The following is a 72,089-nucleotide window of genomic DNA, read 5'->3' on the forward strand; positions in this document are numbered from 1 at the left end:
GACAGGGGGAGTGTACCTGCAAAGGCACTCCGAAGCTTAAGTTAGTATTGAGAATTCAATGTGTCTTCAGGATAGAAGATCATACCTTTTATAGGTGATAGTGTGTAAATCGGTTATGTTCCTGCTTTATTGCCTGTATTAAAGAGCAATAATAAGGGTTGGACGTTTCACTTTTGTGAAGTAGTCCGTTAAGCTGATTTGTAACGTTACTTTTTAATAAATGATATTGATTGTTAATTAGTAACTGTAACGCCGATTAATGACGTAAATTGCCGAGTAATGACTAAAATGCCGACTTATAACGCCAAATATCTGGGTAATAGATGTGAATAATGGCGAGTTATGAGTGATAAAGCCGATTATGACATAGGATTTGTAATGGCCGGACCACAGCCCCCAAGCTTAGCCTGGGAAAATATTTAATGAAGCAGGTTGATCTTTTAATTGCGTATGAGTCGGCTACTGAACAGTTCGGCGTGTGCTTCTACCTTGTAGCCCCCAGGTCAAGGTGCTTTATTGAACAGTTACTGAGACTATAGGCTTTCATGATTAGGATAGAGAAAATAATTAAGTGATGTCATTAATGAGTTTGCGTATTTCCAATGTGGGCTTTATTGGGTTTGACGTGACTGATTTGATGGGAAGTGGAAGCGAAATTTTTGGGTTAAAGTGTGGGAATTAAAGGTTAGGAATTCTGAAGGTTTGCATGTTTGCTGGTTTGTGTTTTCTCAAGCGTTTTCAACCAAAAATGAGTAAAAGAGGTGAGTGCTCTTAGTTCTATTTGGTTTTTCTATTTAATCGTGTTTTCTTCTTCTTCTCTGCTTCTGTTTTTCAAATGGGTTATGAGAAAGAATCGAAAGAGGAGGTAAACTGGTCCTATGACTGGGTGAATGATGATGTAAGGGATCGTGTTTCTCTATTTTTGGATGTTGGTGCTGTGAATGAAATAGATAAGGCTAAGGTTGTTAGGGTTAGTTCTGGGGTTCGGTTGGAGCTGCTCCCTTGTACGGTTGATGATAGGGTTTTTCATAGAGGCGAGGGTTTTGAGTATTTCTTTATGTATAGTTGTGTTCTGGAGGAGCTAAGGGTGAGAGTTCTTGTTAGTGATTTTGAGTGTAAAGTTTTGAAGCAGTTGAACTGTGCGCCCTCGCAGCTTCATCCTAATGGTTGGGCCTTCCTGCGAGCGTTTGAGATTCTTATGGAATATTTGGAGGAGAAACCGTCAGTGGAGTTATTTTTCTCACTGTTTCAGGCGAAGGGTGTTTGGAAGGGTGGCTGGGTGAATTTGAACAGTTCTCCGGGGTTTGCTGTGTTCAAGTTGTACAAATCGTCTTTTAAGAATTTTAAGGAAATGTACCTTAAGGTTAGTAGCTGTGAGGATGATTTTCCATTCTATGTGGACGAGCATTTGGGGGGAAAATTTCCTCTCTGGTGGTGTTCAGAGCCTCAAAATATTTTAGGGCCTGAGACTATAAGTCCAAAGGATGAGTGCATAATTGAGTTTTTAACTGAAGTGGTTGATCGGAAGGAGTTGATTTCTGTTTATGATCTGCTGCAGTGGGAGGAGAATAAGGCTGCTGTGATAGACTATCTGGGTAAGATTTTGAATTGTGGATGTTGTGTCATATTTGAGGTTTTTTGAGTAGGTTTATATTTTCCTTATTTTTCAGGTGGTAAATATCCTGGTGTATCTGCGGCGAGTTTGAGGTCTCGGGTGAAGAGTAAAGGTTTGGAGAAAGAAGTATCTTCGTCAAAGGCGGACAAGGTCGGCGTTGGCGAGGTTGATCAGCCAAGGCCAGGAAGGAGGAAAGTTATTGCTAAGAAAAGAAAAAGTGATCTGGTTGATTTGTCCGATGTTTCTGATGATGAGAAAGATGTTGTTCCAATGGAGGAGGTTCATAAGTTTTGTGATAACCAAAAGAAGTTGCATGGTTTTGTTGAGCGGAGTGAGGGGTCGTCGCTCTGGGGAAAGGATTATCCTTTTATGATTACTGCTGATGAAGTTTGCCAAACCCCTGCCGATGTTAATTTGGCTGAAGAGGTGGGGGATGTGGCAGTTGATCAGTATATGCAGGTAATCTTTTACCTTTTGTTTTGTTGTGGTTGATAATCTTGTGGGTGATCTCGTTTAATTCTGTGTTTGTTTGTTGAAGGTTGTTGGTATGAGGCTTGCTAGTTTAGGGCGGAGCCGAGAGAAGAAACATCGTCAAGTAGTCGAGCAAAAGCCGAATTTGGAGGAACAATTGAGGCTGAAGGCTGCCAAGGTTTCAGAATTGGAGAGTAAACTAGCTGGGGTGGAGAAAGATTTAAAATTGATGAAGGAGAATTATGCCAAAGAGGTTGAAGATGTTAAAAAGAAGGAAGCGGATCTATCTAGTATGAGTACTCGGGTAGTGGAGTTGACTGCAGAATTTAAAAGCTTAGAAAAGAGTAAGGAGACAGCGATCCTGGACTCCTTCATTGAGGGTTTCGAAAGAGCTTCTCTGCAAGCCAGGTTCTTAGCTCTTAATGTTGATCTTGATCAGATGGACCCTGGTAAGATTGTTCATGACGGGGTTATGGTTGAAGATGATGGCGCTGAAGAGGAGGAGGATGAAAATAGTTGCTTTAGTGTGTATGTTTGGTTAGAACATGTATTTTGGTGGGTTACTTTGCTCCTGTAGTGAGCTTTTGACTGTACTGAAACAGTTTTATTTTGTTTTTGGTTATGTGACTTTGATGAAAACATATATATTGCGTAGTTTCTGTTTGGCGATTATTCTGAATGATATGGCTTTCGATTAGGATCGAATGTTTTGTGTGCTAGATAAATTTTGAATGATTGCGTGTTGAGCAGAATTAGAAAATTTAGGGAAAGTTTTGAAATATTGGTTTCCAATTTGGATTGGAATTTTGTGTGAATGATCGGATTCCGATGTAGATCGGGTATGTAAAAAAAAATTTTGTTTTTTAATGATCGACTTCTGAAGTAGATCGGATAGACTGTGTTGTCGGATTCTGATTTGAAGTCGGCAGTCGGATTGACTGAGTGATAGATTCCGTTCAGATTTGACTGATTGCTTCCGAGTTAATCAGATTTCATTTTAAGGTCGGCAGTCGGATTGACTGTTTAATTCCGAGTTAATCGGATTCCGTTTTAAGGTCAGCAGTCGTATTAACTGTTTGCTTCTGAGTTAATCGGATACCGTTTTAAGGTCGGCAGTCGGATTGACTGTTTGCTTCCGAGTTAATCGGATACTTTTTAAGGTTGGCAGTCAGATTGATTGTTAGGTTCCGAATGACCTATTTGATCAATGTTAATAGTATCTGATTTGTCGGAATGATAGTATAGGTGGAAATGATATGTATATGAAAATGAAATGGAAATTATGAAATAGAAAAAATATTAATGTCATAAAGTTGGGGATCTACTTATTAAAGAACCCTTGATGTCTAGGGCTCAGGTAGGCTAGCCTCGTTAAAACCTCTCCAAGCAAAACCCTTGTGGGAAAAATCTTGGCAGTAGGAAAAAGAGTACTCGCCTGTCCCTGGTATTAGCTGTAATATAACTTTAGGGAAGATACATTCCAAGTGCTAGGGAGATCTTTACCCTCTAGTGTTTGTAGTCGATAAGCTCCATTGCCGATTACTTCTATGACGCGGTAAGGGCCTTCCCAATTAGCTGCTAGTTTGCCATGTGCTGGTGGTTTCCTAGCTTGTTCTATTTTTCGGAGCACCAGGTCGTGGACTTGGAAAGACCTTGGTTGAGTTTGTTTGTTATATCTTCGGGCAATGTGCTGCTGCATGGCTAAATGTTTGATTGCTGTGGACGACCTTAGTTATTCAATAAGATCAAGTTCGGTTTGCCTGGCCATGTCTTGTGTAGTTTGATCGGCCAACTCTGTGCGTAGTGAGGATTGGGAGATCTCCACGGGTATCATTGCGTCTGAGCCGTAGACTAAGCGGAAAGGTGTCTCCTTTGTGGTTGAGTGTATTATTGTATTGTATCCCCATAGGATTTCTGGGATAAGCTCGGCACAGAGGCTTTTTGTATCGTCCAACTTCTTTCTTAGAGCATGTAATATTACTTTATTTGCGGCTTCAGCTAGCCCGTTTGTTTGTGGGTGCTCTACTGATGAGAAATGGTGTTTGATTTTCAAGTTCTACAAGAAAGATGTAAATTTTTGATCGGCAAACTGGCGACCATTATCGATGATAATGTGCCGAGGAATGCCAATCGACAAATAATATATTTCCAAACAAAAGAAAGCATTTGTTGTGATGTAATTTTGGCTAGAGGTTGTGCCTCTATCCATTTGGAGAAATAATCAATTGCTACCACAAGGAATTTAACCTGACCTGCTGCTGTGGGGAAAGGTCCGAGGATATCTATGCCCCATTGGTTGAACGGCCAACTAATCTCAGAGCAGTGTAGGGGTTCAGCCGGGAGATGTGTAATCGAACTATGTTTTTGGCAGCTGTTACAGCTTTTAACTTTTGCTTGGCAATCCTGTCGTGTTTTCGGCCAATATAATCCAGCTCTGAGGATTTTCGAATACAGACTTCGGGCTCCGAGGTGTGTACCACAGATCCCTTCATGTGCTTCAGCAAGTGCAAGCTCGGCTTCTGATCTGCAAAGACATTTGAGTAATGGACGGGAAAATCCCCGTCTATATAGGCAATTATTAAAAATTGTATAAAAGGAGGCTTGTCGGCGGAAATGCCGAGCATTTTTGACGTCGCCTGGCAAGACCCCTGTCTGGAGATATTGTATGAATGGGGATCTCCAATCTGTTTCCTGTGTTACACTTAAGACATATGTTAGTTCAACGCTTGGATTGAGTAGTGTTGACTGATAAAGCGATGACCTTTAGTGCACGAAATTGTGATCTCAGGCAACGGCGCCAAAAACTCTGTATGCACGTCTTAATAAATTGTTTTTCATTCACAACTTCGATACAACTAACCAGAAAGTGCACTGGGTCGTCCAAGTAATAAACCTTACGTGAGTAAGGGTCGATCCCACGGAGATTGTTGGTATGAAGCAAGCTATGGTCACCTTGTAAATCTCAGTCAGGCAGATATCAAATGGTTATGGAGTTTTTGAAAATAAATAATAAAATAAGGATAGAAATACTTATGTAAATCCTTGGTGAGAATTTCAGATAAACGCATGGAGATGCTTTCGTTCCTCTGAACCTCTGCTTTCCTGCTTTCTTCATCCAATCAGTCTTACTCCTTTCTATGGCTGGCTTTATGTAAGGACATCACCATTGGCAATGGCTACTTTTGATCCTCTCTGGAAAATAGTCCGATGCGCTGTCACTGCATGGCTAATCGTCTGGAGGCATCACCCTTGTCAATGGCTGCATCCCATCCTCTTGTGAAAATGGTCCAAATGCTCTGTCACAGCACGACTAATCATCTGAGGTTCTCGATCATACTGGAATAGGATTCACCCTCCTTTTGCGTCTGTCACTATGCCCAGCACTCGCGAGCTTGAAGTTCGTCACAGTCATTCAATCCCAGAGTCCTACTCGGAATACCACAGACAAGGTTTAGACTTTCCGGACTCTCATGAATGCTGCCATCAATTTAGCTTATACCACGAAGATTCTGATTAAGAGATCCAAGAGATACTCATTCAATCTAAGGTAGAACGGAAGTGGTTGTCAGGCACGCGTTCATAGGGAATAATGATGATTGTCACGTTCATCACATTCAGGTTGAAGTGCAAATGAATATCTTAGAAGCGGAATAAGTTGAATTGAATAGAAAAACAGCAGTACTTTGCATTAATCTTTGAGGAACAGCAGAGCTCCACACCTTAATCTATGGAGTGTAGAAACTCTACCGTTGAAAATACATAAGTGAAAGGTCCAGGCATGGCCGAGAGGCCAGCCCCCAAAACGTGATCACAGGATCAGAAATACAATCCAGGATGTCAAATACAATAGTAAAAAGTCCTATTTATACTAAACTAGTTACTAGGGTTTACAAAAGTAAGTAATTGATGCATAAATCCACTTCCGGGGCCCACTTGGTGTGTGCTTGGGCTGAGCTTGAATGTTACACGTGCAGAGGCTTTTTCTGGAGTTGAACGCCAGGTTGTAACATATTTCTGGCATTCAACTCTAGTTTGTGACGTGTTTCTGGCGTTTAACTCCAGACAGCAGCGTAGAACTGGCGTTCAACGCCCATTTGCGTCGTCTAAACTCGGCCAAAGTATGGACTATTATACATTGCTGGAAAGCTCTGGATGTCTACTTTCCAACGCAATTAGAAGCGCGCCATTTTGAGTTCTGTAGCTCCAGAAAATCCACTTTGAGTGCAGGGAGGTCAGAATCCAACAGCATCAGCAGTCCTTCTTCAACCTCTGAATCTGATTTTTGCTCAAGTCCCTCAATTTCAGCCAGAAAATACATGAAATCATAGAAAAACACACAAACCCATAGTAAAGTCCATAAATGTGAATTTAACATAAAAACTAATGAAAACATCCCTAAAAGTAACTAGATTCTACTAAAAACATACTAAAAACAATGCCAAAAAGCGTATAAATTATCCCCTCATCACAACACCAAACTTAAATTGTTGCTTGTCCCCAAGCAACTGAAAATCAAATAGGATAAAAAGAAGAGAATATACTATAAATTCCAAACTATCAATGAAACATAGCTCCAATCATATGAGCGGGACTTGTAGCTTTTTGCCTCTTGAATAGTTTTGGCATCTCACTTTATCCATTGAGGTTCAGAATGATTGGCATCTATAGGAACTCAGAGTTCAGATAGTGTTATTGATTCTCCTAGTTCAGTATGATGATTCTTGAACACAGCTTCTTTATGAGTCTTGGCCGTGGCCCTAAGCACTTTGTTTTCCAGTATTACCACCGGATACATAAATGCCACAGACACATAATTGGGTGAACCTTTTCAAATTGTGACTCAGCTTTGCTAAAGTCCCCAATTAGAGGTGTTCAGGGTTCTTAAGCACACTCTTCTTTTGCTTTGGACCTTGACTTTAACCGCTCAGTCTCAAGTTTTCACTTGACACCTACACGCCACAAGCACATGGTTAGGGACAGCTTGGTTTAGCCGCTTAGGCCAGGATTTTATTCCTTTAGGCCCTCCTATCCACTGATGCTCAAAGCCTTGGGATCCTTTTTCTTACCCTTGCCTTTTGGTTTTAAGAGTTATTGGCTTTTTGCTCTTACCTCTTGGTTTTAAGAGCTTTTGGCTTTTTCTGCTTGCTTTTTCTTTTTCTTTCTATTTTTTTCGCTATTTTTTTTCTGCAAGCTTTGTTCTTTGCTGCTTTTTCTTGCTTCAAGAATCATTTTTTTGATTTTTCAGATTATCAAATAACATGTCTCCTTGTCATCATTCTTTCAAGAGCCAACATATTTAACATTCTTAAACAACAACTTCAAAAGACATATGCACTGTTCAAGCATTCATTCAGAAAACAAGAAGCATTGTCACCACATCAATATAATTAAACTAAGTTCAAGGATAAATTTGAAACTCATGTACTTCTTGTTCTTTTGAATTAAAACAGTTTTCATTTAAGAGAGGTGATGGATTCATAGGACATTCATAACTTTAAGACAAAGTTACTAAATACTAATGATCATGTAATGAAGACACAAACATGGATAAGCACTTAACATAGAGAAAACGAAAAACAGAGAATGTAAGAACAAGGAATGAGTCCACCTTAGTGATGGTGGCGTTTCCTTCTTGAGGAACCAATGATGTCCTTGAGCTCTTCTATGTCTCTTCCTTGTCTTTGTTGCTCCTCCCTCATTGCTTTTTGATCTTCTCTAATTTCATGAAGGATGATGGAGTGCTCTTGATGTTCCACCCTTAATTGTCCCATGTTGGAACTTAATTCTTCTAGGGAGGTGTTGATTTGCTCCCAATAGTTTTGTGGAGGAAAATGCATTTGAGGCATCTCCGGGATCTCATGGTGATGAGCTTCATGCGTCTCTTGAGATCCATGAATGGGCTCTCTTGCTTGCTCCATCCTTTTCTTAGTGATGGGCTTCTCTTCCTCAATAGGAATGTCTCCTTCTATGGAAGCTCCAGCTGAGTAACATAGATGGCAAATAAGATGAGGAAAAGCTAGCCTTGCCCCAGGAGAGGGCTTTTCGGCTATTTTGTAGAGTTCAAGGGAGATGACTTCATGAACTTCTACTTCCTCTCCAATCATGATGCTATGGATCATGATGGCCCGATCCACAGTAACTTCAGATCGGTTGCTAGTGGGGATGATAGAGCGTTGGATGAACTCTAACCATCCTCTAGCTACAGGCTTGAGGTCCAGTCTTCTTAGTTGAACCGGCTTGCCTTTGGAGTCAATCTTCCATTGAGCTCCTTCCACACATATGTCCATAAGAACTTGGTCCAACCTTTGATTAAAGTTGACCCTTCTAGTGTAGGGGCGTGTATCTCCTTGCATCATAGGCAAGTTGAACGCCAACCTCATATTTTCCGGACTAAAATCTAAGTAATTCCCCCGAACCATGGTGAGATAATTCTTTGGGTTCGGGTTCTTACTTTGATCATGGTTCCTAGTGATCCATGCATTGGCATAGAACTCTTGAACCATTAGGATGCCGACTTGTTGGATGGGGTTTGTTAGAACTTCCCAACCTCTTCTTAGGATTTCATGTCGGATCTCTGGATACTCATTTTTTTTTAGCTTGAAAGGGACCTCGGGGATCACCTTCTTCTTGGCCACAACATCATAGAAGTGGTCTTGATGAGCTTTGGAGATGAATCTTTCTATCTTCCATGACTCGGAGGTGGAAGCTTTTGTCTTCCCTTTCCCTTTTCTAGAGGATTCTCCGGTCTTAGGTGCCATCAATGGTAATGGAAAAACAAAAAGCTTATGCTTTTACCACACCAAACTTAGAATATTGCTCGCCCTTGAGCAAGAGAAGAAAGAATAGATGAAGAAGAAGAAATAAATATGGAGGAGAGGAGGGAGTGGTGTAATCGGCCAAGAAGAGAAGAGAGGGTTGTGTTGTGTGAGAATGAGGAAGAATGGAGGGCTTTATATAGGAAAGGGAGAGGGGTAAAGGTTCGGCCATTTAGGGTGGGATGGGTGGGAAATTGTTTTTGAATTTTGAAGGTAGGTGGGGTTTATTGGAAAGTGAAGATGGATGTGAGTGGTGAAGAGGTGATAGGGAAGAGAGATTGAAGTGATTGTTGAAGAGTTTTGGGGAAGAGTGTTTATGGAATTGTGTGAAAGAGGGGTGAGAAGAAGTGAGTGGAGGTAGGTGGGGATTTTGTGGGGTCCACAGATGCTGAGGTGATCCTGTGGGTCCACAGATCCTGAGGTGTTCAAGGATTTACAACCTTGCACCAAATTAGGCATGCAAAATGCCTTTGCACACAACTCTGGGCGTTCAGCGCCAGATTGGTGCTTGTTCTGGGCGTTGAACGCCCATTTGTTGCCCATTTCTGGCGTTGAACGCCAGAACCATGCTTGTTTCGGGCGTTCAGCACCGGCTCTTCTCCAGGGTACAATTCTGGCATTCAAACGCCCAGATGCTGCCCATTTTGGGCGTTCAGCGCCAGAAACATGCTCTGTTCTGGCGTTGAACGCCAGCCAGATGCTTCTTACTGGCGTTTAAACGCCAGTAAGGTCTTCCTCCAGGGTGTGATTTTTTTTCTGCTGTTTTTGATTCCATTTTCAATTTTTATATTTATTTTGTGACTCCACATGATCATGAACCTAATAAAACATGAAAAACAATGAAAATAAAAATTAGATAAATAAAAATTGGGTTGCCTCCCAACAAGCGCTTCTTTAATGTCAATAGCTTGACAGTGGGCTCTCATGGAGCCTCACAGATGTTCAGAGCATTGTTGAGACTCCCCAACACCAAACTTAGAGTTTGGATATGGGAGTTCAACACCAAACTTAGAGTTTGGTTGTAGCCTCCCAACACCAAACTTAGAGTTTGACTGTGGGGGCTCTAGTTGACTCAGTTTTGAGAGAAGCTTTTCATGCTTCCTCTCCATGGTTGCAGAGGGATGACCTTGAGTTTTAAACACAAGGGAGTCCTCATTCCATTGAAGGACTAGTTCACCTCTGTCAACATCAATCACAGCTCTTGCTGTGGCTGGAAAGGGTCTTCCAAAGATGATGGATTCATCATCATTCTTCCCAGTATCCAGGACTATGAAATCAGCAGGGATGTAAAGGCCTTCAACCTTTACTAACACGTCCTCTACTTGTCCATAGGCCTGTTTTCTTGAATTGTCTGTCATCTCTAATGAGATTTTAGCAGCTTGCACCCCAAAGATTCCCAGTTTCTCTATTACAGAGAGAGGCATGAGGTTTATCCCTGAACCAAGGTCACATAGAGCCTTCTCAAAAGTCATGGTGCCTATGGTACAAGGTATTAAGAATTTTCCAGGATCCTGTTTCTTCTGAGACAATGTCAGCTGATCCAGATCACTCAGTTCATTAGTGAACAAGGGAGGTTCATCTTCCCAAGTCTCAATACCAAATAATTTGGCATTCAGTTTCATGATTGCACCAAGGAACTTGGCAAATTGCTCTTCAGTAACATCTTCATTTTCTTCAGAAGAAGAATACTCATCAGAGCTCATGAATGGCATAAGGAGGTTTAATGGAATCTCTATGGTCTCTAGATGAGCCTCAGATTCCTTTGGTTCCTCAGAGGAAAGCTCCTTATTGATCACTGGACGTCCCAGGAGGTCTTCCTCCTTGGGATTCACGTCCTCTCCTTCCCTTACAGGTTCGGCCATGGTGATTATGTCAATAGCCTTGCACTCTCCTTTTGGATTTTCTTCTGTATTGCTTGGGAGAGTACTAGGAGGGATTTCAGTGATCCTTTTACTCAGCTGGCCCACTTGTGCCTCCAAATTTCTAATGGAGGACCTTGTTTCAGTCATGAAACTTACAGTGGCCTTAGATAGATCAGAGACTAAGTTTGCTAAATTAGAGGTATTTTGTTCAGAGTTCTCTGTCTGTTGCTGAGTGGATGATGGAAAAGGTTTACTATTGTTAAACCTGTTTCTTCCACCATTATTAAAGCCTTGTTGAGGCTTTTGTTGATCCTTCCATGAGAAATTTGGATGATTTCTCCATGATGAGTTATAGGTGTTTCCATAAGGTTCACCTAAGTAATTTACCTCTGCTATTATAGGATTTTCAGGATCATAGGCCTCTTCTTCAGAAGGCACCTCTTGAGTACTGTTGGATGCAGCTTGCATTCCATTCAGACTCTGAGAAATCATATTAACTTGCTGAGTCGATATTTTATTCTGAGCCAATATGGCATTCAGAGTATCAATTTCAAGAACTCCCTTCTTCTGAGGCATTCCATTATTCACAGGATTCCTCTCAGAAGTGTACATGAGCTGGTTGTTAGCAACCATGTCAATGAGTTCTTGAGCTTCTGCAGGCGTTTTCTTTAGGTGAATGGATCCACCTGCAGAAGTATCCAATGACATCTTAGCTAATTCAGACAGACCATCATAGAATATATCCAGGATGGTCCATTCTGAAAGCATGTCAGAAGGACACTTTTTGGTCAGCTCTTTGTATCTCTCCCAAGCTTCATAGAGGGATTCACCTTCCTTCTGTCTGAAGGTTTGGACATCCACTCTAAGCTTACTAAGCTTTTGAGGAGGAAAGAACTTGGCTAAGAAAGCCTTGACCAGCTTATCCCAAGAGTTCAGGCTATCTTTGGGTTGAGAGTCCAACCACACTCTAGCTCTGTCTCTTACAACAAAAGGGAAAAGCATGAGCCTGTAGACTTCAGGATCTACTCCATTAGTCTTAACAGTATCACAGATCTGCAAGAATTCAGTTAAGAACTGAAAAGGATCTTCAGATGGAAGTCCATGAAACTTGCAGTTTTGTTGCATTAGAGAAGCTAGCTGAGGTTTCAGCTCAAAATTGTTTGCTCCAATGGTAGGGATGGAGATGCTTCTTCCATGTAAATTGGAATTTGGTGCAGTAAAGTCACCAAGCATCCTCCTTGCATTATTATTATTTTCGGCTGCCATCTCCTCTTCCTGTTCGAAAATTTCTGAAAGGTGCTTGCTGGATTGTTGTAATTTAGCATCTCTTAGTTTCTTCTTCAGAGTCCTTTCAGGTTCTGGATCTGCTTCAACAAGAATATTCTTGTCCTTACTCCTGCTCATATGACAAAGAAGAGAGCACAGAAAAATAATAATAATAGAGATCCTTTTTGCCCAAGCACAGAGGTTCCCTTATGTGAGTAGAAGGAAAGAAGGAAACAAAGAATGTAATGTAAAGAAAGAAACACAAGGGTGAGGAGAGCAGAGATGTGAGATGAAGAGAAGTGTTAGTAGATGAATAAACACATAGAAGGAGATGAGAGAGAAGGATTTTCGAAAATTATTTTTGAAAAAGGGTTAGTGATTTTCGAAAATGGTTTTTGAAAAAGGTTAGTAATTTTTCGAAAATTAGAATCAAAAATTAAAATAATTAGTTAATTAAAAAGAAATTTTGAAAAAGAGGGAAGATATTTTCGAAAATTAGAGAGAGAGAGAGTTAGTTAGGTAGTTTTGAAAAAGATAAGAAACAAACAAAAAGTTAGTTAGTTAGTTGAAACAAATTTGAAAAGATAAGAAGTTAGGAAGTTAGAAAGGATATTTTGAAATCAAATTTTTGAAAAAGATAAGCTAAGAAGATATTTTTGAAAAGATATGATTAAAATTAGTTTTTGAAAAAGATTTGATTTTTAAAATCACAATTAATGACTTGATTCACAAGAAATCACAAGATATGATTCTAGAACTTAAAGTTTGAATCTTTCTTAACAAGCAAGTAACAAACTTGAAATTTTTGAATCAAAACATTAATTGGTGATGTTATTTTCGAAAATTATGAGATGAAATTAAGAAAAGATTTTTGAAAAACATTTTTAAAATTTTCGAAAAAAACTAAGAAAAATGAAAAAGATTTGATTTTTGAAAAAGATTTTGAAAAAGATAAAATTTGAAAATTTGAATTGACTCATAGAAAACAACTAGATTTTAAAAATTTTTGAAAAAGTCAACTCAAATTTTCGAATTTTATGAGAGGAAAAAGGGAAAGATAATTTTTTTTTTTGAATTTTTTTGAATTTTTATGATGAGAGAGAAAAACACTAAAAATGCTCAATGCATGGAGATTTTAGATCAAAACAATGAATGCATGCAAGAATGCTATGAATGTCAAGATGAACACCAAGAACACTGGTGCACGAAATTGTGATCTCCAGGCTCAAACAAATCCTGATAATGGCTCCAAAGCTTGGTGCTCTGATCTTAATTCATAATTGTCACAACTTCGATACAACTAACCAGCAAGTGCACTGGGTCGTCCAAGTAATACCTTACGTGAGTAAGGGTCGAATCCCACGGAGATTGTTGGTATGAAGCAAGCTATGGTCACCTTGTAAATCTCAGTCAGGCAGATATAAAGTGATAATGGTGTTTTCGAATATTATAAAATAAAATAGGGATAGAGATACTTATGTAAATCATTGGTAGGAATTTCAGATAAGCGAATGGAGATACTTTTCGTTCCTCTGAACCTCTGCTTTCCTGCTATCTTCATCCAATCAGTCTTACTCCTTTCCATGGCTGGCTTTATGCAAGGGCATCACCGTTGTCAGTGGCTACATCCCCTCCTCTCAGTGAATAATATGCTCACGCACCCTGTCACGGCACGGCTATTCATCTGTCGGTTCCCGATCATGCTGGAATAGGATTCACCCTCCTTTTGCGTCTGTCACTAACGCCCAGCACTCGCGAGTTTGAAGCTCGTCACAGTCATTCAATCATTGAATCCTACTCAGAATACCACAGACAAGGTTTAGACTTTCCGGATTCTCTTGAATGCCGCCATCATTCTAGCTTACGCCACGAAGATTCTGGTTAGGAGATCTAAGAGATACTCATTCTAGCTTAATTCATGTAGAACAGAAGTGTTTGTCAGGCACGCGTTCATAAAGGAGAAGGATGATGAGCGTCACACATAATCATCACCTTCATCACGTTCTTGGGTGCGAATGGATATCTTAGAAGAGAAATAAGAAGAATTGAATAGAAAACAGTAGTACTTTGCATTAATCTTTGAGGAACAGCAGAGCTCCACACCTTAATCTATGGAGTGTAGAAACTCTACCGTATGAAAATACATAAGTGAAGGATCAGGCATGGCCGAGATGGCCAGCCCCCTAAAACGTGATCAAAGGATCATAAGGTAATCCAAAGATCCAAAGATGCCTAATACAATAGTAAGAGGTCCTATTTATAATAAACTAGCTACTAGGGTTTACATGAGTAAGTATTTGATGTATAAATCCACTTCCGGGGCCCACTTGGTGTGTGTTTGGGCTGAGCTTAAGTGTTGCACGTGCAGAGGCCATTTGTGGAGTTGAACGCCAGTTTTTGTGCCAGTTTGGGCGTTCAACTCTGGTTTTGGATCCTTTTCTGGCGCTGGACGCCAGATTTGGGTAGAAAGCTGGCGTTGAACGCCAGTTTACGTCGTCAATTCCTGGCCAAAGTATGGACTATTATATATTGCTGGAAAGCCCTGGATGTCTACTTTCTAACGCAATTGGAAGCGCGCCATTTCGAGTTCTGTAGCTCCAGAAAATCCACTTTGAGTGCAGGGAGGTCAGAATCCAACAGCATCAGTAGTCCTTTTTCAACCTCTGAATCTGATTTCTGCTCAAGTCCCTCAATTTCAGCCAGAAAATACCTGAAATCACAGAAAAACACACAAACTCATAGTAAAGTCCAGAAATGTGAATTTAACACAAAATCTATTAAAAACATCCCTAAAAGTAACTAGATCCTACTAAAAACATACTAAAAACAATGTCAAAAAGCGTATAAATTATCCGCTCATCAAACACTTTGAAGATCAAGATGAACACCAAGAACTTATTTTTGAAAATTTTTATATGCAAAGAAAACATGCAAGACACCAAACTTAGAAATCTTTCACGCTTAGGCACTAAGAATTCAAGAATGCATATGAAAAACAAGAAAAGACACAAAACATGAAAACATCAAGATCAAACAAGAAGACTTACCAAGAACAACTTGAAGATCATGAAGAACACTATGAATGCATGAATTTTTCGAAAAATGCAAGATGAATATGCAATTGACACCAAACTTTCAACTTGACTCAAGACTCAAACAAGAAACACAAAATATTTTTTATTTTTATGATTTTATTAAATTTTTTTGGATTTTTTTTATTTTTCGAAAATCATTTGAAAAAGAAAAATAAGGATTCCAAAATTTTTAATATGAATTCTAGGAATCTTGTATTCTTATTCTAAAGCTCCAATCTAAGGGTTAGGCATGGCTTAATAGCCAGCCAAGCTTTAGTATGTAACTCAGACATGACACGCCTGACATACCCTTTGGAAGCCCCTATCCAAAAGAATTAGACATGGCTTTATAGCCAGCCAGGCTTCAACATGCTTCATGAAACTCTAGAATTCATTCTTAAAAATTCTGAAGAAAAATATATTTTTGAAAGATTTTTGAATTTTTTTTTTGAAAACAAAACAAAAAGAAAATTACCTAATCTGAGCAACAAGATGAATCGTTAGTTGTCCAAACTCAAACAATCCCCGGCAATGGCGCCAAAAACTTGGTGCACAAAATTGTGATCTCAGGCAACGACGCCAAAAACTCTGTACGCACGTCTTAATAAATTGTTTTTCATTCACAACTTCGATACAACTAACCAGCAAGTGCACTGGGTCGTCCAAGTAATAAACCTTATGTGAGTAAGGGTCGATCCCACGGAGATTGTTGGTATGAAGCAAGCTATGGTCACCTTGTAAATCTTAGTCAGGCAGATATCAAATGGTTATGGAGTTTTCGAAAATAAATAATAAAATAAGGATAGAAATACTTATGTAAATCCTTGGTGAGAATTTCAGATAAACGCATGGAGATGCTTTCGTTCCTCTGAACCTCTGCTTTCCTGCTGCCTTCATCCAATCAGTCTTACTCCTTTCTATGGCTGGCTTTATGTAAGGACATCACCATTGGCAATGGCTACTTTTGATCCTCTCTGGAAAATGGTCCAATGCACTGTCACTACATGGCTAATCGTCTGGAGGCATCACCCTTGTTAATGGCTGCATCCCATCCTCTTGTGAAAATGGTCCAAATGCTCTGTCACAGCACGGCTAATCATCTGAGGTTCTCGATCATACTGGAATAGGATTCACAACACTCGCGAGTTTGAAGTTCGTCACAGTCATTCAATCCCAGAGTCCTACTCGGAATACCACAGACAAGGTTTAGACTTTCCGGACTCTCATGAATGCCGCCATCAATCTAGTTTATACCACGAAGATTCTGATTAAGAGATCCAAGAGATACTCATTCAATCTAAGGTAGAACGGAAGTGGTTGTCAGGCACGCGTTCATAGGGAATGATGATGATTGTCACGTTCATCACATTCAAGTTGAAGTGCGAATGAATATCTTAGAAGCGGAATAAGTTGAATTGAATAGAAAAACAGTAGTACTTTGCATTAATCTTTGAGGAACAGCAGAGCTCCACAGATGGGATATGACTGAAATTTCGATCCAAGATGGGATATGACTGAAATTTCGATCCAATCCGTCGATCCAAGATGGGATATGACTGAAATTTCGATCCAATCCGCACTAAACTCATTAGATCAAATTCGATATTCGCACTTTTTATGTTTCAGATCAGATCATATCCTCAAATTACAGATCAGATACGGATAAATACTGTGATTTATATGGATCGGCTGGTTCGACCGGAAAACTAGTGAATCGGACTAAAACCGAACCCTAGTTCGGTTCGATTTACTCCTTGGACCGTTTAAGGAATAAAACCGGTGCAAACCGGTCTAACCGAACTGGTTTGCTTGAAAAATTTTTTAAAATGTCTCCACAAGGTCTCGAACCAAGAACCTTGGAGCAAAAGCAACCTCTACTTGCCACTTAACCAGTGCACTTCTAAGTATTATATTTGACAAATACTAATTATATAGTATACATAAATATCTAATTTAATTTAATTTTTATTTTTCTATTTTTAAAATTAATTATATTTTAATTATATACCATTATTAATATAAATATAAATTTCACTAAAAATTTATTAATTTACTTGATCTATTTTATTGCTAATATTGTGATTAAGGTTATTTGTTTTGATGTTAGTGTTAAAATCTACTGATATTATAGTTAGATGATAGGCTTTGTGAATTAATTATTTTTTTATTGTGTCAAAATAAGATACTATTGTAGTATTAAAATTTTATGATTTTTTATATTAGTTATTTTTAGAAGTTGAGACTTGATTCTTCATAAAATGTTAGTGAAGATATGTATTTCAAATTTTAATTTTAAGTTTTTAACTATTTTATATTTTATATTTACGTGAGACCGGTTTTATCAGTTCAACCAATGATTTATCGGTTGAACCCATAAACCAGTAAACCAGTAGCTTGACCGGTTCGATCACTGGTTTGGTTCTAACAACTATGTTTCAATCTAATTTCAAAAATTTCGATTTACTCAATTTAGTCTCCCAACTTAATAGTTATGACTCACATTGGTTCCTAATCTTATTTTTGTCACCGTCTCTCAAAATCGTTAACGACATGCTGAGATGGACTAACGACTGTTACATTATACATTCTAGCGACTGTTTGATGTGACAATTGAAATTTTTTTTACCTTATTTTTTTCAACTAAACACTTAAAATCCTAATATGAGTCACGGATACCTAAGTTAAAAAATCAAACTAAGTAAATTAAAACTTTAAAAATCAGATTAAAACTCGAATATAACTTCAAAACATAACTTTAACTTATGTAGTGATTAATTTAAATGAGAATCAAATAAATCAAAATTCAACATAATTTTTATCAATGTTTTCAAATTCGAAATTTCTATACCAAAATTAACTAGGATTTTTTTTAAATTAAAAATTTAATGAAATAGTGACTTTAATTATCTTAACCAATGTCCTAATTAATTACTTTTATGTCTTAAAAAAACTGTATATGAGAAAAAAATAATTAATTTGTCTACTTTAATAAATAGTTATTTTACTAAAATGAAAGAAACTATTTTTTTAGAATTTTTTAAGAACTAATTAATATTATATATATTTTGTTACACTACATTTAGTTATAAAAATTTTATTTATTTTTAATGTTTATATTAAAAATAAAAAGAAAATTTAAATTAGTGAATCTTAATATATAATAATAATAATAATAATAATAATAATAATAATAATAATAATAATATAGTAATTATTTTATATATTATACGAATATAAATTAATTATTTTTTTATTTATAAAAATTTTAAGAGCTTGTTTTATATATATATATATATTTTTGATGAATGTGATATATTTTTTTATGTAAATAATCTTTTAAAAAAAAATCTAATAGTTAATTTATTACCTTTTTTATTTTAGTCTAAATTAAATTTTTTTATTGTTTCTGGAAAGAAAATCTTTTGAGGAATTTAATAATATGTGATGAGGAACACCGAATAAATTATACAGAAACTAATTAAAACACAATATGAAAACATCTTTAAAAAAAGACGTTTTAGACGTCTTTATCTGAGTGGCTCCAAAATAAAAGGTATAGCTGAAGTGGTGAGATATGTTTTTCTTTTGTAACATAAGGTGGTAAGAAATTCACCTAGTTTGTCATTGGCTAAAGAAGAAGGTTAATTAGGGAACACAATGAAAAAAGGTGGAGTAAATGACTAAATGCCCATAATTTGAACAGCAAATTGCATCAAAGAATGGTTCCCTTCAATTTTGGTAGCAAAACCACTATGCTTTCCCCCCAGGGAAACAACTTGCAACTACACAGGGGCTCTCTGCCTATTAAGTATAAACAAACCAAGTGAAAATCTACTAAATTTGAAGTATTAAGGGAACCTTAAACCTTGTAAATTAGACCAGGTACAACTACAAGAAATGAAACCAGTTGGGAGTAGTGTGTCCATGGAACAATCTTCTGTGCCTTTGATATTACGCTTCCACCAGCTGAGAATTGAGACACAACACATAAACCACTCAAATTAGTTACACAATACAAAGTGATAAAAAATTCAAGGTAGATTGAAGTTAACTAGAAACAGAAAATAAACATAAAAAGTAGAAACCAAAGTTTTGAAGATGTTAACTTACCACAATCTCTTGTCGAATTTGTAGTACTTGAGCAGAGACACAAGAAACCTTGTGTATCAGCATCAAAGCCACAAGTCCCACCAGATTTCTCACAAGTTCCACACCCCACATCAGGCACACTAAAAGAAAGCTTAATCCCATAAACCCAATCCAAAGGTCCCACACCCCTCAACTTTCCCGTGTCAAACACGCTCGTATAGTGCGTGCAATCCAATATATTCATGCTCATGAACTTCACGGTGTTGTAGCTTGTGAAACAGCACGGTGGGGAACTGTTAGTTGTTGACAAGTGGAACACCCTGAAAGCGTTGCAGGAGCCGTAAAGCTCGTCGCAAGTGTGGCCTTCGAAGTTGAAGCAGAGGTACTTGTAATGGTTGAGAACTGGAGAGTCTATGGAGCAGTTTAGGAGCACGAAAATGGTGTCTTGTGATGGTGGGATTATGGCGGTTTGAACTTCTGTCATGACCAACTCATGGTGTGGTTGAAGGATGGAGCACGTGGACATTTCAGGGTCGTAGATTACCTACATCGATCCCACGAATACAAATACGAATACCAGCATTGAATACGATATAAAACTATACATAAATACGAATATACACATACAATAGTTAAGCATAGTAGATTACCATGGTTAGTTTGTTGTAGTCGATGGATTGAACCTTGTAAGAACCAGAAGGGGTTTGAAAGAACAAGTTAGTGCTGCAGTTAAGCATGTTCCTGAACTGAGGTGCACCGCAACCATCTTCTAAGCCAAATGGGTAGTTTATGGGAATGTTGCCACATGAGTTCTTGCAAATGGAGAGTGCAAGAGTAGTTAGAATAACAATGGCTTGTAGTTGTAGTAGGAATGTGAATATGAGAAGATGCATCTTCATGTTCTAGATTTGGAACTAGCGAGCGACAGTGGAATATGCTATGCTATACGCGTTTTTGGACCAAAGGAAAAGTAAGAAGATGAGTGAATTTGGGATGATGAATTTAATTTTACAAATTAAAAAAAAATGGTAGAACAAAGATGTATATTATAAAAGTCCGTAATTTACTCGAATAGATTTTTGAACGTTGGGGCACAGGCTGGTGTATGGGATCCACATTTGAAAAGTAAAAAGCTAACTTACCAGCCTGTGTGAACATGGGTTTTCTAAACTACATAATAATATGTTTTAAATCCAGAAGGCCTATATCAACATGGGGATGTAGCTCAAATGGTAGAGCGCTCGCTTTGCATGCGAGAGGCACGGGGTTCGATCCCCCGCATCTCCAAGGTTATCATTTTCTTTTTTGGCTTTTTCCTTCCCCTGAATGAAACCAAAGCGCTCCAAATATCGAAAAGGAATCTTTTCTGTTTCACCTACACATAAGCTTGATTTATTCCCGCCAACATGCAAAATCAGCGAGCCAAAACTAGGGTTTGTGAATTTTCACTCAGAGTCACAAGCACAAACCGAAACCACAACTTATCAGTAGCAGTGGTGTCAGACTAACAGCTGAACCATTTCCATGGCGGAGCTTACTCAGATCGCCGATCTTCTCAACCAGACACTCAGCCCCGATGCCAACGCCGTTCGTGCCGCCACCGATGCTCTCGATCGACTCTGCCTCACTTCTAACTTCCCCTTCTACCTCCTTTCAATTTCAACTCGTAATTTCACTTTCAAGCTTCCGTTCTTCCTCATCGTCGATTTCGCAGTTTTGCATTTTCAGCTCATTCTTTTTTACGAGAATTTTGATTCGGTGTTTGCATGCAGGAGGAGAAGATCAAGGTCAGAAGGTTGCTGCTGCTACTTACCTGAAGAATTTCACGCGCCGGAACATGGATAGCAGTAGCGCGGCCACGATTTCTAGTGTCGGCAAGGAGTTCAAGGAGCAGCTGATGCAAGCTCTGCTTCAGGCCGAGTTCCACATTCTGAAGATTTTGGTTGAAGTGGTACGTATCTTGATTGTTGCCGTTGTTGTTGATTCGCCCTTGAATTGTGTTTTCTTATGCATCTGAACGATTCTGTGGTGGCAGTTCCAGTCGGTTGCGGTTGCTGAGTTTGTTAAGCAGAATTCGTGGCCGGAGCTTGTGCCTTATCTGCAGTCTGCTATTCAGAATAGCAATCTCATCAATGGTTCAAGCTCTGCATGTAGCACAGTCAATGCACTTGTAGTTCTTCATGCTCTTCTTAGACCTTTTCAGGTATTCAAAGTCTCTATTGGTTTTTGACTTGGAGTGAAATTTAGGATTTTGTTTATTCATGCAATGTGCCTTTATGTGAAATCAATGTTGGCAGTGACAATTTGCATCAGATCATGTCTACTGATTGAGATTTATTGAATAAAATTTTAGATGTAGAAGAGACAGAATGCAGTTTAGTGGTTGCCATGACTCATCATTGATACATTGTCATGTGTTTTGCAAGGTTTACATGTGTATTTCTGTGTTTGTTTCTTATCTTCATGTTTTCTTAAATGCATTAAGAATCCTTCCAATTTCTTCTTTGAAACATTTATTTCCAAGATAATATCTACAAAATATTAGATAATTTTTTTTTTCTCTCTGTAATTATTCACTTGTGTAGCAGTTAGCTTAACCCTTAAGTTTGGTCCTGTTTATGTAACATACTGTCTCTTTGCCTCTATCAGAACTTCTGTATGCCATGAAACATGTTTTGATTCCTTTGTCTTGTATATAAATTAACTGCTTCATTTTGCAGTATTTTTTGAATCCTAAAGTACCAAAGGAGCCTGTACCACTGCAGCTGGAGCTTATAGCGAAAGAAATTCTTGTGCCTTTGCTTTCTATATTTCATCAGTTTGTTGGAAAGGTAATTTCTAGTCTTTTATCCCTTTTGTGCTTTACTTAACTTACCATTTCTTTTATGAACTCCACTTCTGAATGGTTTTATTATGCATGTACCAGGCTTTAGCTACCCTTGACAGAGCAGAAATAGAAACTGAGAAAGTTCTTCTCACTGTATGCAAATGCCTACATTTTGCAGTAAGTAATGTTTGAACATGTATATAGTTAACACAAACATATATGAATTAGTTATTATGTGCAATTCTGCATTCACTTGAGTATATTTATCCTTGTGGAGCTTAAAATTAACGAATATTTTTCTATAGTGATATAATTCAATTGTCTTCTTGTTGCATTGTTTGTGGTGCTTATACTCTTTTCAAGTAGTTTCTTTTTAATTGTTTTCTGATAAGTTAGATCCCCTATTCCCCTTTAAATATTTATGTTGCCCTCCAATATATTTTTGCCTTGTCAGCTTCAACTGGCATAAGTGGAGTTTCATGCTATTTTCCTCCAATTTGTTTTCTGTACAAACCATTGGCAGTATTGTAGAGTGGCTCATGTAGCAGATGATTCTATGACTAAAGTGTAGGTGCTAAATTTATTTTTATTTGATACTCCTATTTATAGGTAAAGTCTTACATGCCACCGACTTTAATTCCTCTTCTTCCTTCATTCTGTTGTGACCTGATTGCCATTCTGGGTTCGTTGAGATTTGATGATCTGGTAGCTGAAGAAGATGTATATTTCACAAGATTGAAGACTGGAAAAAGAAGTCTGCTTATTTTTTCTGCACTTGTCACTAGGCACAGAAAACATTCTGATAAGTAATATCATGCATAACTTCTTTGTTCACTGAATGAAGGCATTTTTACATTATATATATTAAAGTATATTCCCTCCATTTTCAGGTTGATGCCACAAATGATAAGTTGTGTTCTTAACATTGTCAAATATAGCAAAAATACCAGTGTAAGATAATGACCTCAATTTTTGTACTTGATTACTGGTTGGTTAGCAGTTGATTTAGACAATGCTTATTCTTTCTATTTCTAGCTTTGATTCTAAAAGTCTATCTTACTTATGAATTGTATCTTGAAATTGATTTTGCACTCATGTTACCTTATATTTATTTTAATTGTACTCCTTTTGTTGGGCATACTGGAATTTTAATAGTGATATTTCTTTTGCAGAAACTTCCTTTCCTGTCTGAGAGGGTTCTTTCTTTAGGTTTTGATGTAATTTCAAATGTACTGGAGACTGGACCGGTTAGTTTTTTTAGTTGTGAGCTCTTAATCGAGTTTCAATTGTTTGGATGCTGCAACTTTTGCATTTCACATATTCTTCCAAATATTCATCTTTAATATGGTTCAAGTTCAATAAATACAGGGATGGCGGTTAGTTTCTCCACATTTTACAACTCTATTGGAATCTGCAATTTTTCCAGCATTAGTAATGAATGAGAAGGTTAGGATGTTTCCTGAAAATGTTACATGGACAAATTTTTGTTTAAGAATATTATTTTAATCAAATTTAAGTAGCTTGACATACACTTTTTTCCTTCTTTAATTTATGAAAATGTTTGTGTAGGATATATCAGAGTGGGAAGAAGACGCAGATGAGTATATACGGAAGAATCTTCCTTCAGATATTGTATGAATTGAAAGTTGATATTATTGTTTTACATATTTTGTAGTTACTTACGACCTAAATTTTTTTATTAGGACGAAATTTCTGGATGGAGAGATGATTTATTCACTGCCAGAAAAAGTGCAATAAACTTGCTTGGTGTAATCTCGATGTCAAAGGTAAACATCATAAAAGTTTGTTGAGTTATGTTAGTTATTTCTATAGTTCATTTGCTGTAATTTCTACAGGGGCCACCTACGGAGAGTGCTGCTGATGCTTTATCAGCTTCAGCCAAGCGTAAGAAAGGCCAAAAGAACAAAAAAAGCAATCAACGGCGCTCCATGGGGGAGTTGTTGGTGCTTCCATTCTTGTCAAAGTTTCCAATTCCTTCTGATTCTGATGTGTCTCAAAAGCAAATTCTGAACGAGTGAGTTTCTACATATGCTTTACATATTTATGCTTTGATCAGACAATGGAAACATTCTCTCTCTCTCTCTCTCTCTCTCTCTCTATATATATATATATATATATATAAAGATCAATTGCACAATCTGTTGCATCAGTTACTCTGTTGATTTGTTGCTATTTATTTGAAAGCCTATTGGCTGAGCAGTGTTATAAGTGAAATACTGAAACATATGCTGATTGCTGAAATACTGCCTTTTTTTTTTCTTTTTCTTTTTCGCTTAAATCCTCTATTTTTCCTCCCGTAACCCCTTTCCGTACTTGATGTCATGTTACTAAAGTGCTTTGTTCATGTACGTATTTAACTTTAATCAGTATTTTGTTTTATTAATAGTTCTATACTTCTATACTCTCCTATTACTTTTGTACTTATTGTTGTTACATCATCAACTTTGGCAGTTACTTTGGTGTTCTGATGGCATATGGTGGCCTACAAGATGTGAGCACATTTCACCTATTGTTTCAACCAGCCATCTGCATTTGAAGTTTGATTTACATTTTTTTTCCCCAAATCATTTTATTTCTTATGCAGTTTCTGAGGGAGCAAGAACCTGGATATGTAACAGCTCTGCTTCGCACAAGGATTTTGCCACTGTATGCAACAGCTGCCTTGGTGCCATACCTGGTTGCAAGTGCAAACTGGGTACTAGGAGAACTAGGCTCCTGTCTACCTGAAGTAAGACAGCATATCAATTATGCTATCTAAACCTGAGCAAATTCGTTTTCAAATACTGTTCCAAAATGCATTTTGGTGAATGTTGAGGACACATTTAGCCTATCTTGTTTCTAACTTTCTGTTTCATCGTAGGAGATGAGCGCTGATGTATATTCTCAATTGCTTATGGCATTGGTCATGCCAGATAAGCAGGATATGTCTTGCTACCCTGTCCGGATTTCTTCTGCTGGGGCAATTACGACACTACTTGATGTGAGCTCTTAATTTCTACATCTACCAGGGATGTCCAATCTTTTTTTTTTTTTTTTTCTGATTTACCACTCAGCTTCTGTTTTTCCTTTTTCCAGAATGAATACATGCCCCCTGATTTTCTACCTCTAGTTCAAGTAATCATTGGCAACATTGGAAATGATGAGAGTGAGAGCTCCATCTTATTACAACTTCTCAGTTCTGTCATGGAAGCTGGAGATGAGGAATTAGCTATCCATATCCCACATATTGTCTCATCATTAGTTGGTCCCATCTCAAAGTGGTTAATACCTAATCCGGAGCCTTGGCCTCAAGTATGCGCTGATCTCTCTTGTTTATTTGCTGTTTAGCAATGATTGCTACCAGTTGTTTTGCTAACAACTCTAATAGATAATAACATTGAATTTGGTTTGATGAATAAATATAACTTTGCTATCAGTAATGTGTGATAAATAAATATAACTTTGCATTCAGTTGCTTTGTTTGATGGAGCAAATAACATGCATGTCTAGTTAGTTATTTTGGACCATGCTGGATTTTTCATTGGCCCATACTATTGCACCAACGCAATACTAATTTTGATCTGACTATGTATCTGCAATAGGTGGTTGAGCGTGCAATTGCTGCTCTAGCAGTTATTGGTCAGACTTGGGAGGACTGCAGACGTGAAGAATCTGAGTCAATTGATTCTCTTGAGATGTGGGATGCTGGACAAGCCTCTATTGGTAGAAGTTTTGCTGCACTGTTGCAGCAGGCTTGGCTTACTCCGCTGTCCACACTGGTTAGTTTGAGTGCCTTTTTTAATTCTGCTTATGTTCCACAGGCAGGCTTCCTTCTTTTTTTTTTTTTTTTTAATTCATCAATGATTTGATAGATATGCAGATATAATCTGCGTTTACTCCATTCATTTTTTCCAATTTTGTTTATACCATTATACTTCTTTGATTATCTTTATGTGCATATAAACTATTGTGCTTCTTATTGTCCTTTTGGTGGTTTGGCTATCAGATAACGATTGTCTTCAATAATTCAATCTTGCAAATTAAAAATATTCCCACATTATACTTTTTTTGTGAGAATTATTTTAAAATAATTATCTTGAACTGAGGATCAACAGGATCAGCATTCTCCCCCTTCATCATGCATAGAAGATTCCTCAACTATGCTAAAGTCTGTCATGCTTTCTATTAATGGAAATGACATGATTGAAGAGCTTAAAGTGTCAGAGCTGCTGTTGGTTTGGGCTGAAATGATTGCAGAGTGGCATGCATGGGAAGAATCAGAGGATTTGTCCATTTTTGATGTGATTAAGGAAGCTGTGTATTTAGCTCGTAAGTATAGGCTGAAAAACTTCATTGTGAAAGATATGCCATCTCCTCCAGCTCCCCCTGTGCCTGAACGTTCAATCATAGAAGGCATTGGCACTTTCATCAGCGAGGCCATTAAGCAATATCCATCTGCAACATTGAGAGCTTGTTCATGTGTGCATATATTACTACATTGTCCAAGCTACTCACTTGAAACTGAAGGTGTAAAGCAGTCATTGGCTACTTCTTTTAGTCGAGCAGCCTTCTCTCGCTTTAGAGAAGTTAAGGGCAACCCTGGTTCACTTTGGAAGCCTCTATTGCTTGCTATATCTTCATGCTATTTGTGTTATCCCGATATTGTTGAAGGTGTTCTGGAGAAGAGTGAAGAGGGAGGCCTCAAAATTTGGGCATCTTCTTTGTGTCATCTATCCAATAGCTCCTTTGAGGCAGGTCTGACAGCCGAGTCCGAGATGAAGTTGATTGGTAAGTAGCTTGCCTTCAGCTATAACGAAACTTCAGAATATTGTATTTTTCTTTTCCTTGAAGAATGGGCTTCACAACTATTGATTGTCTTCATTATACACTTACAAAGTTTTCTCCTTGATCATACCAACTTTACCCTCCTCTAAAACTATCTCTTTGAATCAATTTAGCCGTCTTTTCTTTTGTTTCTGTTTTTGTTTTTGTTTTTTGGTTTGGGGTTGTTGTTCGTGCTGAAGGCAGACATTGAAGGCCATGCTTATTAATACTTCATTCTGTACAGAATCTTGCTAATAATTTTAAGTATAAATTGTTTGAAGGTTGCTGTTTCTCACAACATCATTATGTCTTTATAAATAGAACATTTGAATAGTTGAAACTGGAATCTATTTTTCCACAGTTGCTAACAATTTCTTTTATTTTATTTATTTGTTTGTTTTTACATGCATTTTAGTGATGACGCTGGCCCAATTGATTGAGCAACTACTGAGAAAAGGGAAGTCAGGTGTTGATTCAATTCAAAGCTGCTTTACTTTTCTGTTGGAAGTATTTATACGACTGAAAGAGGTGCGTGACGGGAAAGAAGATGACCCAGAGGAAGAAGTGGCTGAAAATGATGAGGAAAACAATGAGGATGAGGCCAGTGATGATGATGACTCTGAAGATTATGATGAGGTTTATTTTTGCAATTTCTTGACTTATATTGTTTTTCAGCGTTGTTCTAAATCAACTTATATCTTTGTTGTAGCAGTGATTGGCTTTCATTACTCAATTTGTCTTTTACTTTCTTGGTTTACATTAGGACTCTGACGATGAGGAATACGAAGAAACAGAAGAAGAATTTCTTGATAGGTATGCTAAAGCTGCTGAGGCATTAGAAAATGGTTCAACTATTGAAGAGGGGGATGATGAAGATCAAGAAGTGGAGATGGAATTAGGTAAGCCATTTATGTGTATGCATGATATGAATATTTGCACATATACTGTTTGATCTTTTGTACTTGAATCATTTATGCAAAGATATCAGTATATGCATCATTGCAGTTAATCTGCTAGTGGTCACACCCCCAGCAAAATTAAATTAAAATGAAAGAATATTTGGATTTCTTAGTTCCAGTTATTACTTTTTTAATTTTATGATTGCTTATCCACAAGTTCATCATAGATGAAAAATTTGCACCCTTTTTAATCCATCTGCTGTCATGGTGGGAATACAGGTCCATTAGGTGATGTTGATGAGCACGACATTGTGTTATCCTTGATAGACAAATATCGGCATATACTCATAGATGGACAAAGTTTTCCCTCGAATGTGATCGTGAATTTTCTGAATGCCTTCCCCGAATTTAGTTTGTATTTCCAGCAATATAGATAACTGGGATAAGTATGGTTTGTATCATGTATTGCTGTTGTGTGTAAATGAGTTTCTTCTTAAGAAAAGTCAGGGTTTTGAACTGTGTTGTATAAAATACGTTACAATTTTATTTATATTATTATTCGTATAATTATTCCTTTAACTGGGGAAAAGGGCAGCGGGATATTTACCATGTCCAGATTTGAGAGTCGAAGCATCCAGCAATTGGAAAACGTATATTATTGAAGAAAATTTCCTCTTTTGTGTAGCCCCTATTGTGTTATAATTGCTCTGTTCTTTGTTAATGCTTAATTGCTTATCATCGCTTTAGCGACTTAAACTCTTAAGGGTTATCCCCAGCTTCTGCACGTAAAATTTTACATTTGTTACAAGTTTATCCCTTTAATTCTAACTAGACAAGTCAGTAACCCAAAATCTACTATGTAGGAAAAGATAAGGATTCTGCATTAATTCTCTGGATATGAGGATGCCTGATAAATCACCTAACGTATGTATATGCGTTAACAAACAGAAAAACAGATAGGCCAGAAGATACTACTCTCATTTTCAAATTATTTGTTTCATTTACCCTTATTTTAGTTGCAAGTTAAAAGTCTTTTTTATTATAAAAACTTATTGATTAATTTTTATGATTTCACTAATTTGTGTTTTAAGGACACATTTTAAGAGTATAATAATCTTTTAAATATTTTGATATATTTAATGTATTGAAAATATAAAAATGTTTATTTTTTAATAATTTTTATAAAATATTTTTTGTAGTGTTCTTAACTTCTGTCTAGTGAACTCAACTTATCAAAATTCAATTTTTATTTATTATATCCTTTATTATTAAATAAAAAGAAAAAATTAGAAGAATAAAGAATTGATAGAGATAAAATAATATTAAGAGATATTTATTGTTTATATTTTTAATAAATCCAATAATTATACACTACTAAAATAACAGTTAAATTTGAAAATGATGAGATATAAATAATAAATCAATTCCAAGGTCCATTAAGGTACCTCCTCTCATTTTACTATTTTAGCATCCGTGGGCTCTTACTCCCTTTTCATCTACTTATTATTTATTTGTCTAGCCTTACTCTTTTTTTTTTTTTTTTTTGAAAGAGGTATAGCCTTACTTAGCACTTAGCAGTGTGGTGAGCACTTAGCACTTGATATTTATTCTCTGTTGCATATTCTCGAGTTGTGCTTTACTTGTATTTCTCTGTCCGTACTCTATTTTCTATTTTCTTTGTTTCTGCTGATTAAATTGTAGTATATTGTATTTTTAATAATTTTATTTTATATTTAACGAAATCGGTTCGATCACAGTTCAATTACGGTTGGACCATTGAACCATTAAATCAGTTATTTGATTGATTTAATGACCAGTTCGGTTCTCATAATCTTAGTAAATATTAGTAATTTTATGTATCAGCCATATATTTATTTATATTTTTAATATACTTCAGTTAACCTTCTAAATCGATAAATCAGTAATTAGAACGATTTAATGATCAATTAATTTTTAGAACCTTAATATTATCTAATGAGTAACTAAATTAAGATAACATTATGATTCTTATTATTTATTGTAATTTTTCTCAAAATCTGTTATTTATAGACCCATTTATATTCTAAGCATAACACTATAAAATTTAGATTCTAGCCAATACCTATTTTTATTTATATAACAAATTATACCCATATTTAATATAATGATATAATATGTTTATTTTGAATTAAATATATATTAAAAATTAAAATATATAAAATATATTTTTAAAAAAAAACTTAGCACAATAAAAAATTAAGAATGAAACTTATTACAAATTAGAGAAATAAAAAGAAACAAGCAAAAACATAAATAATAACACAAACTAAACTACTCAAACACAATACCCTACATACTATTATGTATTCTAAAGTCTAAAATATATAACATACATTTAAAATGAAAACGATAAATTAACAAATTAAAATACAATTATACTAATAATTTTTTGTCTGTTTATTTTTTTATTATTTTACAATATAAATATAATTAAACTAATAATTTTTTCCGTAACTGTTATATTATATTTACATAGCATTATAAAACTTTATTTGTTTTTTTATTTTAATTTATATATTTTTAAATTTTTTGTATATTTATTTATTATTTTTTATATATTATTTTAATATAATTCAATTATTTCAATTGAACCTCTAAATTAATAAATCAATAATTAAATTAGTTCAATGACTTATTTAACTTTCAAAATTTTGATATTATACAATGAATAATTAAATTAAAATAATATTATAATATAGAATATAGATCCATTTATATACTGAAAATAACATTATAAAGACCTAAAGACCAAAACACCCCTAAGAACCCATCCTTCTCTCCTCGTTCTCTCGCTCATGTTGCCCTTCCCACCCACCGCTTTATATAATTCTTTTTTGATATTTCAGTCGAAAAATATAAATACAAACATTTCTTACTCCTCTTTTTGAAGCTCCAATTTTTCTCCATAAAGCAGACGAAAGCGAATCTCATTCTTTCTCTTCATTATCGAATTCTTTTCTTTTTATTCATTCTTCTGCTGTATTGGGTTTTCTTTGAATTACGATGTCAATGGCGAGGCCTAATCAGGAGGCAATTGAGACATTTATGAGCATCACTGGCAATTGATCTAATGAAAGCCAGCACCAAAAAGATTCACAACCAGCGATTTCAATGTACTTGGCTTCTTCTTTTCTTTTCTTTTTTACTTCTATTTCAATTTTCATGGCCAAGAATTATGCACTGCTGATTTTCATGTTGTCAGTCTTTTCAATGATAAGTCATTTAACATTCAAGAAACGCCATTGTTGTCGATGTTCTTGAAGGTTTTTGGTGGTCTTCTTTCAAATTCCATAATAACTGAAATCTTTTTCTCCTTCTAAAATATTGGATGCCTCAGATTCACTGGTTCTTGTTTAATTTTGTATTCTTTTTCCCCTCATTTTTCTGAGGATATGATGAAATTGTTCAAACTAGGGAAGTTACATTTGTTTCGGGTTTAGGAGCTTTAACTTCTGTGGGTTTTTTTTCTCCTTTGCAAGATGTGTACAGAAAGAAAGTGGCTGAGAAACTGAGTTTGCATTCAGAAGTAAATCTGTTGAAGATGCTGGTTTTTAGGGCAGCGCTTTAAAACATTTGCAATCACCAAATGTTCCGTAAATTGCCAAAGGTTTCTGTTCACTCTTTTTCACTACATTTTTGCATCAATCTGTCCATAACATATTCCGGTTGATTGGCTTATTCATTATTGTTTTCAATATAAAAAGAGAAATGATTGTCCGTGTGATAGGCTATGGTACCAACTTTTCCTGAAGAAAGCCCTGCAATAAGTAAATTCATAAATGAAAATATGATAGGAAGAAACAGAATTATTCTTGAATTATTTGTTCTCACTTACCAGAAGCTACAAAAGTCTCAGATGCATAGAACCCTATTCCATTGATTCCACTAGCATGTTCACATATTTTAAACCAACACCAATCTGAAATTTTGTAACGAACTATTAGAAACCTTTGATTTGACCAATTTTATTATGTTTGTGGCTAAGTTTCTGCAGTGAGTAGTATGTTACTTACAACTAAATAGCGTATATATTTTCTTTGGAACAAATCCAATAGATTAGCCTTAGGAAGGCTTTGAACAGTTACAATTAATCCTGTTATCCAAAACATATGTCAGTTTAAACACCAAACTTGTTTGATTCAATATATTCAATCTGTATGCATATCTATTGACTTGATGTACTTTAAGTTTTGGTAGAGCTGAAGATTACTTGGCTAGAGGCTCAAGGCCTACTACAGTCCCCTCTTGACCATGCTCCCTACATTGTGGTGATTGAAGGTTTTGAATTTGAAGGATGAGGTACTTTGTTCTTGCTTTATGTCTACACTATCTATTACATGAGGGGAGAAAGATAGAATACTTGCACATTCTTAATGATATGGATGCATTACTTGCCTTTAAAATTTCTTCCTCTTTTTTGTTAGATCGAACTACACAATAATGGAAAGTTGTTTAGATTGTTGACCTTGATGCCATATTTCTTGCAGTTGTGGCATGAGAAAATCCAAAACAAAACAAAATGGTGTGTTACCAAGTGGATATGCACGGAGGATTGGGTCCTAAATACAGAAAATTAAATACGGAAAATTGGCTGAACTACGGAAGGTAGTTACCATTATTTAATTGTTCTTGTCTTAATCCTGAATCCTTTTCTTTACAAAATTGAAGAGGGACTCGCATTTGTTTAATATTTGAATCTTTATTTTCTTATCATGAATGTTGTGTTTTTGCTGCTCCATAAATGACACATTGGTTATCAAATCATTGTGGTGGTGAAAAGATCTAGAAGACTCAACGTAAAAATTGTCTAAGTAGTAACCAAGTTGAGTGTCTCTTGTTGAAGCAATCATTGGCCAAGCTTTTTACCAGTGAAGCAATCAAGTCTGAGGTATGCATTCAAGGTTAGTTTGAATTTTTTCTCCATTGCGATACCTTCACTTTGATCAGTTCTGATTTCATTTATGTTGTCTACTACTACTACTAGTTTCTCTTTGATACTCTTGAGCACGTATCACTCTTGTTTAGAATTGACTGCAGCATAACATGAATTTAGGTTTTCTCTTGCTTAGAGTTGCAACACTACTACTACTACTACTACTACTACTACTTGTAGCACAACTTGAAACTACACTTGTAGCACAATTTGAATTTAGGTTTCCTCTTGCTTAGAGTTGACAAGTTGACAATGAAACTACTACTTGTAACACTACTTCAATTTAGATTTCCTCTTGCTTAGAGTTGACAACACCACAACCACTACTACAACTTGAATTTAGGTTTCCTCTTCCTTAGAGTTGAATTTAGGTTTCTTCTTGTTTAGAGTTGACAAAAACACTACTATCACTACTACTACTACACAACTTGAGACTACTACTTGTAGTACCACTTGAAACTACAACTTGGAGCACAGCTTGAATTTAGGTTTCCTCTTCCTTAGAGTTGACAATAACACAACTACTACTTCGTCTTTCTTATAGTTGACAACAACACAACTACTACTACTAGTACTACTACTACTACTTGTAGCACAACTTGAATTTAGGTTTTCTCTTGCTTAGAGTTGCAACACTACTACTAACACTACTACTACTACTACTACTACTACTTGTAGCACAATTTGAATTTAGGTTTCCTCTTGTTTAAAGTTGACAACAACACAACTACTACTACTACTACTACTTGTAGCACAACTTGAATATAGGTTTCTTCTTGTTTAGAGTTGACAACAACACAACTATTACTACTACTACTACTTGTAGCACAACTCAACTTGAATTTAGGTTTCTTCTTGTTTAAAGTTGACAACAACATTGCTATTAATACTACTATTACTTGTAGCACAACTTGAAACTACTACTTGTAGCACAACTTGAATTTAGGTTTCCTCTTGTTTAGAGTTGACAACACAACTACTACTACTACTACTACTTGTAGCACAACTTGAAACTACTACTTGTAGCACAACTTGAATTTAGGTTTCCTCTTGTTTAGAGTTGACAACACAACTACTACTACTACTACTTGTAGCACAACTTGAATTTAGGTTTTCACTACTACAAAACTTGAGACTACTACTTGTAGCACAACTAGTTTATGTTTCTTCTTGTTTAGAGTTGACAACAACACAACTACTACTACTACTTGTAGCACAACTTGAATTTAGGTTTTCTCTACTACACAACTTGGGACTACTACTTGTAGCACAACTTGAATTTAGGTTTCCTCTTGCTTAGAGTTGACAACAACATAACTACTACTATTACTACTTTGTCTTGCTTAGAGTTGACAACAACACAACTACTACTACTACTACTACTACTTGTAGCACAATTTGAATTTAGGTTTTCTCTTACTTAGAGTTGACAACAACACAACTACTACTAATACTCAACTTGAGACTACTACTTGTAGCACAACTTGAAACTACTACTTGTAACACAACTTGAATTTAGGTTTCCTCTTGCTTAGAGTTGACAATAACACTACTATTATTAGAACTACTACTTCGTCTTGCTTATAGTTGACAACAACTACTACTACTTGTAGCACATCTTGAATTTAGGTTTTCTCTTGCTTAGAGTTGCAACACTACTACTACTACTATTTGTAGCACAACCTGAAACTAATATTTGTAGCACAACTTGAATTTAGGTTTTCTCTTACTTAGAGTTGCAACACTACTACTACTACTACTACTACTACTACTACTACTACTACTATTTGTAGCACAACCTGAAACTACTTCTTGTAGCACAACTTGAATTTAGGTTTCCTCTTGCTTAGAGTTGACAACAATTCAACTACTACTACTACTACTACTTGTAGCTCAACTAGAATTTAGGTTTCCTCTTGCTTAGAGTTGACCACAACACAACTGCTACTACTATTACTACTTTGTCTTGCTTAGAGTTGACAACAATACAACAACTACTACTACATGTAGCACAACTTGAATTTCGATTTTCTCTTGCTTAGAGTTGACAACAACACAACTACTACTAATACTTAACTTGAGACTACTACTTGTAGCCCAACTTGAAACTGCTACTTGTAGCACAACATGAATTTAGGTTTCCTCTTGCTTAGAGTTGACAATAACACAACTACTACTACTTGTAGCACAACTTGAATTTATGTTTTCTCTTGCTTAGAGTTGCAACACTACTACTACTACTCTTTGTAGCACAACTTGAAACTACTACTTGTAGCACAACTTGAATTTAGGTTTCCTCTTGCTTAGAGTTGACAACAATTCAACTACTACTACTACTTGTAGCACAACTTGAATTTAAAATTTCTTTTGCTTAGAGTTGACAACAACACAACTACTACTAGTACACAACTTGAGACTACTACTTGTAGCAAACTTGAACCTACTACTTGTAGCACAGCTTGAATTTAAGTTTTCTCTTGCTTAGAGTTGACAATAACACAACTATTCCTCTTTCTTAGAGTTGACAATAGCACAACTGCTACTCTACTACTACTAGATCCTCTTGCTTAGAGTTGACAACAACACAACCTGAACAACTGTAGCACAACTTAAATTTAGGTTTTCTCTTGCTTAGAGTTGATTGCAGCAGAACAACTTGAATTCAGGTTTTCTCTTAGATTTGAATGCAGCACAAACTGAACAACTGTAGCACAATTTGAATTTAGATTTTCTCTTGCATAGAGTTGACTGCAGGACAACTTGAATTTTGGTTTCTGTATTGGTTCCATCTTTTGAAACAAGGTGCTACTACTACTAGATTCTCTTGCTTAGAGTTAAATGCAGCACAACACAACTTGAACAACTATAGCATACTTGAATTTAGGTTTCATCTTGCTTGGAGTTGATTGCAACACAACTTGAGTTCAGGTTTCAGTGTTGGTTCATTCTTTTGAAACAAGGTACTATTACTACCACTCCCTGAACAACTCCAGCACAACTTGAATTTAGGTTTCCTCTTGCTTAGAGTTGATTGCAACACAACTTGAATTCAGATTTTAGTGTTGGTTCCTTCTTTTGAAACAATTTACTATTATTACTACTACTTGAACAACTACAACACAACTTGAATTCAAGTTTTTTCTTGCTTAGGGTTGATTGCAGCACAACTTGAACAACTGCAGCATAACTTGAATTCAGGTTTTCTCTTGCTTAGAGTTGACTGCAACTAGCATACTAGAAAGAGAGAATGAGAATTTCCGTGCAGTGTTGTTTCCTTCTTTGAGCTTCGTTTGAGATTTCTTTGTTATGGTTTTCTGATGTCTATTTTTTGTAATTGAGGAAATGGCTAATCATGGTAAAGTGAGAAAATGAAAAAGCCATTAGTGAAAAGAGGCAAAAGAGATAAATTGAAAAAGCCAAAGTAATTTTTTGTGTATTTGGTTTTTGTTGAACTAGGTTTAGTTCTCCTTAGCCAAGTTGGGATAACACTTGGTGGCCGTTGAACTAGATTGGAGTTTTCCTTAGTTAAGTTGGGATAGCACTTGGTAGATACTAGGTGTAGGTTAGAAATTTGGTGGGTGATACTAGATGAATTAGGTTGTAATTCAATGGTATTGGTGCATATAATCAGTTTGATTATAGTGAAAATTCCACCATGGTTATGGTGGAGACTGGATGTAGGTTTCATTGCACTTGGAAACCGAACCAGGATATATGCTTGTGTGATTCTCTTTTTCTGTTATGTTTTGTTCTGCTTTTGAGTCAACCCCCTTCTCAAGTTCTAAAAGATCTTGGCAAGGGTTACAGGTTAAAAATCACTACTCTTATCACTAACCAAAACATAATAATTACAAAGAGTGAACCTAATTCGTCAATCTCTACAAATTGTGGAAAATCAATAAAGCTTAATTAATCTAATTCATAAATGTTAACCAACTTATTAATTGAATTTAGTAAAAAGTTAATGTTACTAAAAACAAGGTTAATTAATAGTTCTAAATTTGTACTAAAAATCATTTGGTCTTTAACTAAATAAAATCGTACCTCATGAGTTAATATCTCCTACTAAAAACAAGGTTAATATAGTTTGATATAGTGTTAGTGTGTGGAAGAAGGGTCCAAGTAGTTAGATGTGTAAAGTGTACGTTGGATGGGATTAGGGGAACAACAAGCTTTATTATCAAAGTGTATTAACATTTGGATTCGAATTTCGCTAAGTAACTAACATCCAACCAGTCAATTATTAGCTAATTTATTATTAATTAATAATTTTAATTTTTCAAATGATCATTAATCAATTATTATTTAAATTTAAATTTTAAAAAATACAAAATTTAAAATTGTTAACCGAATGACATTGTCCTTTTCTTTTTTGACTCCAAAAATCACATCCGTTCAATTTTGGTACTGCTAATTGTAGACAGAAGGACACGTCATTAATTGGGTTTATTGAAACCAAAACCACCTACTTATACTTTTAATTTTTGTCAACAACAATTATAATAGTCATTCATAATTTTTTTTTTACCAAAGATAGGAGACTCGAATTCGCAACTTCTTAATTGAGTATGAGAAGATTATGCACCGGATTCGATGGTTCCAGAACGTTTGGATCATTAAATGGTCTCATAACAAAACATGTTTTTAAGTTTTTTAATAACTAATAAATAGTCCTTATCTAATTTTAATTACAAATTAATTCCATATATTTTATTTATCATAAAAATTATTTTTTATTTTATAAATTATTATTTTATCATTAATTTATTATGTTTATTAACAATCAAAAATAAAAACAATAACGAATTAGATCTTCCATTGATCGTAATAAACTTTTTTGCTATTCCAATCGATTAAAAGATTATATTTGATCCGTGACGTTCGTTCAGGACTGTGAAATCGTGTTTCTTTAAAAATCAATCGATTGGATTATCAAAACAATCGATTGAATTTCAAATTTTCAATAATTCAATCGATTGGACTACAAGTTCTTATCACAAAATAATCGATTGAAAATTACAAGGCAGCATGATTTTCACAAAAATCAATCGATTGGTCATATTACCCAATCAATTAAACGATGACTAAAATGTGGATTTTTAATAATTCAATCGATTGCTTATACTATCCAATCGATTGCTTATACTATCCAATCGATTGAATGCTTCAAATTGAAAGAATTGATTGATAATCCACTATTAATGGAAAGAATTGAGGATATACATGCCTATTCAATTTTCCCTTTTTCTTTTCGTGGTCACCATAACATTCACACTAAGGTTAAAGTATTCTTAAAGACTTACATAATTGAGATCGACGACATTGATTAAAAAAATACATGTTAATAGAAGTTGTTATATTCAGAAATTCTACTTAATTATTATTGGTGGTAGGCTGGGTGCAAGTATATATTAAATTATCAACTACTATTATGATTTTGTGAATAAGTGTTACTATTTTCTTATATGTATGATCTTTTGTTGCTCCTAGGTGAGGCTTTTCCAACGTACCCTAGAACCTACGATTTGGTGCATGCAGACGGACTTCTATCCCTCGAAACTTCTCAGCAGCGCAGATGCACTATGCTTGATATGTTTATTCTTTCAATTTGAAGCATTCAATCGATTGGGTAGTATAAGCAATCGATTGAATTATTAAAAACCCACATTTTAGGCATTGTTCAATCGATTGGGTAATATGACCAATCGATTGATTTTTGTGAAAACTATGCTGCCTTACAATTTTCAATCGATTGTTTTGTAATAACAACCTGTAGTCCAATCGATTGAGTTATGGGAAACCTGAAATTCAATCGATTGTTTTGATAATCCAATTGATTGATTTTCAAAAAAACACGATTTCACAGTCCTGGACGAATGTCACGCATCAAATATAATATTTTAATCGATTGGAATAGCCAAAATGTTTATTACGATCAATGAAAGATCTAATTCATTATTGTTTTCGTTTTTTATTGTTAATAAATATAATAGATTAATAATAAAATAATAATTTATGAAATAAAAAATAGTTTTTATGATTAAATAAAATATATGGACTATTTATCAGTTATTAAAAAAGTTTAAAAAACATGTTTTGTTATGGGACCATTTAATGGTCCAAACGTTCTGGGACCATAAAATTCTTTGCCGAAAGACTATGCCATTTAAGTTATAACTCATTGGCCTAGCTGTTCATATTTCATTTATCTATAACAATGTGGTTATTGGTTAAATTAAAGGAGTCAAGTTATGTAGAGGAAACTCCATTCGTGTGTTTGATCACAATTTAATCAGTATGGCTTATTGTATTCATTTAACTGTATACAGTGACGGACCCAGAAAATTTTAGGAGTGGGGGCAAAAATATATACACTAAAATAAAATTTGTTAAACATTATTAATTATATATGGAGATATAAAAATTTAAAAAAATTAGTGAACACTTTTATTTTTAATATACTATTCATTATATATAATTTATAAAAAATATTTTTTTATTTCTAAAACTTGAACTTAAAATATTTTAATTAAATTATAGAAAATTTGTTATCCTAACTAATTTTTTATACACATTTAATAATAAAAAACTGAATCAATTAGCACATTAACAACTAATGGTACACTAGTATTTATAATTTGAAACTAGAATTATATATAAATAATAGAAAAATTAAATTTGTATATAAAAAGTATGTTTATATAAAATAATAAAAACATAATTTACAATTTTTTTCTTTCTTTCTTTTTAAAATAATTAAATTTATTATATATTTTTTAATTTAATTTTAATATAATGTTAGATAAAAATTTTTATGCATCTATTTAATTATGTATTGTAATTTAAATATTTTTTTATTAATATATTTAAAAAATATATATATTCTAAATTAGTAAATTAATCAATTTATTTTAAAATTTTATATGCAACATAGGTACATATAATAGAACAAAAGATATAAAACAAGTAATTAGGATGAATAAATTGAGAATAAAATAAAATATATAAATTCATGAAGAGAATAAAAAAATAGATTAATACCTAAACTATAATTGTTTGAATTAAAATTTGCAATTAAAAATATCAAAAAGAGAAACAATAAAATTGAAAGATACATAGAGTCATAGAGAGTTATATAAAATAAAATAGAGAATTTAAAATTTACCTTTTGATGAAAAAAGATGACCACTAGACAAAGAATAGAAAAAGAAAGTTGAAAATCTGAAACTAAGAAAAGGGTTTAAGAGAATAAATGAGTGACGGCTGGGATTTAAAAACAGAAGAAGACTAAATTTAATTAGGTTAACTAATAATCAAAATCATAAAAAAATAAAAATAGATTTAAACTTTTAATAATTAGACTTAATTTATTTATAGTGGATCATTTAAAATTTTAAATGAGGGCATATTATATATATATATATATTTGATTTTAAAAAATCAAATGACACTGGGGCAAGTGCCCCCTCATTCATAAGCATGGGTCCGTCCCTGTATATATATATATATATATATATATATATTTGATTTTAAAAAATCAAATGACACTGGGGCAAGTGCCCCCTCATTCATAAGCATGGATCCGTCCTTGACTGTATATATACCCCTTAAAAAGATGGTAAACAGATAAAAAATTAATTATTAATTCAGTCATTTAATACTATACATGTTTTATTGAATTTTCGTTAGTAAAAGAATATGCATATGCCTTACATTTGTATTTTTGATACTTAAAATCTTAAATATCAATCCGTCATCAAACATATTTTTGAGAGACGCAAAAATTATACGCATCAAACAACTACAATAATTCTACCGACAAACACCATAAAAAGGCATCAGAATATAAATAGCGTACAATTGTTATCGCCGGATGGACAAATTGTGATTAAAATCATTAAATACGGTTGTTAGCGAATTGAGTTTGGAGATAACTAAAGTTAACCAAAACCAAATAAATTGATGCCTAAACAACATTAATTTGGCATATATAATAAAAAATATTTTAAACAAGGTACTATTACTACCACTCCTTGAACAACAGCACAACTTAGAACTTGAATTTAGGTTTCCTCTTGTTTAGAGTGTATTGCAACACAACTTGAATTCAATTTTTAGTGTTGGTTCCTTCTTTTGAAACTAATGTACTATTATTACTACTACTTGAATAACTATAACACAACTTGAATTCAGGTTTCTCTTACTTAAGGTTGATTGCAGCACAACTTGAACAACGGCAGCATAACTTCAATTCAGGTTTTCTCTTGCTTAGAGTTGATTGCAACTATGCATACCGGAAAGAGAGAATATGAATTTTTGTGTAGTGTTGTTTCCTTTTTCTTTGAGCTTTGTTTGAGATTTTTTTTTGTTATGATTTTTTTATGTCTATCTTTCTGTAATTGAGAAAAAGGCTAAAGTGAGAAAATGAAAAAGCCATTAGTAAAAAGAGGCATAAGAAATAAATTGAAAAAGCTAAAATGATTTTATGTGGATTTAGTTTTTGTTGAATTAGAATTAATTCTTCTTAGCCAAGTTGGGATAACACTTGATGACTGTTGAACCATATTATAGTCTTCCTTAGTCAAGTTGGGATAGCACTTGGTGGATACTAGGTTTAGGTTAGAAATTTCGTGGGTGATACTAGATGAATTAGGTTGTAATTCATTGGTATTGGTGCATGTAATCAGTTTGATTATCGTTGAAATTTCATTATGGTTGTGGTGAAGATTGGATATAGGTTTCATTGCATTTGGAAACCGAACCAGGATACATGCTTGTGTGGTTCTTTTTCTCCGACATGTTTTGCGCTACTTTTGAGTCAACTCGCTTTCTCAAGTTCTAAAAGATCTTGACAATGGTTACAGATTAAAAAATCACTATCATTATCACTAATTACAACATAATAATTATAAAGAGTAAACCTAATTCGTTAATCTCTACAAATTAAAGAATGTTGATTAAGCTTAATTAACCTAATTCATAAATGTTGACTAACTTACTAATTGAATTTAGTAAAAAGTTAGTGTTAACAAAAACAAGGTTAATTAATAGTTCTAAATTATTAATCAATTTAGACATTAGTAACTTAAGATCATCATAGTTTTCAATTCAATCCAAGAATAAAAAAATATATTTTATAACTAGTTCAAGCATTTTGTTAAATACTTAGAGTGTATAAGGATAAAACATCATAAATTACAACAATTGATAAAAACTACAACTATCTAATTCAAGAACACGACAATAACATCTCAAATAAGTAAGAATAACATAAAATATCAAATTCATTAATAAAAAAACATAAATCCAACAAGAGGTTATAAACTAAATGACAAGATAAAGAAAAATCACAAGAGAATCTAAGCAAAAGGCGAGGATGTATTTAGTTAGGTGGATTAAGAATTTAAACTTTGATTAGCCTAAATCTCTATCTAACCTACAATAACTTTTTTAATCCTAATGTATAAATCTAATTACCCATAATGTTTTATCCATACTTCACTTTTCACACACATCTATGCATCTTTAACTAATTCACATCATATATGCACCAATTTCTAAAAAGAGTAAACTACTAAAAATACATCTAAATAATTTTGTCCCTAACAAAAATGCACCCGAATTTTATTATCGAAAAAATATTCTTAAATAATTTTAAAATGCAACAAAAATGTCCAAAAAGAATATTATCTTTTTGTAAGTGGCAAACGACTTTTGTATTTGACAAACTATTTATGCATTTAATCCAAAATTTTATAGAAATATTTAGATAATAGTTTAAAAAATACACACAAAAAACAAGATAAAAATTTAATCTCTATATTTTTATTTTATTTTTTAAAAGTATTATTGGCTATTGAAAAAAATATATACTAAGCGAAAATTTATCAAATTTTAAGGATAAAAATATCTTATTTATCTAAATCGCATCAAAATTGAATCTCTAAAGCATTTTTTTTAGAATACATATTTAATATTAGGCATTTTTAAATTATTTGAGAGCATTTTATTGATAACAAAATTCGAGTGCATTTTTGTCAATAATAAAATTATTCGAGTGCATTTTTGGTAGTTAACCTTTCTAAAAATTTTATTTAGAACATCTATCATTTACCACTACTTTACCTATGACATTTTGGGAGGAGTCCTTCTCAAGTATTGTCTACTTATTAAGTAGGTTACCTACTTGCATTCTTAATCATTTATCACCCTTTTAAAAGTTGTACAATAGAAAACCAAATATACATTGCCTAGAATTTTTGGTTCTGCTTACTTCCCTTTTCTAAGACCATATAATAAACATAAATTACAATTTAGATATGAAAATTTCATTTTTCTAAGATATGACAATAATCATTATGGTTTTAAATGTATGACTAAATCAGGCAAAATATACCTATAAAAAATGTGCAATTTGATAAAAACAGTTTTGGGTTATACTCTGTGTACACTAAAATTATCCATCAAAGTCAGCCATCAGTATAAAATACATATTAGAATATAAATATACATTGAAAATAAATTAAACCACACATGTATTTATACATAAATACATTAGTGACTAATTTTAGTGGCTGATTTTGGTGTACAAATAGCATTTTTGAACCGTTTTTTGTACTTGTTTGGATGCCATTATTTTAATAAAAAAAGATATTTTTTCAATGAAAAAAGATCTTTTTTTTTTTATTTTTTAGCGTGTTTGGCAAATTTCGAATAGTAAAAGTAAAAGTATTAGAAAAATCAGAAAAACATCTTTTTTGAGAAGCTGTAATTTACATCTTTTTTTAAAAGATATTTTTTCTTTAAAAAAAAGATATTTTTCATGTGATAAATAAACAAAAAGTACTTTTATATTGTTATATCCAAACATAATTGATAGATAAAAAGATCTTTTTATATGAAATACCCAAACATAAAATTACTTTTACTTTTCCATAAAATCTTTTAAAAAAAGATAATTAAAAAAAGATATTTTTTTTAGAAGCTCACCTAAACAAGCCATTTATATGCTGAATTATTCTCACATAATACTACTTCTCTTACATCTACTATTGGCAATCAAAATTCTGTGACTACTTACCTTTCTTTTCCTCTGATGTCTATTAGTTCCATTCCTAATACTACAATGATGTACACTCTTACTCTTACATTTACACATACTCAATCTCCATCCTTGACTCATAGCAAAGAACATCTACACATTGCAGAGGACAATGTTAACACAACACCACGCACTCAAATTGATTCATCATCAAAAATATCTTTGCACAACACCAACATCATCCCAATCAATGGAATTGAGGTTTGTTTTCCACCTATTATTGATAATACTAGCAACCAACATCCAATAGTAACAAAGTCAATCTGGTGTAAGGAAAACTACTCTATATAGTGTTACTACTCCTCATGATTTAACACAAAACTTGCCAAATAATGTGACGCAAGTTTTGTAGTGTGATCATTGAAAGGCTGCTACGAATGCTAAGTACGAAGCACCGAGGCAATGTGGAACATGGACATTAGTTGAACCACCCCTTAGTGCCCCTATCATTGGCAATAAATGGGTCTTTTCTATTAAAAGAAACAACAAGGTGATATTATGAGATATAAAGGCAAGCTTGTTGCCAAAGACTTTCTCCAAGTTGAAGGGACCGATTATGAACAAAATTTTCCCTTGTGATCAGACCATCCACATCGAATTGTCCTCAGCATTGCTAGGGGTGTACATAAAATAACTAAATTGTGGTTAACCGATTAAAAAATTATAACCACATTTTGGTTAACCAATTTAATAAAACAATTTTAAAAATCATATCCATATTATTAAAAAGTGGTTAACCAAAACTAAATTTTAAAAACTGATTTTTAACCGGTTAACCAAAACCAAAATCAAATTTTATACAACTCTTGTAATCAAATTTGTTAACCGATTTTTTTATAAAAACCGGTTTTTAACCGGTTAAAATTGATTTTTAATCGGTTAAAAACCAATTTTTAATTTTAATTTTTGAAAAATCCAATTTTTTTTATATAAAAACCGGTTTTTTAAAAAAATCAGTTATTTTTTAAAATCAATTTTTTTATAACCAGTTAAAAATCGGTTTTTGAATTATCTAACCAGTTAATAACCAGTTTTATCATATAAAACCAATTTGATTAATTAACCAAATTATATTTTTGGCTAACCCAAAAATAGATTTGGTTTTTGGATTAACCAAACCATATACAGCCCGAAGCATTGCTCTATCTCAAGGATGAGTTACGAGATAGTTTGACTTCAATAATGCCTTTTTAAATGGCATTCTCACTAAACAGTTCTATATGACACAGCCTTAGGGCTATGAACTCTCAACTAGAAATCTAGAATGCAGACTAAATATTCTTTATGGCCTTTAAAATGGAACCAAGAGCATGGTTCTCGACTTCAAAATATACTTTGTAACACTTTGGATTCAATAGCATTATTTTTGATACTTCTCTTTTTATTAGACAAACCTCAACCTATATTACTTATATGCTCATTTATGTAGATGATATTGTTGTCACAAGTAATAATGCTCAAGAAATTGAAGTTTTAATAGCCAAATTAAATACTATTTTTCCATTGAAAGACCTGAGAAGATTCAACTTCTTCCTTTGTCTTGAAGTCACTTATCAGAATGACGGCAACATCATGTAATCTCAAGAAAAATATGCTAGAGTTATTAATAAAAACTGGCATGATAAATGCCAATCCAGTGCCAAGCCTAATGCTTTCCAACCTCAAATCATTTGTCAATGATTCTGATCTCTTTGATAATCCAAAACTATATAGGTTCATGGTAAGAACTTTACAATATTTAGCTACAACCAGAGAAATGACTCAGATTATTCTATTAATCGTGTGTCTCGATTTTTGCAGCATCCTACTATTTAGCATTGAATGGGTTGCTTACTTTTCAATATGGAGATATAAACAAAGTGATATCAGTAACAAAATTTAAAGATGCAGAAACCAAAACAATTGCTGAATTTTTAAGAGATTACTATGATTTTCACCATGATTTGTTAGGTGTAATTTGTCTACTTCTCATTGTATTCCCTGTTATATTTGCCCTTCTATTTGCATACTGCATTGGACACCTCAACTTCTTAAGGAGGTAAAATCATTTTGTAAAGAGTGCCCCTATAGAATATACAGGTCAATATGTAAATCATTTGATTAATAAAATCTTATTCTTGTGTTTTTGACTTTCTGTATGATATTTGTTTAGTGTATCTTCTGACATGCTTTTCCTATTGTTTGCTCCGACCACACTGAGAAGCAAAAATTTTTGCTGTCAAAATAATCAGTTAATCAGTATCCATTCTTCTTTCTTTCTTTTTTGCTTAACTATTATATTATATTTACATAGGATTAAAAAATTTTATTTGGTTTTTATTTTAATTAATGTAATTTTAAAATTTTTGTGTAGTTTTTTATAATTTTATATATCATTTTAATATAATTTGATTATTCCAGTTAAACTTCTAAACTGATAAATTAGTAATTAGAGTGATTCAATGACTGATTTAATTTTCAGAACCTTAATATTATCTAATTAGTAACTAAATTAAGATAACATTATCACTCTTAATTATTTATGGTAACTTTTTATCAAAGTCTGTTATTTGTAGACCCATTTATATACTAAGGATAACATTATAAAATTTAGATTCTAGCCACTAACCATTTTTATTTTTGGACATGTGAGAAGAAGACTGACGCTCACCTAGTCAGAAGGGTGGATGAAATGGAAGATGGACAAGGAATGAAAGGCAGAGAAAGACCTAAGAAGACCATCCATGAAATGGTCAAACGAGATTTATATGTAAACGGTTTCTCTGTAAACATGATACATGATAGAACTCAATGATATCGTTTGATCTATATAGGTGGAACAAGACTTTATTATTGTTGTTGTATTAATTTTTTGTTTATATAATAAATTATTCCCATATTTAATATAATGATATAATATATTTATTTTTAATTAAATATGTATTAAAAATTAAAATATACAAAATATATTTTTTTAAAAAAAATAAAACTTGACACAATAAAAAATTAAGAATGGAACTTATTACAAATTAGAGAAATAAAAAGAAACAAGCACAAATATAAATAAAGACACAAACTAAACTACTCAAGCACAATATCCTGCACACTATTATGTACTCTAAAGTCTAAAATATATAAGGAAAAACTACCATTTGTACCCATGAACTTTACGAACGCTGACAAAAGTATCCATGGAAGAAGAAAAGTGACTTTGTATCCATGAAAGGCTGGATCCGTCTGTCGATAGTACCCGAACGTCATTAAAATGTTAGCTCCGTTAAGTTAAAAGCCAACATGACACGTTAACTGCTTACCTGACTTTTGATTTTTAATTTGAATTTTTTTAAGAACCTTCCAGGTGGATATAGAAGAGAGAGAGAGAGAGAGAGAGAGAGAAACGTTAGAGTCACTTTGCGCCATTCCATCTTCTTCCTCACCACCCTTATGCATGTCCTAGCAGAGAGAGAGACGTGAACCACGTACTGAACCCAACGCCACCAATCAATCCGCCCAACCGCATCCGTCCGCCCAAAACACCACCGGCGACCAGCATCGCCCAATCATTCTTCCATTTTCTTCTCCATTTCCCTATTTCTTGAGTTAAACCCTATTTTGGTCCCTGAGATTGGCAAGTTGTACTGATTTGGTCCCTGACTTTTCAATTGCTACAATTTAATCCTCTAGATTCAAAAAAGTACACCAATATAGTCCCTCGTGTATCTTCCGTCGCTGGAATTCAACACCGTTAGTGGCGTAGCTCAAGTCTTGTTACGCTAGATATATTAAAACGACGTGGTATGCATTTTGGCACTAAAGAAGACACTAAATGACGTGGTTTGAGGGTTTGAACAATACTAAAACATTATATCCCTCCCTTTTGATATTGTTCAAACCCTGAAATGACATTATTTAGTGCTCTTTTAGCGTCAAAACGTGTACAACGTCGTTTTAATATGTCCAACATGGTAAGACTTGAGCTATCTCACTAACGGCGTTGAAGAGGGACTACATTGGTGCACTTTTTTGAATCTGGAGGACCAAAGTGTTGCAATTAGAAAGTCATGGACCAAATCAGTGCAACTCGCCAATTTCAGGGACCAAAATAGGTCTTAACTCCTATTTCTTCCCTCCTTTGGGCGTAGTCACTCTGTCTCAGCGCGAACAGCCCCTGCTTCGCATCTTCCAGTCCGGCGAGGAACCAAGGGCGGCGAACTTTTGTGCCGATGCGACCGCCGCTCCTCCGCGTCGCCCAATTTCTTCGTCCTTCCCTCTCATCAGCGCAGGTTCAATTCCCTTTCCCTGCTTCCCTGTCTTTCTTCTCTTTATTTTTTATTGCTTTTTCATTCTGTTTTAGTGATCTGTGTAGGTTAAGTTACATGATTTCTGTGTTTTGAATTTTCTGGGTTGTTTGATGCCAACATAGAACTAAACACGCTGTTTTAATTTAATTTGCTGCACACCACATGCTCGATATATCGCCTGAATGAAGTTTGTTATTTAAACCTTATATCTGATTAGCATAGGGCTTAAGTTTTGTTTTCATTACGCATTTTAATTCACAAATATGCAATTTTCTGAACTTTGTGATGATGATTGTGATTAAACTTTGGTTATGCGCTAGTTGAATGTCCTTGTTGAACACCAAGTTATCTATATGTTGTTGTCACTCAATGAAGAGATACCTACCTAACAAAATATAATTTGGTAAATTCTTCATATTTTACACAGTTGAAAACAATACCACCACCACCATAATATAATTATAGTTTTCAGAGGATATTTTTCTGAAAACATTCACTATTTTACACGGGTTGGCACTTGGCAGCAAGCATAGCCTATTACATATTCCTCACCAAACGTCATAACATGTATATCTCAAATCATTATTCTATAAATCAATAATTGAAACCCCATTTTTCATGTAATAAATAATGAAAAGGATTAAGGGATGTATTAGGCTGATGAATGCAGTTTAGCTAAAATTTCAAATAATGTATAACTAAAATTTTACTAATTCTCAATTATTCTAATAAATTTAAATCATATCTTTTTTATTGTGTAATAGATTTATAGAAACAATAGTCATTTAATTATTGAGTGAATCATATTTTGTAATTTAATAATTAGAAAAGTCAAAAACATTCTCTAAACTTTTTCGTGAGTCAATTTTAGTGAGAATAGACAATTAACTTTCCCATGAACTAGGATTTGTTCATTTAGTGGTAATAGACATACCTACATAATTAATAAGATTTACATGAATAATAATATTTTAAGAAACTAATTATCACGTTAATGTTTGAATATTTTTTATCTTAAATATTTTTTATTTTAAATTTTTATCTATTGTATAACTAAAATATTTTTATCTATTTTATCTTAAATATTTTTATCTATTGCAGTTTAGCTTCTCTTGTTGCTTGTCTCAAATAAAGTGCAACTATTTTCTAAACTTTTTGATGATGATTGTGATTAAACTTTGGTTATGTGCTAGTTGAATGTCCTTATTGAAATAGTAGGTGTATTGATATGGACTGTTCATTCTTTTTTAATTGACAGAAATGGCTACCACAACGCATATCACATTAATAATACACCATAGAGGTAGATTTGAAAGGGGATCGGATTTTCTAACAAATAGGATTTTCTAGTGTGAATTTGTTTTTTGATGAAGTACTTACTGTAATGAGAGCTCTATGAACTCTTATATTATGATTTTTTTGTAACTTATGCCTAGTAATTAAACAGCACAACTTGATGCTTTCATGTTCATAGTTTGTAAAGGTTCTATTAGGTACATTTGATTTGCTACTGCTACATCAAACTCATACCCTCGGGTTGAGGCTTTTGTTGATAACTGCATATGAGTAAATTACTTCAAGGTTTATTATAGCTTATGGAATGAATATTTAGTTCCATTTTCAGGTTACAACTTTGCTATTTATTTTACAATACCATATTTCTGGCTAGATTAAGACAAATCACGACATTTATATTTCTTTTTTTTGTCAAAATTGAGTTAACTCCAATCTAACAGATATCAAATACATTAACAATCATGGACATTAATGTCATAACACAACTTGACTTTTTCCACAACAAGTGAAGATAGTAACAGAGTTTTGAAGTTCATCATCATCGAGACCAACCAACTTCTAAGTTCATCATCATTGAAACCAAAAAGCTGCACAAAAAGACCCCAAGACAACATACACCATAAGCACAGTTACATATTGATTAATTGGAGTAGATTCAGCCCTACACAAATCAGTAAACTCAAAAAATAGTTATAATCCATGACCTAATAGTTCTAATTTCACCTTGGAGCTTCCCTATCTTTAACAAAATCTTCACACTATTCTCTTGAATCTCTCTTCTTTGCCCAGTGAGATTGACCTCATGGTTACTACAGGAGCTATCTTAATTTTTTCTAATAAGGGCTCTTGCCAGTCCCTCCCATCCTCCGTCAATCTCATCCACCCATACAAAATACTTGCAATCCATCGTCTGTAGTGTGAAAAGGAGGAATAAGGAATCATTCACAATAAGTTAATCTGATCAGAAGCACAAAAGCAAAAAGACTTACCTTCCATAGAGGACACCTTACGAACCATCTCCCAAGATTTGTTAAGGTTCCAGATTGTAGCAACACCATGCCCTGTCCATAAAAGCATCTTCCAGACAAAGTCTTCTCTTCACCCCTCTTGGAAGACAAAGTCCCTTCTTCGCTGATCCTTCCATTCGAAGAACATTGGTTACCTCTGCTTCTCCTAGACATTCTAGGATTTTGAAATTGAAATTGGGAAAACAGTTGAGGATAAATTAGGGAAATGGGTGATGTTATAACGGTATATTTATGCTTGGACACGTTAGACTGCTGATTCAAAGCCAGGTAAGCAGTTAACATGCCATGTTGGCTTTTAACTTAACGGAGCTAACGTTTTAATGACGTTCGGGTACTATCGACAGACGGATCCAGCCTTTCATGGGTACAAAGTCACTTTTCTTCTTTCATGGGTACTTTTGTCAGCGTTCGTAAAGTTCATGGGTACAAATGGTAGTTTTTCCAATATATAAAATACATTTGTTTTCAAATATAAACGATAAATTAACAAATTAAAAAATAATTAAACTAATAATTTATGTGTGTTTATTTTTTATTATTTTACAATATAAATATGATTAAACTAATATTTATTTATAATTTTTTATTGTGCTAAGTTTTTTCTTTATTGTAAATTAATTTGTTCTCCAATTTTACCTATAGTCACAATTTTTCTCTTTCCGTCATCACCGAAAGTCACAAAACCTTCATCGTATTTGTCAAGTTTGATGAAAAATATAGATTTTTCGGTCATGTACTTAGAGCATCTACTATCCAAGTACCACATGTCATTCTTCTTCTTGGATGCTAGGAAAAACTGCACAATTCTTTTAAGTGACCTTAGGTATCCAAATCATTTTGAATCCTTTAATGTTAAACCTTCTTGGTTGTCCAAAAGCATTGCATTTGCTAATCACTTTGTAAACTTTATCACTAATTTTTCTTTCAAAGATAAAATATTGAATAGGTAAATAACCAACCCGATTGTATGTATGACAAAAGTTTTTTGTTGCTGTTTTTCAATGTGATTAGGGTTTTGAAAGCTTAAGTTTTTGGATGTTGAGGCTTCATTTTTAAAATATAATTTTTCAAAAACAAATTCAGATTTTTCTTGATATCTCAACCCAGCCTTCACAAAGAGAGGTCTTTAACTAGCTAAAAATTTGTCCAAATTTTTAGAACTTTGGGCAAATTTAGCTATGTCTTGATTTAAACCTTTAATCACTTTATGCAATTCTTTCATTTTCTTCAATGCAATTCAAGTAGGTAACAACAGAATGATTTCCATCAAGACTTTTAATTTCAGATTTAAGCCGTTTGTTTTCTTCAGGATCAACAGTATTTTCGGCTTCTTTTAATTTTTCTTTGAGGTAAGAATTTTCAGCCTTTAAAATGTCATTTTCAGATTCAAGTTCATGACATTGATTTAAAAAATTTCTAATTTTCTTAGTTCGATCATCAATCATAAGATGGAGTTCTTCATTAGAGGGTTCAAGAAAGATTACCTCATTATGGTAACTGTGGTCGACTATTAAGCATGCTTGAAAGTTGTGGTCTAATTCATCATCCTCTTCACCTCGTTCTCCAGATCTTTCCAAGAAGCCATAGGTCTCTTCTTCTTATCCTTTCGAGACTTGTCTTCTCTCATCAGCTTGGGACAATCATATTTGTAATGTCCAGTTTCTTTACAGTTGTGGCAAATGACCTTGCTTATGTCCTTTTTTGGTTCCTTTGAGCTGCCTTCTCTGTTCTTTTCTTTTTGTCTCATCAGTCTTCTAAGTTTTCTAGTAAAAGACACAATCTCGTCATCTGATAAACAGTCATTGGATTCATCATCCAATAATTTAGCAACAGATTTAAGAGTCATTCCTTTCTTTTTTGTGTTATTTTTTGTGAGTGATTTCATATGCTAGTAACTTTTCTCTCAACTCATCATAGGTCATTTGGCTTAGGTTACTGCTTTCAAAAATAACAGTAATTTTGGTTTTCCACTCTTTTGTTAGGCTTCTCAAGACTTTCCTCACCAAACTTGATCGGAATGAGTAATCACCATAGCATCCAAGCTATTAATGATGATAGAGAACCTCTCAAATATTTCATCTATTGATTCTCCTTCCTTCATAGAAAATATTTCATACTCTTCACTCAGCATGTCAATCCTTGTTTCTTTAACTTGTGTGGTGTCCTCATGTGTAACTTGGAGCTTACACCACATTTTCTTTGCTGTTTTGCATCTTGAAACCTTTCGGTATTCTTTGAAGATGATAGCACAGTTCATCATGTTGATAGCCTTAGCATTGATTTTCACCTTTTTGCTTGTCATCATCATTCTACTCTACTTTAGCTTTAGGAGAAACAACACCTTCAACACTTGTTTTGGTTGGAATTTGAAGACCATTCATGATTATCTTCTAGAAGTTATAGTCTACTGATTGAACAAAGATCTTCATTCTTTCTTTTCAGTAGTTGTAGTTTTCCCATTGAAAAATAGAGGTCTATTATTTGATTGCCCTTTAGTCAGTGTATAAGCCATTAAGTTGGATCCCATGTTGTTTGTCATCTGAATATTTCCTCCAAGCTGTGAAGCTTAGTCTCTTTGAGACCAAGCTCTGATATCAATTGTTGGATATCAGTGGCTAAGAGAAGGGGGTTGAATCTTGGCCTCTTTTTACTTTGCTTTCAAACTGAGAATCTGTTGAGTCACTTTGAGTAGAAACTTAAGAGACACTTTGGTTTTGTCTTTTTTTGAGGGAGGAGTCAAAACAGAATAACGAGCATGGTGTATTTCAGTGAAGTATAGCTGGATAGAATATTCATGAGATAATTTTGTTTTGTCTCCTAAAGTGTGGAACCAAAAGCAGAGAAGAGAAAGAGAGGTGACACAACCATATATCCTGGTTCAGCTACTTCATGCAATGTAGCCTACATCCAGTCTCCATCACAACAATGATGAAATTTCATTATCTTTGAACAAGATTATAAACACCAATTTTTTCTAGGATTCTACCCAATTCTATTTGGGACAAATCTAGTTTCTAACCCAAACTAGATTTGACTAGGAATTTACCCTAACTTTTAATAGTAAAGTGCTCATCCAACTTGCAAGGGAATCCCCTCAAGATCATGACAACAAAATAGAAAATTTTACAAAAGATTTCTAAAATAAACATAGACTTTTTTCCAAGTCTAACTCTCTTGTCTTTTTCCACCCAATGACTTTTTCATACAATCATTGCAGTATTGCCTTTTACCATTGAAAACAAAGAAAGACTAGACTGAGAAAATAAGATATTCAATGAGAACCATGAAAGAGAAGAAGATAATAGCTCTACAAGCTATAGAAACCCAAACTTGTACTCTCACTCCTTACTCCAATCTTTGGCTGTTCACCCCTTCAATAGAGGAGTGAAGCTTCTAAAGCTTGAAACTTGCTTTAGCACTTGTTTGACTTCTTCTCCCAAAAATCAGAAGAAGTAGCAGCGGCGTCACAGAGGAGAGATAGAGTAGAGGCAGTGACTGAATCATATATGCATCCTATCTTCTATCTCCTCTTTTAATCCTTTTCATCTTGCTTATTGAATCTAAACCTTTCATTCTTGCTTTGGTTCCAAATCATATTTTTGAATGTTAATTTACAGTGGAGTTTCATCATCTTCAACATTTTCAATTTTCTACTTCTATGTGTGCAAAGAGATAATTTCTTCACCAAGTTTCAATGAAGCACAAATCTAGAAATACGTCTCTGATGATACTTTAGAAGTGATTTTTGCTTTTAGCCCTAGTCTCTTTGACTTCCTTCTTGTTTGATTGAATTGGTAACCCATCTTTTGTTTTCTTGATTTTGCCCTAACTCAGAGTTTTTCTTTTTCTTGCTTTGCTTTAGAAAAATCACGTGGGGTTGGCAAAGAGAAGAGAGAGAAGAGAGAGATTGGTTTCGGAGTGTGATGTTTAGTTCATATGGGAATGAAATTGAATTACTTAGTAGCAACCAAGTGAATTATTAGACTTGGATTTGGACCATTGATTTCGGCTTGTTTATGGATTTGGGCTCACTTCATCAATTTGAGGCCTAAAGCATTTCTTTATTTCAGATAGGGATTTGTTGTTGTAATCAACAATTCTTTGAGCTTGAGTATATGTGTGTGTGGGCCTATTTTTTTGCTTCTTGGGCTAATGTGATTAAATTAATTTTCTACACACTAAACAAACTAATCTCACATATAATTGGCTTTTAACCCAATAATAATGTTTAATCATCATCTTTAAAATGTTGTTAGTTCTTCAAACTCAACAATTTTTTTCACCCCACTTGTCAAGCCTTCCTCCAAATCTTCTCAAGTTAGAATCTTCTAATTTTTTGCTTAGCTTTGTTCGGGTCACTTGATAAGTTAATGAGGATGGGGAAATAGTCTGATTTATACCTGTAAAGATGTTGCATAGTTGTCTTCGAGCTGGCCTTTCTCTATTCAAGATTTGCAAAGTCTCTGTCTAGACATTCTTATATATTGTTCTGCGGGTTGGCCATTTGTCCAAGTGAAAGAATGACCAACATAGCCAGGTCCTAAAGACCAATGTCTAGAACATCTTAAAATCCCTTGATATGTGAATAGATGACTCTATTTCTTCCTAATTTCTCATGTTGGCTTAGGACCTGGTTAAAATCTCCAAACATCATCCATAGCATATTAGATACACTACAAAGAGCTTTAATTAAATCTCAGCTCACATGTTTATTCTGATTTTTTGGACAGCCATAAAACTCCGTTGCTCTCCATTTTTAATTATCATCTTTTTAAACCACCTCTATATGGTTAATCAACATTGAGGTAATGTGAACCTCCAACAAGCTATCCCACAAACATGCCAAACCTCCACCCCTTTGTCTTTCTTCTCCTCGACAATCTATACTAACAATATTTCCGAGTCCTACACTATACTTAGTATTGTTATCTCCTCTGATTTCTTCCTTGTTTCCATAAGGAAAACAAAGTTGGGATCTTTTTTTTTAATAAGCTTATGCAAACTCTCATTGTCCATGGGTTCCAAGTCCACAATAATTCCAATTTATGGTTTTTATGGCTCTCGGCAGAGCTGTCTTTGCCTTTCCAATCATTGAAGTGATTGTTATCTTCTTAATATGTGGTTCTCCTCCCTCCCCGAGTTCTATCCCTACTATACCCACTTTCCTCTCACTCCCATAAACTCAGTTTCCATATTGTTATCCTTCTCGATCATGGGTTCTTTTGCTTGTCGCTTCCATTTTCTCCATGTCCCCTTTGCCCATTTTTTCCTTCTGATTGGTTATCTCTTGTAATTTTGTTGGATTCTTTTTTGTTTTCTTCTCTTTTATCACTATTTCCTTTTCCTATCCATCCTTTGGTTGTTGTTTTTTTCCTCTTTTTTTGCAATCTCTCCTGTCTCTTTTCCATCTCCTTTTATTTTTATAGATTGTTAGTTTGAACTCATGAGAACCTCTTGGACATCAGCCCTTTTTTTGACAGCCCCCACTAGTCCCCTCCTACACTGAGAGTTTTTGTGGTTTCCACCGCAGATGATTAACCTGTGCTTTCTTCAATGACAGACCCTATTGGGTCTTTCATTGTCAAACTTGCCAATTTGTCCATTAATTTCTCAGTGAGTGCCTCATTCTGTTTCATATTTTACCTTGTTCTCTCTCACCAACTTCGTCTTCGTCTTCTCCAATTGTCTTCAACTTCCTGTCGTCTCTGCCTGCTCTCTGTCCTGCTCGCCATCGTTCATCGCGCTCAACCGCTCTTTGTCATACTCTTCCCAACTTCTCAGATCAAAAGTCAGTGCTTTGAAGATATTGTTATTGAATGAATGTGTTTTGTGTTTTGAAGATATTGTTCTTCGTCATACTTTGCAGGTGATTATGATTTTGTGTGTTTTTTTATGCTTTGTTCAATATTGTGGGTTGTAATTATTTTGTGTAGTAATGTGCTGCTAGAGAGTGATATGCTGGTTTGTGTTTTGTGATTAATTGTGCTTAGATTGTGAGTTTGTGACTACATTTTCTGGAGTTATGTGTAGTTAGAGAATTAGCGCCAATTGCTTGAGTAATTAATCACGTAGAACACTAATTAGAATGATTTTTTTCACTTGGAGCCTTGAAGATGTGAATGTCATAAACAATGTCATTTTATTCTAGTGTAATGTTCACGAACATTATAATTTAGACTGCTAAGCAACAACTTGCTTTCTGATTTTGTTATAGTTTAGTATGATTTGTTAGGTTAAAAGATTTTAATTTCTGAACTCTGATGTATGGATCCTGCTCCATATGATCATGTTTTAGGAATCAATATTAATTAAATTAATCCTTAATTCAGTATTCAGTATATGAGATTCACAGTTCAAATTGTACGTGCTTTCAATTGGAAAAGAACGAGAAATCTATTTTGATTCCCAAAACCATCGTAATGACAGGAATTTATTTTTGCTTCCTGCTACAGATGATGATCAAGATCTAGGTTTCTTTGCCAATTTCCTTGGCATCTTCATTTTTGTACTGGTGATAGCTTACCAATTTGTTATGGATGATCCAAAGTATGAAGGGAACTAGGGTACTCTGAATTTCAGTGCTGTTGTGCTCATTCTGCTCACTGCTAGTACTCTAAATTTTACTACATTGTTGTGCTTTCTGTGCTCTTTGTTTTTAATTTAATGAAGAAATAGATGAATTAACTCAATTAACTAAATGAGTAAATGATCAAATATTTGTTATGGGTTTGGTTAATTCAATGAAATTTTTTTGTGACTATCTTAATGAGTTCAATTATGATATAATGACTAATGAATAATAAATTGTTAATAATTGAAGATCAAATGTTATATTAGATTTTAGTTGACGAAGTGTTTTAAATTTGGAAGATATTTTAAAATTTATATTAAACTATAATTATGTTTTAAAGTATTCATTTATAATTTATTTATTATTTTTTTTATAAAATGATTTTTCGGTTAGATCACAGTACTAATAAATTAGTAATTAAAACGGTTCGATGATCGATCCAATTTTCAAAACCTTGCTTCTTCCTCTTTGTCTTCTTGTTGTGCTTGTCTTGGTTTTGTTTTCTTCTTCTCAAGTTTTTTCCCCCAAGATGTTCAGCTTTTAGCCATGGACCCTACCGCTTGGATCCGTCTCTCCTGTCGATTGTATCTTGTCCCTACGTGTATCCCTTTTTTAAAAGGTGTTTCCACATTCATCTTGATCGTAGCCTTAATAAACCTGCATTGCTTCTTAACAGTCTCAAAGATGAAGCACTCCTTTACTTTTTCCATACTTGTTGCTATTTATTTGCCCTAATTTGACAATTTTGCAGTATTTTGGAAGTCTCCAGATCTGCAGTTTGACTTCTATAATGTCCAAATCCTTCTCAAATGAATTTTCATTCCTCTCTCGAATTTTCACTATTAGCTATGAGTTTCTAAAGAACCATGGGTTGTCTCTGAAGGCTTTGTCCAAATAAAAAATATTATTTGGTTAGTTATACAAACTCGAATAAGATGAGTACGTTGCACAATATTATACGTAAAATTATTTGGTATATATAAAAAATAATATTATTTTTATCTCTTGAAAAAAATGAGATATATAGTTGACAAATAATAATATTTATACGTGTACTTGTGAAACTAATTAGAATGATTAGATCAAAATTGAAAAATAAAGAAGAATGAGAAAAAATGATAGGATATAAGGAAAGAAGAGAGTGAGCCAAACGAAAGAGGCGTGAAATTTTAGGTGAAGAAGATAATATTGTATGACAAATATGATTTTATATATTGAAAATAAGTAGAAATATATTTTATATGAGAAAATAAAATAAGTTCTATAATTTAATTATATCTATTAACAAAATAACATATCGAGTAATTTAAAGAGTAGAGATATTAATTTGAGTCAAATCAACCTACCATGCTTTTAAAAGGGATGAGTTTTTCAATCATTGACTAGATTTTGGATGGTGGATATGAGATAGGTATAAGTAGTTGTTACTCTGAAAAGTATCTACTTTGGATATACATAAATGACAGAATTAGTTAAAGAATATAAGTAAAAATGGTGTTGTTCAAATATATTACTGTATGACGTGTAATTCACAAATGTGGATATGCAAGATTCAATAACTTGCAAAATGCAGGTTACGTTTTGACTGCAACGGAAAAAGGAAAAGCTGTATGCACGCTGCAAAATGCAGCTTGTGTTTGACAGGGAAGGTGCTTTAAGTCTGGAAACGTATCCCTGCTCCCTGCATGTAGACAAGGACTACTGTATTGACCGCCTAGGAACTTTCAAAACGGAAGTTGCGTTTGGTAGTTGTCAGGGCTAAAACACAGGTTGCGTTTGACAGGCTCCTTAGCTGCATGAACGCCACGTGTTGGAGGAGAGCGGTGATGGAGTCTTTAAAACGCAAAACGCAGAAAAAAAGGAAAGAAGTGTGAAAAGGCTTGCTGAGAGAGAACTTAGTAAAGGGTTTTAACTTGTAAGGTTGTGCTGAGAGCTTGTGGGAGGAAGAAGAAGAGTAAAAGATTTAGAATATATATTATAAAACAAAAAATAGTTCGTGATTTTACTAAATTTGAAAAAATATATTACTGAATATTTGGATCATCTTCAAAGTAATTTTTTTTAATATTTAATGATATATATATATATATATTCGAATTTTATTTATTTGTGTTATAGTTGGTAATTTGATTATTATTATCATTATTATTAATATTATTATTACGGTTTATTATTGCTACTGTTATTATATTATTATTATTATTATTATTATTATTATTATTATTATTATTATTATTTGAGTAATTATTATTATAATGAGTATATTATTATTTGTTTATAATACTGGTTATGATAATGCGAATAATTTATTATTATTTTTTAATAATTTATTATTATTTTTTATGATAATAATAATACTGTTTAAAAAATTATCGATATCTTGTTTTTATTAATAATTTTAAATATATAAGTAGTTGTTATTATTAACATTTTATTAACATAGTATTATTTAAAAAAATGACACGGTTCATGAACATTATTATTATTATTATTATTATTATTATTATTATTATTATTATTATTAGTGTTCATACCTTGACCCAACGCAATGGTCAGACCTAAATTAAGTTGAAAAGGCCCAATTCAAAGGGTTGGTCCACATTAATCCACCCAAGTTCTCTAAAGAAGTCGGATTCGACATAAGCTGGCAAGTAATACTTATTCAAATAAGTAACCGCCAACCACCCTAAGATAAAGGGACGGTTATCCATCATCAGAAGTGGAACTACTTCAACGGTGGTTATTGGTCCATCACCTATAAATATACTGAAGCACTCAGGTAAAACTAAATTTCAATACGCTAAAACCTGCTTAGCCCTTTTGCTAACTTAGGCATCGGAGTGTCTTTGCAGGTACCACCCCCCATTCTTTCTCACACACAACTCGGACGGCCGCCCCCAGACGTAAATCAAGTCGGAGACCACACTCCTCTAGCGCTTGGGCTTCATAAACAAGTCCAACCTCAATCCGGTTCTAGGTAAGCCCCCAGAACATTAGTGCCGTTGCCGGGGACTTGGAAGATCAATGCACGATGGCGGAAGACCAACACAAAGACGGACACACTGCATCGGAGTCTGAACAAGAACACCTAGACGCAATCAACAACGACAGGGCAATAATATTCCTACAAGGAACGAAAGGACAGCATGGCGAAGGTCCCTCCAATACCCAGGGATAAAAAAGAATCTCCTCCAAAGTTCATCAGCTCGGAAAAGATGGACAACCTCACTCTGCTGACCTAATGGGATTATTACATGGTCACCTAGGTCGACTCAAGCAACTAGAACAGGAGTTGGAACGACAACATGAGGTGGAACGAAGCCTAAGGAGAGAGATCGAGCGACGAAGAGAGCTTGAAGAAAAGCTCTCAAGGCTAGAATCCAATCTCCGAAATAAGAATTCCCACAGAGATCAAGAAGACACCCCATTGGGAGAAGAAGACCCATTCATTGAGGATATCATGAGGACTAAAGTTCCCAGAAACTTTAAGAGCCCCGACATGGACCTGTATGATGGGACGACGGACCCGAAGCATCACCTCAGCAATTTCAAAAGTCGGATGTATTTAGCCGACGCGTCGGAGCCACTCGTTATAAGGCTTTTTTGACAACTCTAACAAAGGCGGCCATGAAGTGGTTTAACGGCCTCCCCCTAGGTCGGTGACCAGCTTCGACGGCCTCTCGCACAAGTTTCTCCCGCAATTTTTAATTCAGAAAGATAAGGTCAAGCACGCCCCTAGCCTCCTAGGAGTCAAACAGGAGGTCAGAGAACCCCTAAGAGACTACATGGAAAGGTTCAACAAAGCGTGCTTGGAAATTTAGGATTTACCCACTGAAGCAGTGATAATGGTCCTAGTCAATGGACTTTGAGAAGGACCCTTCTCCCAGTCCATCTCAAAGAGACACCCGACTTCTTTAAGTGATGTACAAGAACAAGCGGAGAAATACATCAATAGGGAGGAAAATGCCAGGTTAAGAGAACCGAGTTGGCGGATAGAGCATCCCTACCAATCAAAAGAAAAAGAGAAGGAGACCAAGAAAAAGGAAGAAGTCGGATTTGAAAGGCCTAGAAAATATCACTCTTATACTCCTCTACGAGTTTTCCTTGTAGACGTATACAGGAAAATATGTCACACTGCAAAGCTTCCTCCCCTGCGACCCATCAAGAACAAAAAGAGGGGAAGTCGTGATGAATACTGTGAGTATCACAAGTTGTATGGACATTCTACTAACGATTGTTACGACCTAAAAAATGTGATAGAAAAGCTAGCCAGGGAAGGTCGGGTAGATAGATATCTCATGGAAAGGTCGAACAATCATGGGAAAAGAAAAAGAGATGACAAAGGTCATGAACGAAGAAGTCCGCCCCCACAAAACCCCGAGCGACACATTCATATGATATCGGGAGGATTTGCTGGAGGAGGGCTGACCAAATCATCTCAAAAAAAGGCATCTGAAGGAAGTCTACCAAGTCGGGAGTGAAGGGCCCGACCTCCCAACTATCTCATTCACCAAAGAGGATGGACAAGGCATTGTGCCTGGACACGACGATCCAGTAGTAATCACTATGATCCTTGCTAATGCTCATCTACATAGAACTTTGGTGGATCAAGGGAACTCAGCTGACATCTTGTTCAAGCTAGCGTTTGATAAGTTGGAATTGGACGAAAAGGAGCTAAGAGTTTACCGAGACACCCTCTTTAGACTAGGAGACATTCCTATTAAGCCACTGGATTTTATTTCCCTACACACAACTTTTGGAAAGGGAATAAAATCCAAAACCTTAAGCATCGACTTCATTATCGTCGATGTAGCTTCTGCCTACAATGCCCTGATAGGCAGAACAACCCTAAATCGGCTGGGTGCAGTGGTTTCTACCCCCACCTCTGTATGAAGTTTCCAACACCGGAATGATTGCCACCATCAAAGGAGATCAAAAGCTGACAAGAAAGTGTTACAATGAAAGCCTGAACCTAAGAGGTAAAGGCAAGGAAGTTAGTACCATTGAGCTCGGAGGTGTCCGAGTTAAGGAAGAGCTACGACCATAGTCTGGAGGAAAAACTGAAGAGGTACAGATCGGACAAGAAGTCGGAAAGAATACCAACATAGGAGCCAATTTAACGGGAGAACTGAAGCAGAAGCTGACACAACTCCTACAAGAAAATTTCGATCTCTTCACCTAGAAAGCTTCCGACATGCCTGGGATAGATCCTGAAATCATGTCACATAGATTGGCTGTTCATCCGGGATCTCGACATGTACACCAAAAAAGACGGAAGCTAGGATCTGAACGTGCTTAAGTGGTCGAAGAACAAGTACAAGCCCTGCTAGAGGCAGGCTTTATCAGAGAAGTCAAGTATCCGGCCTGGCTGGCAAATGTGATGTTGGTCAAGAAATAGAATAGCAAATGGAGGATGTGCGTCGACTACACCGACCTCAACAAGGTATGCCCTAAGGACCCATATCCTCTACCAAATATTGATACCCTAGTGGATTCCAGTTTAGGGTATCGATACTTGTCATTCATGGATGCTTACTCGGGATATAATCAAATCCCGATGTATAAGCCAGACCAAGAAAAGACATCGTTCATCACGTCCAGAGCAAATTATTGCTACGTGGTCATGCCATTTGGATTAAAGAATGCAGGAGCCACATATCAAAGGCTAATGAATAAGGTGTTCTCATCTCACTTGGAAGAGTTGATGGAGGTGTATGTAGACGACATGCTGGTAAAAACCAAGGATGACGCCATCCTCCTGAATGATCTCTCACAAATCTTCCACACCATAAGATTGCACGGGATGAGACTAAATCCCGACAAGTGCACCTTTGCAGTAGAGGCTGGAAAATTTCTAGGATTCATGTTAACAGAAAGGGGATTGAAGCTAACCCCGACAAGTATAAACCGGTCCTGGTACTAAAGATCCTGACTTGCTTAAAGGAAGTCTAGCAGCTGACGGACGACTTGCAGCTCTATCCAGATTCTTGACAGGATCAGCATTAATATCCTTACCACTTTTTTCTCTACTAAGGAAAGGATGCTAGTTCAAATGGACTCCAGAATGTGAAGAAGCATTCCAAGAATTCAAAAGGTATTTGATCCAACCTTCCATTCTTTCCCGGCCAAAAGCGGGAGAAGAACTCGTGTTATATTTAGCTGTCGCCGAGAATGCTGTAGCGTCAGCATTAATACGAGAAAATGAGGTCGGACAACATCCTGTCTACTTTACAAGCAAGGTATTACAAGGCCCCAAACTAAAGTATGAAAAACTTGAGAAGTTCATATATGCCCTGATAATAGCATCTAGAAGGCTTCGGCCTTATTTTCAATCTCACACCATAAGAGTTCGGACGAACCAGCCCATGAAGCAAATCCTTCAGAAAACAAATGTTGCGGGCAGAATGGTTCAATAGACTATAGAGTTATCTAAGTTTGACTTAAAATATGAAACTCAGACCACCATCAAAGCCCAATGCCTCACCGACTTCGTAGCTGAGTATGCAAGAGATCAAGAGGAGATCTCCACGACCTGGGAGTTGTACGTGGATGGCTCCTCCAACAAAGTCGGCAGCGGTGCTAGCATAATATTGGTTAATCAGGAAGGAACTCAAATAGAAGTCTCCTTGAAATTTGAGTTTCCAACCTCCAACAATCAAGCAGAATATGAAGCCTCGATTGCTGGTCTAAAACTAGCCAAAGAAGTCAGCGCAACCAAAGTAGTAGTCTTCAGTGACTTCCAAGTGGTGACTTCCCAAATCAATGGAGAGTATCAGACTAAAGACCCAAATATGAAAAGGTACCTAGAAAAAACTATGGAGTACCTTAGACGATTCCCTGAAACTGAGGTCAGACATATAACTCGGGAACTCAACAGCAGAGCAGACACCCTCTCTAAATTAGCAAGTACAAAACCAGGGAGAAACAATAGAAGCCTAATTCAAGAAACTCTCCAAGAACCCTCAGTCACGAAGGCAGAAACCAAGCTAGATGTCTTAGAAGTCTCCGGATTGGACCTCGGATGGATGACTCCTCTAGTCGAATACTTAAAATTTGACATCCTACTGGAAGAACAAAAAGAGGCCAAGAAGATCAGGAGGGAAGCACAGAACTACACCTTGGTGAGGAATGTCCTGTACAGAAGAGGGATATCTACGCCATTGTTGAAGTGCGTTCCGACTTCAAAGACGGAAGAAGTCCTGGATGAAGTACATGGTGGCATTTGTGGAAACCATCTAGGAGCGAGATCTTTAGCCAGAAAGGTCATCCGAGCTGGATTCTTCTGGCCGACCTTGCAAAAAGACATTGTTGACTTTGTAAGGAAGTGTCAACCATGCCAAATGCATGCAAATTTTTACATCTCTCCCCCAGAAGAACTTTTTAGTGTAACTTCTCCATGGCCCTTTGCAAAGTGGGGACTAGACCTACTCGGGCCTTTCCCCCAAGTGCCTGGACAAGTAAAATACCTTATAGTGAGGATAGATTACTTCACAAAATGGATTGAAGCAGAACCTCTAGCCACCATTACAGCACAGAGAAGTCAGAAGTTTCTATACAAAAATATCATTACTAGATTTGGAGTCCCCCACTCCATCATCACAGATAATGGTACTCAATTTAGCGACTCCACATTCAGGAACCTGGTAGCCATTATGAAGATAAAGCACCAATTCACTTCGGTAGAACACCCCCAAGCCAATGGGCAAGCCGAGGCAACCAACAAAGTTATACTCACAGGGCTTAAGAGAAGACTCCAAGAAGCAAAGGGAGCTTGGGCTGAAGAGCTTCCTCAAGTATTGTGGGCCTACTGAACTACACCTCATTCTACTACTAGAGAAACACCCTTTCGACATGCTTATGGCATAGAAGCCATGATTCCTATTGAAGTCAACAAGCAAATTCCTAGAGTGAGATTTTACGATGAAATTGACAACGTTCAAGCTCACAACGAAGAGCTCGAGTTGCTCCCAGAAGCCTGAGAACAAGCCCAGATAAGGGAAGCAGCGCTGAAGCAAAGGATGATGAATAGATATAATAAAAGGGTCATTCGAAGAAGCTTCACCCCAGACGACTTGGTCTTGATTTGAAATGATATCGGTGTAAACAAGTCGGGTGATGGGAAGCTTGCTACAAATTGGAAAAGACTCTACAACATAGTTGAGGTCTTAGTGAAAGGATACTATAAGGTGTCTAACCTAGGTGGATCCGAGCTTCCAAGGTGACGGCACGCCTACAATATGAAGAGATATTACAACTAGAAGTGAACCTCGCTCCCTGATGTACTCTTTTTCCCGACTTCATGGTTTTTTTTCCTAAAAAGGATTTTCCTGAAGGGTGTTTTAACGAGGAATCAAAGCGAGGGCTAAAGGTAGAAAAGCCATAAGTCGCTCCTTGGTGCACGAATTGTGAATCACACTTTTCACAACTCGTACAATTAACCAGCAAGTGCACTGGGTCGTCCAAGTAATACCTTACGTGAGTAAGGGTCGAATCCCACGGAGATTGTTGGCTTGAAGCAATCTATGGTTATCTTGTAACTCTTAGTCAGGATATCAATTATATTTATCAGTTTGAATTGCGAGAAATAAAAGAGCATGAAATAAATACTTGTTCTGCAGTAATGGAGAATATATTGGAGTTTTGGAGATGGCTTGTCTTCTGAATCTCTGCTTTCCCTCTGTCTTCTTCCTCACGCACGCAAGGTTCCCCCTATGGAAAGCTGTATGTTGGTGGATCACCGTTGTCAATGGCTACCATCCGTCCTCTCAGTGAAAATGGTCCAGGTGCGCTGTCACCGCCCGACTAATCATTTGTCGGTTCTCACTCATGCTGGAATAGGATCCGTTGGTCCTTTTGTGTCTGTCACTACGCCCAACCTTTGTGAGTTTGAAGCTCGTCACAGTCATTCAATCCTTGAATCCTACTCAGAATACCACAGACAAGGTTTAGACTTTCCGGATTCTCAAGAATGCTGCCAATGGATTCTAGCTTATACCACGAAGATTCTGATTAAGGAACCCAAGAGATACTTATTCAATCTAATATAGAATGGAGGTGGTTGTCAGGCACGTGTTCATAGGTTGAGAATGGTGATGAGTGTCACGGATCATCACATTCATCATATTGAAGTGCGAATAAATATCTTAGATAGAAACAAGCGTGTTTGAATGGAAAACAGAAGTAATTGTATTAATTCATCGAGACACAGCAGAGCTCCTCACCCCCAACAATGGAGTTTAGAGACTCATGCCGTCAAAGAGTACAAAGTTCAGATCTAAAATTTCATGAGGTACAAAGTAAATCTCTAAAAGTTGTTTAAATACTAAACTAGTAACCTAGGTTTACAGAAAATGAGTAAACTAAGATAGATAGTGCAGAAATCCACTTCTGGGGTCCACTTGGTGTGTGCTGGGACTGAGACTTAAGCTTTACACGTGCCTAGGCTATTTCTAGAGTTAAACGCCAGGTTGTAACCTGTTTTGGGCGTTTAACTCCAACTTGTAACTTGTTTCTGGCGTTTAACGCTAGACTGCAACATGGAACTGGTGTTGAACGACAGTTTACGTCATCTATCCTTGAGCAAAGTATAGACTATTATATATTGCTGGAAAGCTCTGAATGTCTACTTTCCAACTCAATTGGGAGCACGCCAATTGGACTTCTGTAGCTCCAGAAAATCCATTTCGAGTGCAGAGAGGTCAGAATCCAACAGCATCAGCAGTCCTTTTTCAGCCTGAATTAGATTTTTGCTCAGCTCCCTCAATTTCAGCCAGAAAATACCTGAAATTATAGAAAAATACACAAACTCATAGTAAAGTCTAGAAATATGAATTTTGCCTAGAAACTAATGAAAAAAAACTAACTAAAACATACTAAAAACTACGTGAAATTAACCCCAAAAAGCGTATAAAATATCCGCTCATCACAACACCAAACTTAAACTGTTGCTTGTCCCCAAGCAACTAGATAAATAAAATAGAATACAAATAAGTCAAGAAGCAATAATATCTCAGAGTTTTTGAGTGAAGCTCAGATTCTAATTTGATGAGCGGGACTAGTAGCTTTTTGCTTCCGAACAGTTTTGGTATCTCACTTTATCCATTGAAGCTCAGAATGATTGGCATCTATAGGAACTTAGAATTCAGATAGTGTTATTGATTCTCCTAGTTCAGTATGTTGATTCTTGAACACAGCTACTTTATGAGTCTTGGCCGTGGCCCTAAGCACTTTGTTTTCCAGTATTACCACCGGATACATAAATGCCACAGACACATAATTGGGTGAACCTTTTCAGATTGTGACTCAACTTTGCTAAAGTCCCCAATTAGAGGTGTCCAGGGTTCTTAAGTATACTCTTCTTTTTTAGCTTTGGACCTTGACTTTAACCGCTCAGTCTCAAGTTTTCACTTGACACCTTCACGCCACAAGCACATGGTTAGGGACAGCTTGGTTTAGCCGCTTAGGCCAGGATTTGATTCCTTTAGGCCCTCCTATCCACTGATGCTCAAAGCCTTGGATCCTTTTTATTACCCTTGCCTTTTGGTTTTAAGGGCTATTGGCTTTTTCTGCTTGCTTTTTCTTTTTCTTTTATTTTCGCCATTTTTTTTAATGCAAGCTTTTGTATTCACTGCTTTTTCTTGCTTCAAGAATCATTTTTATGATTTTTCAAATTATCAGATAACATTTATCCTTTTTCATCATTCTTTCAAGAGCCAACATATTTAACATTCATAAACATCAAATTCAAAAGACATATGCACTGTTCAAGCATTCATTCAGAAGACAAAAAGCATTGCCACCACATGTAAATAATTAGAATTTTTCTTATTAAAACTCAAAAAATATTGCCTCCTTATTCTAAAGAAAATATGCTATTTTATTCATGTTTAATGATGATGAGAAAAATAAATTATAGCTTAATTGGAGATAAAATCAGAATATAGATACTAATTACTACTACTCATATATAACTTCTAAGGTAAAACTCAAATAAGAACAATTATCATAGAGTTAAGGCTAAGATTAGAACTCAACAACCTTGAATTTGGGAGGTGGATGCCTCTTTAGTCTGTGGAGTGTTTGGCCTTTCAAGAGATAGTTTCTGACGTTTTAATTCCTTCAGTTCACGCCCTTACTCTTCTTGTTCTCTAAGCAGTTTGCAGAGCATGCTGTTTTGATTTTGTTGTTCTTCTTTCAGTTGGTCCACAGCTTCTTGCAACTTGGTGACAGATGCTTCTAGGCGCTCCCAGTATTCAATTTGAGGGATTTCTGGGAGGAACTCCTCTGCTTTTCACTTAATGGGGTCGTCCTACAGTTGTTGTCCTTCCATAGACTTTTTGGTGATTGGTTGCTCAACTGAGATATACTTATCTACTCCCATCTTTATCCCAGCATCTTTACATAACAGATAAACTAAGCTTGGATAGGCCAATTTGGCATCTTTGGAGTTCTTGTTTGCAATTTTGTAAAGCTCACAAGCAATCAGCTAATGAACTCCACTTTTTTTCCAGCATAATGCAATGAATCATCACTGCCCTTCTGATGGTGACTTCAGAGCGGTTGCGAGTGGGTAGTATAGAGCGCCCAATGAAGTCCAGCTAACCTCTAGCGACTGGTTTGAGATCTCCTCTCTTGAGTTGGTTCGGGGTACCCTTTGTGTTGGTTGTCCACTTGGCTCCAGGGAGGCACATGTCCTCTAGGATTTTATCCAAGCCCAGGTTTGATCTCATCATTCTCCTATTAAAGGAGTCTGGGTCATTTTGCAGTTGAGGCAGCTTGAAGATTTTCCTTATTTTATCAGGGTGGGTGTGAATAACCTTCCCTCTGACCAAAGTTCTATAGTCATAGAATACGGTTCCAGCTATCCTCTGCCTGTCCGTCTGCCATAGATTGGCATAGAATTCCTGAACCATGTTTCTTCCCACCTTTGTTTCAGGATTAGCTAGGACTTTCCAGCTCCTGTTTCGAATTTGCTCTTGGATCTCTGGATATTCATCTTCTTTCAGATCGAATTTCACTTCTGGGATCACTGACTTTAGACTCATTATTTTGTAAAAATGGTCTGAATGTTCTTTGGTTATGAACTTCCCTTGATTCCAAAGTGGTTTTAGAATGTTCTCTTTCTTGCCTCTTGAGTCGGTTTGTTTTCCCTTAGGAGCCATGATCTTAGTGGGTAGTGGCTTAGTGATCACGGATAAACACACCAAACTTAGAGGTTTGCTTGTCCTCAAGCAAAAGAAAAGAAAGGAGAGGGAAAGAGGGAGAGCCAAGAGCAACTTGTGGAGGAGAGGGGGAGAGGCCGAACCAAAATTTAAAGGGAAGGGGGTGGGTTTCGAAAATTATTTGAAAAAGATATGATAGAAAAAGTGATTTGGAAAAGATAAGTATGATAGGACAAGATGTGATTTAAAATTGAAAAGATATGAAAGATATTTGAAAAAGATAAATCTGGATTTTGAAAAAGATGATGTGAAGATTTGAAAAAGATATTGATGAGTTGAAAATATTTTAGAAGAAAAAGAGATAGATTTGTTTTGAAAAGGATTTGAAAATAATTTGAAGAGGAAAAGGGGTTTATGAATTAAGATACATTTGATATCTTTTGAAAAAAAAAGATTTGAAAAATTAGGATTTGTAACATGTTTGTGCAAGAAATCATGAATTAAAACATAAAAAATAGAAAAAATTTGAATTGAAAACAAAATTGCCTACTCCCCACAATCCTGGCGTTAAACGCCCAACTGCTGCATGTTTTGGGTGTTTAACGCCCACTTGCTGCTTGGTTTGGGCGTTTAACGCCCAGCTGTTGCTTCTAGCTGGCGTTAAACGCCAGAAACCCCTTTGTCACTGGACGTTTTTCTGAACGCCTAGGATGCTGTAAATCTGGCATTAAACGCCCAAAAGTTGCTTCTTTCTGGCATTTAACGCCCAGATGGCTATCTTTACTGGCGTTAAACACCCAGTAGATGCTTCTTTTGGGCGTTTAACGCCCAGTTGTGTTTCTTACTAGCGTTTTCTTGCCAGTAAGCTCCTTTTTCCTATTTTGTGCTCTGAATTCTTCTGTAACCCTGTGGACTTATGCAATTGATTCTTTACCTTGTTAATATTAAGCTCATATAAATAAAATAAGGAATAAAATAAAATAAAATAACAGAAAAAGTTTTGCTAATGGCTAGGTTGCCTCCCAGCAAGCGCTTCTTTATTGTCTTTAGCTGGACCTTGCTGAGTTTTTAATCTAGCCTCAGCCTTGAGCACTCTTGCTCAACATTGCCTTCAAGATAGTGCTTGATTCTCTATCCATTAACAATGAACTTCTTATCAGAATCAATGTCTTGAAGCTCCACATAACCATATGGTGATACATTTGTAATCACATATGGTCCCCTCCACCGGGATTTCAGTTTTCCGGGGAACAGCCTGAGCCTAGAGTTAAACAACAAAACCTTTTGTCCTGGTTCAAAGACTCTAGATGACAGCTTTCTGTCATGCCACCTTTTTTATTTCTCTTTATAAAGCTTGGCATTTTCAGAAGCAGTGAGTCTGAATTTCTCTAGCTCATTCAGCTGGAGCAATCTTTTTTCTCCGGCTAATTTGGCATCAAAGTTTAGGAATCTGGTTGCCCAGTAGGCCTTATGTTCCAGTTCCACGGGCAGATGATAGGCCTTACCATACACAAGTTGGTATGGAGAGGTCCCTATAGGAGTCTTGAATGCTGTTCTGTAAGCCCACAGAGCATCATCAAAGCTTCTTGCCCAATCCTTTCTACGGGTACTTACAGTCTGTTCCAGGATTCTTTTTAGTTCTCTGTTAGAAACTTCAGCTTGCCCATTTGTCTGTGGATGATATGGAGTCGCCACCTTGTGGCGAATCCCATACCGGACCATGGCAGAGTAAAGCTGTTTGTTGCAGAAGTGAGTGCCCCCATCACTGATTAGTACTCTAAGGATACCAAACCTGCTAAAGATATGTTTCTGGAGGAACTTCAGCACTGTTTTAGTATCATTGGTGGGTGTGGCAATGGCCTCTACCCATTTTGATACATAGTCGACTGCCACCAGAATATAAGTGTTTGAGTATGATGGTGGGAAAGGTCCCATGAAGTCAATTCCCCATACATCAAACAACTCAATCTGCAAGATTCCCTGTTGAGGCATGGCGTAACCATAAGGCAGATTACCAGCTCTTTGGCAACTGTCACAGTTACGTACAAACTCCCGGGAATCCCTATAGAGCGTAGGCCAGTAGAAGCCACATTGGAGGACCTTGGTGGCTGTTCGCTCACCTCCGAAATGGCCTCCATATTGTGATCCATGGCAATGCCATAAGATCCTCTGTGCTTCTTCTCTAGGCACACACCTACGGATTATTCCGTCTGTACACCTCTTAAAGAGATAGGGTTCATCCCACAAGTAGTACTTTGCATCAGTAATTAATTTTTTCTTTTGTTGCCTGCTGTACTCCTTGGGTATGAACCTTGCAGCTTTATAGTTTGCAATATCTACAAACCATGGTATTTTCTGGATGGCAAACAAATGCTCATCCGGAAAGGTCTCAGAGATCTCAATAGAAGGGAAAAACTCCCCTTCTACTGGTTCTATCCGGGACAGATGATCAGCCACTTGATTCTCTGTCCCTTTTCTGTCTCTTATTTCTATATCAAACTCTTGCAGAAGCAACACCCATCTTATGAGCCTGGGTTTTGAATCCTGCTTTGTGAGTAGATATTTAAGAGCAGCATGGTCAGTGTGCACAATCACTTTTGATCCTACTAAGTATGATCTAAACTTGTCAATGGCATAAACCACTACAAGCAATTCTTTTTCTATGGTTGTGTAATTTTTCTGGGCATCATTTAAAACACGGCTAGCATAATAAATGACATGCAGAAGCTTGTCATGCCTCTGCCCCAGTACTGTACCAATGGCGTGATCACTGGCATCACACATTAATTCAAATGGTAAAGTCCAGTCTGGTGCAGAAATAACTGGTGCTGTGACCAGCTTAGCTTTCAGAGTCTCAAACGCTTGCAGACACTCTGTGTCAAACACAAATGGCATGTCAGCAGCTAGCAGATTGCTAAGGGGTTTTGCAATGTTTGAA

The 72,089-nt window shown here is 35.3% G+C and overlaps 3 protein-coding genes and 2 non-coding genes across 18 annotated transcripts; 4 read left to right on the forward strand and 1 right to left on the reverse strand.

Annotated features, from left to right (window-relative positions):
- Positions 1-11,525: 11,525 nt before the first annotated feature.
- Positions 11,526-11,633, forward strand: LOC148570455 (small nucleolar RNA R71). The gene has a single exon (XR_015880474.1). It is a non-coding gene; the product is annotated as a small nucleolar RNA R71 (small nucleolar RNA).
- Positions 11,634-18,813: 7,180 nt separating this feature from the next.
- On the reverse strand, positions 18,814-20,204 carry LOC107634411 (wall-associated receptor kinase carboxy-terminal protein). The gene is made up of 3 exons (XM_016337921.3): positions 19,843-20,204; positions 19,214-19,736; positions 18,814-19,069 (listed from the first exon to the last, which is right to left on the reverse strand). The coding sequence occupies exons 1-3, from the start codon at positions 20,089-20,091 to the stop codon at positions 18,963-18,965; spliced, it is 879 nt and encodes a 292-aa protein (XP_016193407.1). The 5' UTR covers positions 20,092-20,204; the 3' UTR covers positions 18,814-18,962.
- Positions 20,205-20,406: 202 nt separating this feature from the next.
- On the forward strand, positions 20,407-20,479 carry TRNAA-UGC (transfer RNA alanine (anticodon UGC)). Its single transcript has one exon. It is a non-coding gene; the product is annotated as a tRNA-Ala (tRNA).
- Positions 20,432-28,309, forward strand: LOC107633035 (ARM repeat superfamily protein). The gene is made up of 21 exons (XM_088509411.1): positions 20,432-20,858; positions 20,965-21,143; positions 21,228-21,395; positions 21,913-22,023; positions 22,119-22,196; positions 22,629-22,825; positions 22,910-22,970; positions 23,192-23,266; positions 23,388-23,465; positions 23,589-23,651; positions 23,723-23,806; positions 23,876-24,054; positions 24,492-24,531; positions 24,625-24,768; positions 24,901-25,020; positions 25,116-25,331; positions 25,622-25,798; positions 26,135-26,807; positions 27,259-27,479; positions 27,607-27,742; positions 28,022-28,309. Exons 1-21 carry the CDS (start codon positions 20,717-20,719, stop codon positions 28,177-28,179), a joined length of 3,300 nt encoding a protein of 1,099 aa, XP_088365537.1. The 5' UTR covers positions 20,432-20,716; the 3' UTR covers positions 28,180-28,309.
- A 2,327-nt stretch (positions 28,310-30,636) lies between these two features.
- On the forward strand, positions 30,637-46,465 carry LOC107630389 (uncharacterized). 14 transcript variants are annotated; one of them, XR_015907500.1, is made up of 7 exons: positions 30,637-30,894; positions 31,261-31,388; positions 31,970-32,080; positions 32,269-32,386; positions 32,562-32,682; positions 40,908-40,970; positions 46,451-46,465. XR_015907500.1 is itself a non-coding variant. In XM_088509412.1 (7 exons), exons 4-7 carry the CDS (start codon positions 32,301-32,303, stop codon positions 38,324-38,326), a joined length of 342 nt encoding a protein of 113 aa, XP_088365538.1. In that variant the 5' UTR covers positions 30,637-30,894; positions 31,261-31,388; positions 31,970-32,080; positions 32,269-32,300; the 3' UTR covers positions 38,327-38,630. The 14 variants fall into 14 exon arrangements, 1 of the variants encoding a protein (XP_088365538.1); XR_015907504.1 differs by lacking the exons at positions 40,908-40,970; positions 46,451-46,465 and adding exons at positions 35,599-35,674; positions 35,865-35,879 and having other exon boundaries at positions 32,562-32,669; XM_088509412.1 differs by lacking the exons at positions 40,908-40,970; positions 46,451-46,465 and adding exons at positions 35,599-35,674; positions 38,205-38,630 and having other exon boundaries at positions 32,625-32,682.
- Positions 46,466-72,089: the final 25,624 nt, after the last annotated feature.

This window comes from Arachis ipaensis, chromosome B3 (genome assembly GCF_059453495.1).
Source record: "Arachis ipaensis isolate K30076 ecotype BB chromosome B3, ASM5945349v1, whole genome shotgun sequence".
In the NCBI taxonomy this organism is placed as follows: domain Eukaryota; kingdom Viridiplantae; phylum Streptophyta; class Magnoliopsida; order Fabales; family Fabaceae; genus Arachis; species Arachis ipaensis.

Bases quoted from the DNA above. Each gene is read 5' to 3' on its own strand.
- LOC107634411 (XM_016337921.3), bottom strand. From the start codon at position 20,091: ATGAAGATGCATCTTCTCATATTCACATTCCTACTACAACTACAAGCC. The intron at 19,737-19,842 runs GTAATCTACTAT...GGATCGATGTAG, and splicing joins ACTACAACAAACTAACCATG to GTAATCTACGACCCTGAAAT. The intron at 19,070-19,213 runs GTAAGTTAACAT...CTCAATTCTCAG, and splicing joins AAATTCGACAAGAGATTGTG to CTGGTGGAAGCGTAATATCA.
- LOC107633035 (XM_088509411.1), top strand. From the start codon at position 20,717: ATGGCGGAGCTTACTCAGATCGCCGATCTTCTCAACCAGACACTCAGC. The intron at 22,024-22,118 runs GTAATTTCTAGT...TGCATGTACCAG, and splicing joins TTCATCAGTTTGTTGGAAAG to GCTTTAGCTACCCTTGACAG. The intron at 22,971-23,191 runs GTAAGATAATGA...TTTCTTTTGCAG, and splicing joins AATATAGCAAAAATACCAGT to AAACTTCCTTTCCTGTCTGA.
- LOC107630389 (XM_088509412.1), top strand. From the start codon at position 32,301: ATGGTGTGTTACCAAGTGGATATGCACGGAGGATTGGGTCCTAAATAC. The intron at 32,387-32,624 runs GTAGTTACCATT...CTCTTGTTGAAG, and splicing joins AATTGGCTGAACTACGGAAG to CAATCATTGGCCAAGCTTTT. The intron at 32,683-35,598 runs GTTAGTTTGAAT...ACTTGAATTTAG, and splicing joins GTCTGAGGTATGCATTCAAG to GTTTCATCTTGCTTGGAGTT.